The sequence below is a fragment of the Rhodamnia argentea genome, chromosome 1, assembly GCF_020921035.1.
Source record: "Rhodamnia argentea isolate NSW1041297 chromosome 1, ASM2092103v1, whole genome shotgun sequence".
NCBI lineage: Eukaryota > Viridiplantae > Streptophyta > Magnoliopsida > Myrtales > Myrtaceae > Rhodamnia > Rhodamnia argentea.
Window position 1 is genome coordinate 13,295,842 of NC_063150.1, and position 52,689 is coordinate 13,348,530.

Sequence of the window (52,689 nt, forward strand, 5' to 3'; positions counted from 1 at the left end):
TCTAACTTCCAAGTTAACTGAATCACGCCTAAGCTAATGGTGATAAAATTTTTAACGTAATGAGTGCATTGATTGCATTTTTGAGAGTTCAAATGCTAAACTTCCAAACAAAAAAAGTTGAGGAACCAGTTCGCATGTAAATTTTCGCCTAAAGGTCATTTTTACATAATGAAAAAAATACAGTCAGAACTTGTTTTCCTTCCAAAACTGTTCTGTTTGTCATAATGTTGTTCTCTTGCATTTTAGATTACTTAGATATTTAGGAGAGGTTTTAAAAAATGGAATTAGGTTCTCTAGAAGAGTTGTGGTCGTCAGAATGCCATAACTTTCATACGACATTCACTTGAGTATTATAAATTTTTTTTTTTTATCTCATTTAAGTTTCACATCAGAATAAAATTGGTCATTTGAGTGCTATTTTTGGCAAATCGTCATACGTTGATTTTTTTTTTAATTTACCATTATGACTTTAATTTTTTTAATTTTTTAATTTTTTTTTTCTATGCTTGCACAAGCTACTAGTGACCTTGGTCAGCTGCGAAGGCTTTGCCCTCAGCTAGCAAGCCTTCAACTAGCGAGGCCTCCAAGACCCAGGGTGAGGTCGAAGACTATTGCGCGCGGGATGAGGGCCTTTGCCATGGTTGGCAGGGTCGCGATGGCTCTGAGTGATAGGAGTGAACGGTTCTATGGTCAGTATATATTCCACTTAAAACCCAAAACCTACTCATCGGAACGGATTTCTCAATTTTTGAATCTTGGAACCTACCTTACATTCCCTTGAACCTACCCGGTCACGGATTCCAAGGTTGGTTCTAAGATATCTCTAGGTTTCATATATATTCTTAATTAAACAATTGTAGTGGATTATCACTTCTAATGACCATCATTTGCACTACAATGCACCGATCACAAACTCATATTTAGACACACGAAAAGTATATAAAATATCAACAAAGTAAAAATCTCTGTCATAGATGTCGTTGAAAATTGAAGTGCAAACTAGTGATTTCGAAATACGCACTCATCATTAGGTTCCATGGAATACCGCATAATCGCGCGAAAATATAGAACAAGAAGATCATAAAAACTTGTTCCAAATTCCAATTTCTAAGAAACTATCTGTCAAAACCGATTTCTCAATTTCTAGAACCTAGAATCTACCATACATACCTTAAAACCCGGAACCAAATCATCAAATTTGGGTGAGGTAGCCTCGCCCGCCATTGGCGGGGCCGCGATGGCCTCGCCTAGGGCCTTCATCGCCCGGTCGGCTGCGGACAAGGTGGCACTCGCCTAATCTACACGAGGCTTTTGCAACCAGCAAGGGCCATCGGTGACCCTCATCGACATAGAAAAAAAGCAAAAAAAAAATATGGATAATACAATTCAAAAAGAAAAATAATACAAACAAAATAAAAATAAAATTACAAAACTTGTAGACATAATATTTTTACAACATCACATTGGATTTTCTAGCATCCTGTAGGATTTTCGCTGATGTACTTAAATGATCGATTTTTCAAATTTGTAGCCATTGAATGAGCAAAAAAAAAAAAAGTCATGGATATTTAAATGAGTATGGTACGAAAATTATGGCACTTATATCCCAATATTGAGAATAATGAGTGGTAAAGTATGGCCAATCAACAAGAAAAAGCAACATAGATCGATAGAGATGTGAACGAACAGTGGCTAAATCTCCGTTTGTTTCGCAAAAAATGTGGCGTTTCTAGAAAATATTTTCAAGTGTTTGACTAAAACTTGAAAATCAATTGAAAAACATTTTCGCGTTGTTTGGTACGGAAAAGTTGATTTAATTTTCCTTAGGAAAAAATACTTTAAAAAAGTGCAATTTTTCAAAAAAAAATTATTTTTAATGTGTCTTTTGCTTTATTTCTTTTTTTTTCTTTTTCATTTTTCTTCTTCCTTGATCGGTCGTCGGCTATAGCAATGGCCGACGATGAGCTCAAGACTTGCCAGATTTCGGCGAGCTCGACCTCGCCTCACCGACCTCACCAGAGACTCCGGCACTGTCCAGTCGTGTTTCCAATCGGGCTTCACTCGTTTCTGTGATCGATCAATGATCGGGAGCATAAAGCCAACTATCATACGTAAGCAAAATCTTTGAAGGAGATTATATAACTAACGAGCATGAGGATGACTCCCATCCGTGAAGCGCTTCATTGTCTCTTTCACAGCAGAAGGAACGAACCACCTAACGAAGGAAGGAAAGCCAGAGACATGGCAGCATGCAATCTCCCATACGCATACACACCGAACCCCAACCGCGACCCCAGCCAAGCCACGACCCATCATCCTCCTCCTCCTCCTCATCTGCCGCGCGCAACCACCCCTGAGATAATCAATGCCACACCGCCGCCGTCGCAATCTGCCTCTCCTCTGTCCAAAATCCCCCCCTTTACATGCAGTAAATCCACGAGCACTCGTCCGAATCGTCCATGCCCGACCCAAAAGCCATCCGCCTCCAGTGCTAACCCTAAATCGAAGACCGTCCATGCCTCCTCCTCCTCCTCTTCTTCGAAGCCCCCCCAAAAACTGATTCATCACTCTGCAAGCGCTCGCACTCCCTGTGATAGTCGCTTGCTCCCTCTCTTACGACTGTGGGGTCGAGGCCTCCATCCGCCACCTCCGTGACGTGGATCCCCTGATCGCGCCGCTCGTCGACCTCCATCCTCTGCCTACACTGGACATCTTCCTCGCTCCATTCCTTGCCCTCGCCAAAACCATTCTCTACCCGCAAATTAGCCTGCAAACTCCAATAGAGTAGGGACGAGACAGAGGAGCAGCGGAGGAGAGACAGTGGAGCTTAGGGTGCGTGAGAAAGACGGGGCAAAGGAGTGGCTCTGTGGAGAGGACGACGCACGAAGAACGAGAGTGATTGGAAAATGATTTCCTTTTTTTTGTTTTAAAGAAATGGGAAAATATTTTCCCCAATTTTAGAATGAGATTTTCCATTGCCCGGAAAATATTTTTATTTGACGACATATTTTCTGCCCCCACAACCATCAAAATTTGGAGAAAATGTTTTTCGGAAAAATATTTCCCCGTGAAATAAACGGAACCTCAGCGGTACTAGAGTGCAAGGTGTGACCTTCGAGAGCAGTGGAGCCGACGTACATATGAAAGCAGCGGAACCGAAGATCCCACGAATCGTAACCGTTTGTAATTAAGTGTTACTAAATAATAAGAGCCGCATAGAATAGTGTTCAATTTTAATAACAATCTGTATAACAATAGATTGTGGAGTATAAATACTGGAGTCATACTCTTTATAAGGGACCCCCAATCAATCAAAGAATACATGTTGTTCATATTTACTTTCACCGTATTTTTACCGTTCCGGTACCTTTTACGTTGCTAGCAACGATTGTTCTTAGCATTCGCGCCTTTAATTGTCTAGTCATTTTATATTTCCCGTCCGAGAATCAACAAAGGACCTTTCGCAACCTTTGTCGATTAATATCCACCGACCGACACTTTGAAAGGCATTTTTGTCGATTCCTGGTGAAACATCTTTTAAACATGCCTGGTGGGACTCTTGTTTGTCGATCTGAGGAAGCTTTCATGACGAGAACCCGAAACCAACAACAAGAGGCGGACCATGTCGCTGGCAACAATAATCCAGTATCACAAACTCATAAATCCGATGGTTGTCGATGCTATGAATGATGCCATGTCTAGGTGGGATGACCCAACCAACCACTTCAAGGAAGTTCGTGGCCCCGGGGCGTGTTCCTAATCCTCCTTCATATAATAGTTCCAAACTGACTCTAGTTTGGCTCGGGCTTGACATTTGATCAGACTTGTTACTGTCTTAAATCACATCCAAACCTTCATTTAATTAAATGTCGTGTGAATTTATTTGTTTTGGAGTGACTTTTAAGTTTTAACCAATACTGGCCACGGGAAATTTTAAAAGGGCATATATGGACAATAGATCTACAACAAACGTCATCCCTAATAATGTCATGTGCAATTATTTCGTGATTTTCAAGAACTCATCATAGAATTATCTATATTTTAGGAGGAAAATCCTAACTCATCTTATTTTAATAGGTCAAAGCGATCATATCCGACACCCAATAAAAGTAGCCGAATTTTAATAATTTTTCTTTTTTCTCCTTTCGGCGTATGGTGAATGCACCAAATAAATCATGGCATGTGTTATAACCGGCCAACATCACGACATGTCCTGCAAGAATAATCCCTTGTCACACTTATTATGAACTTGAAATGCGGAGGAGCTGTTCCCACGTGCGATATAAGCTGCTCTGCCTTTTGGGCAAATTTCACTTGGAAACACGGTCGAGACAAAAGCAGCGTAAGTCGGCTGAGCACCTGCTGAGATTCTGGGACAGCATACGTATAAAATTAGCATCACCACATGTACTTTGCTAAATTTGTGCGATTCCTAACTTATAAAGGAGTCGTTCCCACGTGCAATATGAGCTGCCATACCTTTTGGGCAAGTTTGACTTGGAAACACGGTCGAGACAAAAAGGTTCCTAAGTCGGTTGAGCATCTGTTAAGATGATGAAACATCGTATGTATATATTTAGCATCACCGCATGTTAGAGGACAAGAGCTGCACGCACGTGAATTGCGTTAGAGGAGTCTCACATTAAAAAATTGATGTGGTGTCGAATATATTAACGCTCAAGCACTCACATCAATTCTCCGGTCCAACTTGTATATATTAATCGCTCAACATCACATCAATTTTTCGATGTGAGACTTATGTAACACAACTAAGACGTGCATTTTATTCAAAATCTTAGTTAAAGACTGGATTTGTCAATCGAAGTTATTCAGTTCCTCCGACTAATTTTGGTAGGATATTGTTGATGTAGACACCGGCAGACCTGTGTGGCACGCAATTATGTTGGCACTTTCATTATATTTTAGAATTTTTTTTAAAATTTTTTTTCCCCCCTTTTTTTTTTTGTCCTCTTTCCTCCAATGGCCGGCAAGGATTGATCTCCCCTGAGCGAGGGTGGCCCTCGCCGCCACAGGCGACGGTCGGTCTCGCCTTGGCTCAAGGGAAGATAAATTCAATAGGTTGAGGGCTTTTCCGACACTTTTTCCCTTATTGTTAAGTAAAAGAGCTCGAAGTTTTATGTCCGACATTGATGAAATCTGTTGACAGAACATCAGCAAGCCCACCTGATATGATGATAGAAACAGCTCCAGGTAAAAAGTTAGGGGAGATTAAAGAGCGTCTGCTGGAAGCTCCGTGACAAACACAGCAGATAATTGTGCATCCAGCACAAAACAGATCAAACGCGACTGGCAAGTGGAGACATTAGAGAAGACAGCCAAAAAAAAGACAAAGGACGTTCAAAATCCACGATGGAGAGGACAAGCTAAACGAGTCAAAAAAAGAAAGGAGATGGAAAGCAAGCAATGATGTTGCCGGAGATTTAGCTTGCTTGAAGCACCATTAACGACACGAGCACAGCCCCACGAATGAAGTGGCCAAAAAAAAAAAAAAAAAAGGCCATGAAAACAGAGAGAAGCTTCCTAAATTTTCGCCATATCCAATGCATGTCGGTTTCAACCGAGATCTGCTTTCGAATGACGTACATCTCCTTTCCTGGGCAAGACAGAGTGTATCATAGATTGATCAATGTCCAATTTTGCAGCCCGCTGGACAAGGAGATTGATAAAAATCTCACAAATCGCGTGCAAACTCTTCTGTGTCTAAACCAGCTACACTGGCCTAAGGCCTGCACTAAACCGGTTCACGGGGCTTGTAGGGTGTCCGATGAGTTTCAAGGCAATTGGGTCTCCACACTCACACCCTATATCAACATAATAGATCCCCGACTGAGAACGGAGAGAAACGTAGTTTTGTTTTGAAAATTAAGGTGCTTGACTAAACAGAAGAAAAAGTTTTTAAGTGCTCAATCGTAAAATGGCCAAAAGCTGTGGTACTTGTGGCTATTCCCCCTCCACACTAGGGACGACCGGCAACATGTTAAAAAGTCGGAGGGGTTAAATCAAATGTAAGATAGTCATTGACGGATAGGTTGGATCGGGATCGATTTGCAATAAAAAGGATTGTGTGGAGTGCGAATTAATCCCAGGTAATGACAATGGGCGGGCTCTGAACTTTTTCTTTCGAACAAAAGTTCAGTATGGTACCTGAAACATTTATTTTCCAACCCATTTCAGGATACAATTTACGATAAGATGGGGCAAACGTTGTTCCCTTTGCGCACAAATAAACTAACCTTGCACGGTAAAACTCGTACTTTCACTCACTTCAAAGTTGCATTGTCGACAGAAGTGAGAATCTTTCGAGGAGTAGAGATGTAGGGTTAGAGAGAAGAGGAATGATGAGGGCATGTGGCCGGGCACGTTGTGGGGGAGGGAATCCAAGCTGGGACGCCCAAAACACGACGGAGTAATCATTCGCACGCAGCGCCACCACCGGATGGCGTAACGTGGAGGAGACATCGACCAGACCATAGTATTTCATCAACCCCAGGCCAGTCGAAGAAACATAAGCCAATCCAAACTCTATGTCTATGTCCATGTCCATGTTAGACTCATTTTCCCACCACTTCTGACTTACTTTTTTTCCTGTTTTTATAAAAAAGATAACTCAAGTAAAGTTTAAGCTCCGTTTATTTCACAGAGAAAGTGTGACGTGTGTAGAAAATATTTTTCTCACGCAATCGTTTTTCAGGAAAAATGACAATATTTTATAGTGTTTGGCCGAGACTTGAAAATGAATTGGAAAACAACTTTGTCAATTTCGGGCTTTCACTCTATGATTAGCCATCTTGTAAAGTGCGAATACTTTCATGTTTAGACCGACAATTCGAGTTTTGACTCTCCGATCCGAGATATTATGAGTGGGTTCGTCGTAAATAACTTTCGGAATCGTTTTAGCCTCCCGTCCTTTGTCACGTCTTTGTCCATAAAATTTGAGCTTTGCCTGGACTAGCAGGGAGTCAGTGCCTGGTTAAATTTGGTGAAGCAAAGTGAAAGTGAAGCTTGGCTCTTGGGCTCCCAAGAAAGACAAGGACAAGCCCTGTTCCTCAATTATCAATGAACCAACAAGCTTGAGGTCTCATATGACCAACAATGGCCACAGGCACAGCGGTCAGTCGGCTTAGGTCCATCTGCAAAATTGCTTATCTGGACCTGAATCTAGGATCATGTTTAATCATAGTCATTAGTTTTTTTACGAAATTCATGTGACTTGTGTGGTCAACGACTGAGATTGACCCGATCCATGAGGACTCGAGTGTGGATAAGTCTCACTCCCTAGTGAGCCCCGGCATCCGAATGAGTCTCTTAACAATCTAGCGGGGAGCTTGAATCGAGCCCAACTCGATCCAACCTCTTGGCTTTGATGTTTTCAATCCTAAATAATGCAAATGTCACTTTTCAGACACCCCCTTCCCAAAAGTTAAGATATAAACACTAATCAATAAAAATAACTACAAAGAGATTTGACAAGTTTTATTTAATATTTAAGTACATGCAAGCTTGTCACTTTGAAATTAATATTTACAAAATGTCTACACCAATATAATTGCGGCCGTTACGTTTGTAATTGCATTGTGAAGCATCCTACTTAATTTTTCACTATGCTTATTTTAAAGTTATATTGCCTAAAAAGTACGCTAGACCAAATCTTGCAAATTTTTGCCCGAGAGAATGCCGCAACTGCAATGATTTTGACAAATACCGTATAGAAACTATCGTACCCCGTTTCGCGATTATAATTGGTAACAAAAAGAGAGAAGTTATACCAAACAAGCTCTTTTTGTTCCTTTGGCATTAGCCAAAGAAGAGATTATGGACGTTCTAGTCCCAACCAATGATCCTCACCTAGACGGGATATGCTATTTTACATAATTTGAGCTGATTGGGCTCGGCAAAGTAGTTGAATGGGCCTCCATTTTGACTCCAAAGGGATAATCTTCTCAACTTGGTGCACCTTTGAGTAAATTGGCCCAATTTAATACGGCCCAAGATGGTCACATGGGCCTGGACAGCGTGACAAGGCCTTGCGTAGGAGCTAGACGACTTCAAGAAGTCGATCAGAGTTGGCGAGGCAAATGAAATTTTCCACCTTGAGATGCATGAGATCTCGAGTTCGATCTCAGCTCACCATAACCTTTTCAAGTCGTGCAGAAAGTTTAACACCAAGTAAATCAAAGATCAATTTGTTTACGGAGGCTGTAATTTTCCGGCTAGGCCGAAATTAGGATGGCGGAATCTGCATTTTACGTCAACATGAAAAAAGTGCCATATATCAGCACGCGAACCAATTGGTTTCCTCGTACATTTCTACCTCTTGGGATGTTTCTATGCTATGGGTGGGCTTGGTTGGGAAATGTAGGTGGGTTGTTCCTGAAGACGTGCTTTCTGCAGCGTTCGAAGATGCTGTCGTACATGAGGTCGAATTGAACACCAGCTCTCTCCCGGTTTATGATGAAAAACATGTGATCTGCTTCCACAATCTTGTAGTACCTGCGGTTGTGCAAACAGTGACATGTGAGGTTAATGATCCATGGATTTTGGTGGGAAGTATGACAGAATCTGTAAGGTGAGAACGGAAATGGTCAAACCAAAGAGTAAATTGCTGCTTTTGTAATTTCACAGGTAATTTGATTCTTAAGCTATCAAAATTTGTGCTCATCAAGTCTTGATGCAAACAGTCATTTGAAGTAATCAGCATTCAAGGATTTAATCTACCAAACGCTGAGCAGGTTCGGGGACAAGATGGAATTAACTGAATAATCTCTCGTTATAGAATAGACATTGGAGCGTACAACCCAACAAAAGTTGCATCCTTTCTCGATGACGAATCAAAGTTCAAAAAACATTACTGATTAATGCCTTCCTTTAGGGTGGTGAGGAAATAATGGCTTGAAGAAGAATTACTAACCAGATTCCAGACTGTAGAGGTTGGCATTCGGAATCGCTCAGAACAAAACGACTCGGGTGTTCAGCTGGGAAACGGGGGTGTGTCATAGATATGGTGTTCAACGCTCCATCATTGTCCTGCCAATCCACATCCCTGTTCGTTCACGAAGAAAATGAGTATACACTTTGTACATTTCAAGTTAAGATGAATCTTACTTGTTTATTACAGTGGCCTAATGGTCACTTCAAATCTCAACAAAGTTATCCAGCATCATATGCAGAAGCAGCAGAACAAAACAGATATTCAGGATAGGATACGAAAACTATGAAATTCAGTATTCCTTTTTCCGAGAGAAAGAAGATTCCTTTCATTGTGCTAAACCTTGTTTTTTTTTTTTTTTTCTTTCTTTCTTTTGGCCAAGTACTAAACTAAATTAGGCAGGTGACTATCAGTTGCTTTTGCCTAAGGGTGGTTTCGAATCGGAGCAAATGGTTGCTACTGCCTAGTAAAATTAGGTAAGCGTCCATTTCGAGTTGTTTATTATTATCGCCTAAAGGTTACTTCGAATCAGGACAAAGATCTCAAGTATCACAAGCAGGAGCGGCCAAATAGCACAATAATTTCCTATAAGATGAGAAAACTAGGAAATTCACGGTTTCTTTTTCCATCTGCATAAAAACTCTCTTCACCGTACTAAATAAAATTAGACAAGTGTAGTAGCTTTTCTGTTGAATATTAGAGACTAAACTATGCTCTCAATGAGCATCCAACTCTGACATCGACGTAAAAAATACCTGTAACCTTTGTGAGGTGGAGAGACATCTGGAGGATGACGCCATCGGCTCATCTGCAACACCCTTATAAAAAGCAAAGGGTGGATCCCGAGTATGCTCGAGGGAACGGTAACTCCCATGATCTTCCGAGTGCGTTTCGTAGCGTAACTGAAGTAGTATGTGTCGGGAAAAGTATGCAGATGACTGTTGAGTTGTATTGACCCTTGGATTGTGAGGTCAGGGAGAATCCAATCCCCTGAAGCAAATGGGCCGGCATTCCCCATTAGGCAGTCGACAAGACCCCATATGCCAGTTCTTTTCCAGGACATGTTGAAGTGATCAAATCCAAAATTGTAATAACGCTTGAGCCAAGGAATGTCGAACCAATCATATATTATCACTCCAAGGCAGCAAAACTGAAGCAGACACATCGGCTTCATGGATCGTCCATCCTCAGGTCTGCAATGGAACAGTACAGTGACAAATTCATACGAAAAATTTCAGAACTCGATTAACCTAGATCCAGTGGCACTGAGCAGAAAGTTAAAAGGACCTATTATACAATCTAGACTACTGATTGATTATCTGACTTTTTACGCAAACATAGTGACATTCTGCATAAGTGACATTACTGAGCAAACTAACTCATAAAAGATTATTCACTCCTTGCTTCACATAAACATCACCATCAGGATACTAAATTACAAACTAACTTTTGGAACACAACTCGACGAGTTTAGATTTGAAAGCGATTAGTAACAAAAAAGATTTGAACTCCTTCAGCTCAGACTTACTGCATTCCATCCAAGTAGGTCCTAGTGGTCCCATTGAAAGCTCCAGACAATGAAGTAATGCTCAAAACCCAGTTCTCTGAAGTGTTCTCATATCCCTTAAATGCCTAAAATAATTACATCAAATTCAGTACATAGCACACCCACAAGCTAGTAATTCATACCTTTAGTTATGGAGTTCGCATAGTAAAATCAAAATAGGACCGACCTTATCAGCTAGCATCTGTTGCAAAAGGCGAACAACCTGCGCTCCTGCTGAATGCCCGACAAAATGAATAGGATGATGTTCATCCCACTCGGGGTAATGCCCTGCATCATCCGATTCATGTACATTCCTCACAAACATAACTAGACAACTCAATTATGCAAGCACTTCAACATGATCACTGAAAAGAGACAGTTCGAAACAAGAGAGAACCTTGTTCATAGATCCGTCCGAACTGCGAGTGCCCACAGGCTTTACTGTGTTCTTCGCCATAATCAACCTGCCCGCCTTTCAAAAAATAGAAGAGTTCGCGGGCCCTGCAAAGTGCAATTCCTGATTTAGTATCTCCACTTAACAAAGAACCAGTAGCTCAAACATATGCGAGCTCAAAAAATCTGCCGATCGCCACACACACCTATCGTAAACGCTGGTGAGAGACCCCAAATCAGGCACCAGAACTCTCTCATCTTTCTTCTCCGCCCCAGCGAAATAGGATAAGCCTCCCAATTTCTTCGAAACCATAAGCCAAAAAGCAAGAACAACTGTTATTACTTCAAATTTACCAAAAACAAAAGAAGCAAAGGAAGGCATAAAAGCGAAAACTACGCATACCCCTTTTCCAAATCCGAAAATCCCGTGGACCAGGACGATTGGAGGAAGACCATCGACATTGGTTGATGACGATGGCGATGAGGTAGCTCTGGGGATTTCTTGGGATTTCACGTTATGCTTCAAGCCGAAGAAGATGCAGTCGTACAACGCCTGCGATAGATCACCGGCCACGGCAGAGCTGAATATGTAAAGCCCGTAGAGCAAATGCACCACCGAGCTCACGCACAGCTCCGTCAGCTGCAGCGCCAGTATCCCCAGCCTCATCATCTTCTTCCTCAAGAACTCGGCCTCTAACGAGCGAGTCTCGACGACCCAAAAGAGGAAAAGAAGAGGAAAAGAAGAAAAAAGCGAAAGAGAAGTCGCGAAACAGAGCCTTTCTTCAGAGAAAAGGAGGCTCTTCCGTGAAAGGAGACCCCAAAGCTCGAAGCTTCCTGGAGGAATTCGAAACTCTGTAATGGCGATTGAAAAGAGGAAGCGAAACGATTCTTCCTCAGAAACTGAGAACGAAAATCCCGTTCTGCATTTGTTTGTTTATAGTTTTTCGAAACTTCGAAACCCCCCACAATATTTTCGTGCTCTACCTCGACAGCAGTCGCTGCCAATCACAGAGTCAATGCCGATTCATCCTTTTTTTAAATTTTGTTCTTTTCGGATTTCTACAGTCCGTCGGAGTTCAGAGGGCCACACTGGGTTGCCGCCACGTGTCCTACTCGTAACCTCTTGTCCTCGCTGTATCCTCTTCGACTTTTGGTGGGGCCCACCGAGAATTTTACCTCGGATGGAACCGCGGTGGTCGTTCTTGCCCGGATCGGATTCAAATGCCGGAACAGTAACAACAGTGCGTCGCACACGAATCCTCTCTAGAGATCCCACAACATCATCAACATTGCATTCATTTGATGGAATTAGCCGTTGCTGGGCGAGACGTCTCGATCCTTCCGCCTCGAGATCGGAAAGGAAAGCGCCTCGAGGTTTGAGATATCCGATGATGTAATCATATGGTATGTTTGAGCCGAGAAATTGTGCTATCCGGTGATACATATGTCTACACAAGTGAATTCGTGCATCAGATGCTTGTGGAGGAACAATTCGATTATTCTCGAAGGCTTTCGAGTTTCGAACTCAAAATCAATCGAAACACAAATTGGCCAACAAAAAGTTACGCCCCATACGAGCCATTAAAAATCGTTATTATAATTATTTTTTAGGTTATTGTATCGGGTATTGGGTCGGATTGTTTTTTGGCCAGAGACATGGATGGATCTTGGGTTGGCTTTCTGGGGAATTTTCTAGGCGTTTCTATCCAAGAAGACTTCTTGGAGTTTGCTTGTGATGTGCTGGTTCGACGCTGGAAAGTTCCCTCGAGGGTCAAATCTTCTCCAACTACTTCGCCATCCATTTTGTACCCCAAGCATTCATTTGTTCTGAAACAAATAAAAAGGCCACCCAAAAAAAAAAAAACAAAACAAAATCATTGATTCTTTGAGTGGCAGATTGGACCGCTCGTGCTCTCATAAAGATAAAATCTTGTCCCCATTATTTTGGTAACGTGATGGGGGCATATAAGGCCTAAGCAACTTAGGTATTCATGTTCGATTCCGACTTAGTATAACTGTCTGAGGGCGACATACGCATTTAAAAGTCCTTTAAAGATGTATTGTCTTCACTATACCGATAGAACATCGACACACACACTATGTAGATAGATTTGTCAAAATGAGGGTTAGGAAGCTATCTTTTATTCCATATATGATGAGCTGAGTTGTTACGTGGATTAATTATATTTAGCAAATGGGTATGAATATAATATGGATATTAAATATGTCATAAATAGATTTATAACCGACTTATACCAACCAACCTCTATGACTTTCTTTTCGTTTTTTTTCTTGCCCTCAATCGATCTCACGCTCCCTTATTCTTCCCTCTCACCTCGATTTGTGTATGATTTTTCTTAAATTGAGTTAAATATGAAAGTGTTTTAGTAATATGGATCGGGTATGTATTACTAGATTTATATTGCATAGAAATAAGTTAAAACGGGTTTAAATGGATCTATTTGGGTAGGACTATTTTCGATCGGACCCACTCATTTAACGGGTTCATATATAGGGGGCACAATGTGGTGAATAATTACTTTAAAAAAGTTGGAACATAAGACCTAATATCCTAAAAATCTAAAATATAGGAAAATCAAATCACATCAAATTCCAACGTTGGAGATCATCTGACTCAGCTTCAGCCTTGCTGTTTGATTAGCATATTACATACGATAGTGTGTGGACATTTTGATATCTTTTCTTGAAACAAAAGTCCAAGTTGCTCATACAAACAACATAATGACAAAGGGTGCTGAGATTACTAGATCTAGAATATATACCATCTTTTTTTTAAAGGAAGATTACCTTTCGAGAATATATTGGATAATTTCAAAGCACGAAACGATGTCCCAGAACACCTATCGACAGACCTCGATTTTGTTCTTAATTTTGTCCATCGTGCCTTGTACTCTCAGAAGGACTTCAGCCTGACGGTTGTTCTCTCAACCTTACCGATCCGAATATAATTACCCAAAAAATCGCATGGTCCCTACATTTTTCGTTGGCATCCCATTTGGAGCGACACCAAGAGAAAGTTGCTCATGTGCTAGTTGTGCTATCCATGACCAATTTGTGTAAGGCCAGTTCGTTTTGGAGTCAATGTACAATTGAAGATCTTTCAAAAAGAAAAGGCTAACAATGAATCGTACAAATCGTGCACTGAGCTCATGCATGATTTACCTACCTGCACTGCTTGGAATTAAACGAGGAACGTCTCTCTTTTGAGCGAAGACGGGGACGTCACATTCACATTCATTGCGCCTCCACCTAAAAAAGAACATGGTTAGATGAAGCATTTATAGATGCTGGCCTCCTAAATTATGTTCTTAATCAGCATGTCTAGCCACTGCAAGACTATTTAGATGGCTTAAAATTTCGAGGGTTAATACTACAAAAACTCTCAAATTGGTATGCCCACGCCGCATATATCCCAAACTAATTTCCGCAATCACAAAAACATCTCGAATTATCGAACCCGTGTCGCGTTTACTTCCGAACCGATGTTCATGTTGCGGGAAAATCTCAAACCGGTGCACGAGTATCACGTTTGGCCGCGCAACTAATTTCTACTTCGCGGAAAATCGCAAATTACATAAACCACAGATCGGGAAATCACATTATTTTTTTGTCCTGCGTGCTCTCTCAAGCTTCTAATTAATAGGTCAACCAGCATCATTTCCGCATGCCTAAAACCTTTTGAATTTATTAAAGTTGCGTGAAACACGCGCGATATGTCACAAGGTAAAGCGTGATTTTGATGAATGGCATTTTGGCATCTTTTCCTCTCTTTTTTACTGGCCATCTGGCGTTAAAAGGAGATGGATGGGAGGATTGTGCTGGTGTGCGTTCCGTTTCTTTGAAGTTTCTTGTAATGAGGGAGGGACCACGATCCTTCCGGTTGGCCAAACGATCCATGTTGAAGATCGTATGTGGGTGACATTTGGTGCCGATAGACCTACCAAAATGATTCGTAAAACTAATTACTCCACCTATATTTGATGGGCCGGCCGATGTGCTATAAAGGTTAATTATACTCAGTAGACGAGTCATAAATATGTTTAAAATGTTAAAGCCTGAAATAGGACAAGTGTTAAATGGGTACTCAACTTATTTGCACCCAACTCAGGTACTAGCTTTCACTATCTCTCGCCCTCTCTCGCCCTCTCGGTTTGCGTATAAGTTTTCTTGGAATGTTTTAAACGCATAAAGTGTCTTAGCAATATTGGTCGGGTTGGAAATGTGTTGGATTGAATACGGGTCAATAGATTTGTATTGCACGAAAATGAGTCAATTTGAATTGGACCATTTTCAACCGGATCCAAATCCAACCTAACGCATCTATTTGACAAGTCTAGGGGTCGACGGGATGCGAGAACAAGATTTGTACAAGAAAATATATTATGGAGACAACCTCGATCTCGACAAGACAAGAATTAGCACCCTTGCATTCATTTCTTTTATTGTGACCGTGTTGAAATTGTCGATATTAACGATGCGAAATCAAACGAATAATTATATTGTGGAAACTACCGATCGAACAATAATAAACTAGAAAGCATGAGATAAATAGAATGCCGGATTTACATAGTTTGATTGGCAAGCCCTACATCCATGGGAATAGTAGTAAGGGACTCCGATCTAGTATTATCCATACGACGGAGAGTACAAACCATACTCAAATTTTTGTGTTAAATTTGAAGTTATTAATTCCATCTTCTAATTAAATTATTTATCCTAATCTCGTAGAATTTTAGCTATATATTTTTATTGGATAATTTGAAAATCAATGTTTAAATGCGGCCTAATTTTCCTTAAAAAGAACCAACTTAATTTATTTTTTTCGGTCCAAAAAACCAACTTTAACTTCAATCCTAAGTCTGGACCATTTGCTTTTTCACGTGAAAAAAAGAAGATATAGAAAGTTGTATTTGGGGTGCTCATCGTTCAACTCAAATATGGAAGCAAAGACGATACATGGATGATGGATAATCTTTGCTTGGGGTAAATTTTGCCCGATTGACTTCGGACAGAAAATGGCGCTTCTCAAAACGATGATGTTGTCAATAGGTATGCAGCTCTGCTGGTAAATTATTACACCCGTGTTGCATTTATCTATAGTTAAGCATCTGCTACTTGTCGACAACTCCGACAAGAGCGCAAGCAATCGAAGCATAAGAAGGTTTCTAGGACAATCTATCTCCACAAGAATAAAGGAATTTTGGGTCTGCCATTTTAAGTTCTGTGTTGGTGATTTTGTCTACTTTCCAAGTGATGATGTACATCAGCTTTAATTCGTTGTTATCGACAAATGAGGATTTTTGTTGTTGTGCTCACTTTCATTTTGGAGAAAATTACCAAAAAAATATAGACCTATTGTATTTGTACCAATTCAGTCTTAAATTTTTTAATTGTGTCAATTTAGTTTTAAATCTTTTCAAGTTTTGCCAATGTTGTCCATTTTGGCTAATTTTAGTTGGAAATCGCAAACGTAAATGTCGGCCGTCCAAAATGACACAACCGATGCTTACGAGAATAAAATTTATTAATTTATTAATTATTTTTTCTTTTCTTATTTTATCTTTTCTTTTTTTCTTTTTCATTCTTCCTTCGGTGGTCGCAGAGCCTTAGCGATGGCCAATGACGGGCCATAGGCAAGGTCACCCTCGCTGGATTTGGCTAGGGCGAGCCTCGCCCGAGGTCGGCTCTTGCTAACCTTCAAAGAGAGCGACCCTAGCCCTAGGCCTTGCCAGGGCAAACCTTGCTCAAGGCCGATGAGGTCGCTCCTCACCAAATCCTTGCGAGGGTGACCTCGCCTGAGGCTAGCAAGGGCGACCCTCATTGGTAGTTACCTTTGGTTAGGCGATCGGTGGAGGAAGAAGGAAAAATAAAAAGAAAAAAAAATGATGATGCGACAATTACAAAATTAAGAAATTTTGTTAATATTAGCATTGACCGTGCCACATAGGAAGATCGACAATTTCGTAAGTGATTTTCGATGAAAATTGGTTGAATAGATTATATTGACAAAACATGAAAATGTTTAGGACTAAATGACACAATTGAAAGGTTTATGACCGAACCGGTACAAATGTAATATTTTGATAATTTTTTCTTCATTTTGCTTACTAAAAATGAAGCAACAAAAGAGAGAAAGAAAAAAAAATAGAGAAATTGGCTGGATCCCAAGTTGAAACCTATTGATAGGGTATTCTCTAGCTTCCAAGGTATATACATGGTAGGTTTCAAGTTTCAAAGACTAGAGAACTTGTTCTAACAGGATAGGTTCTAGGTTCAAGGTAGAACCTGGACGATCCTAAAACCGCTCACTCTTAGTTTAAAGAATGTTTGATTATCTACTTAAAAGTCCGGATGATCGGTTTTAGAGTGGGTTGGTTTTCGATTTGTGGATTATCGGGAACCGCATGCATCTCCTTTCTTTTTTACATATTCCCTGCAAGACAATAAGTGTAATTGCATAGTCTAAACTACTACACGAGTAATGTTAGTAGAACAAGTTCGTGATAAGCTAAACACATTGATCATCTCCACGAACAAAGAAAAAATGAGCAAGAGTTGCATGGGAGGTAAGCGCCGCATGACCAAGACTGAGAGTAGTGAGAACGAGAGTTGCGAGCGACAAGCGTGACTATTGTGAGCAAGAAAAGAACAGGAATTAGGGTTTTGAAAAATTAAAATAATAAGAATTTAAAAAAAATTTGATGCAGTCTAGGTGGTCCGATGGGTGGATCTACATCCGGATACGGGGTTCGAACCTATATTCACCAATTTTAAATTTTAAAAATGGAGAATTGCCCAGAACCGATCGATTCGGTTCGATTTTTTGGTTCGTCCCTGCTCGGTAAGTGACACTTCACTTTATCTTTCATATTGTCACTTGCGAGTGAGATACATGGCCTTGTTTGACCAATAAGAATTGAATATACTCTCGAATGTCATGATTTACTTTGAGACTATATAGTGTATGTAATTCGCAAGGCGTTAACAAACTAATATTGAAATAATTTTTTTATAAATCCCCCCAAAATATATGTTTTAAAGTGAAAAAGATCATATTGAATAAAGATATGAACAATAGTTTAAAGGAAAATAAATTGAATCTTTGGCCCAACCAGACTAGAAAATGGGCCGATGACAAAACAAGCCTCCTCTTTCTCATTAGATGACCAGCCCGGCCCGGCCCGGCCCAACCAATTCTCCCACTCGAGACTAGCCTGGGCATTACAGACTACAGTGGACAGTCTTCTTCTCCGTCAGTGTCATCGCACTGTCGTCACTAGGGTTTATGCTTTTTTCCTCAACCCTCTGCAACAACCACCACCATTTTTGCAGTGAAGACACGCTGTCCAGTAGCCGGAGATGGCCCTGCAGCCTTTCGGTCGGACGAAGAGCGTTTCGAAGCGGTCGAAGAAGTACTTGGAGGAAGCCCTCTACCGGAGGCTGTTCAGGGATGGCGGCTCCGAGATCAGCGTCCGTCAACAGCTCAACCGGTTCCTCAAGAGCTCCAAGAGGGTCTATAAATGGGAGGTCGGCGACACTCTCAAGAAGCTCCGAGGTCGCCGCCTGTATTACCCCGCTTTCAAGGTGATCGCTTCTTCCGCCGTGCGTGCCAGGTGTTTGTTGCTATGCGTCAACGAATGTGGAGAATCGTAAAATGTCTTCGTTTGATTGGACCAGAATTGATGCAATATCTTGCAATGCGTGCGCTGTCGAGAATGCCTAAATGTGCTATACTTCGCAGCCATTGAATCCATGATTTGTTATCCGTGGTATTGGCAAATTAATTTATTTGATTAATATACGTGGAAACTTGGGATTTTTCTTTCTGATGTTTTCTTCTTCCTTCTCCTAGTGTTGCGCTACATTTTCAGTTTTTCCTACTTGGTGAAAGAAAAGCGAGAATGCCAGAGCATTAGATCTTCCTGTTTCATCACAAGTATTGGTGCACGTTGCACGTTTTCCTGAAATCCATGGTTTTCAAAAAAGTTGTTGGGAAATTCCTCCTAATTAATGTCATGAAGTTGATTGTACATTGATCATGGAGTTGAATTTGGAAATACAGGAAGACATGGTGTCTTGAGGGTTGAGCTTCATGAGATTGTAGAGAAGTATGAACAGCTATATCCCTTTATGCTCTTGAAATTCACGTTGCTCTCAATTTGATTGTATTTGTTTGTAGTGGTATCCGGAAATTAACAGAGAGATCTTGCATTGATTGTTTAAGCAGAGATATTTTGCAAGCATATACTTGTATGTCGGGTGGGATGCATCATATGTCAGTAGATTGATATGTGTCAGAAACGACTAGCAGTAGATTGATATGTGTCAGAAACGACTAGCAGTCATAAGGCCAAATGGAGAAACTAGAATATTGCACACATAATCTGCTTCTTTCCATGCTGCTGCAAATTCAACTGATCCTTTGTCTCCATTCTTAATATCTTTTCCTTTCTTGGTTCTTACTTCACCAATTTTTAAGACATAGAGGATCAATGAGTATGTTTGACTTTTTTTGTAAAAATTGTTTGATACAATTTTCCATTGAAACTTGAAGTTGCAAATTGTTTATCTACAGCTATCAGAGGCTATGGCTGAAAGAGGCATGAACAAAACTGTGAGTGATCAAGCCATACATCTCGATTTGGTTGCCAAAGCTAAAGGAATTACAGCTGCAGAGAACTACTTCATAAATCTCCCGGAAGCATCAAAGAACCATCTTTCTTATGGCGCCCTTTTGAATTGCTATTGTAAGGAACTCATGGTCGAAGAAGCTGAGGGTTTACTCGAAAAAATGAAGGAACTCAACTTAGAGTTGAGCTCTATGCCTTACAACAGCATTATGACTCTTTATACTAGGAGAGGTCAGCCAGAAAAGGTCCCTGCTATTATACAGGAAATGAAGTCCAGCCATATTATGCTAGATTCTTTTTCTTACAATATATGGATGAGGGCTCTTGCTGCTTCAAGCGACATTTTGGGTGTTGAAAGGGTTGTCGAGGAGATGATGCGGGATGGTCGAGTTGCTCCAGATTGGACGACATATAGCAACATAGCCTCGATATATGTGGATGCAGGCTCGTTTGAGAAGGCCGAGAAGGCTCTTAAGGAAATGGAGAATATAAATGCACGTAAAAATCTTTCAGCCTATCAGATTCTAATAACCTTGTACGGGAGAACAGGCAACCTGCTTGAAGTTTATCGAGTATGGCGTTCTTTGAGGCTGGCTTTTCCTAAAACTGCAAACATTAGCTATCTGAACATGATCCAAGTATTGGTCAAGTTGAAGGATTTGCCAGGCGCTGAGAAGTGTTTCAAAGAATGGGCATCTAATTGCACAACTTACGATATTCGCATTGTCAATGCGTTGATTGGTGCATATGCTAAAGAAGGTTCACTGGAGAAGGCTAAAGATCTCAAGGAGAGTGCCCGTAGGAGAGGGGCCAAGCCTAGTGCTAAAACATGGGAGATATTTTTGGAGTATCATTTGCAAAATGAGGACATAAAATCGGCTGTGGAATGTGTTGACAATGCGGTATCCGCAGGCCGAGGAGATGGCAGAAAGTGGGTCCCTTCACCTGAAACTGTCAGGACTATGATGAGGCACTTTGAGCAACAGAAGGATGTTGATGGTGCTGAAGGTTTTCTGAAAATTTTGAAGAAGACAGAAGATCAATTAGAAGCTGCAGTGTTTGAATCACTGATTAGAACTTATGTCGCTGCTGGAAGGAAAGAACCCACGATGCGCCGACGGTTAAAGATGGAAAATGTGGAATTGAGTGAGTTGAGCACCAAGCTCCTGGATAAGATATGTGATAAGTGATTAAGATATTGTTTATGCATCTGGATGGTCTTTACCTCTTTCATGTTGTGACCAATAATTGTTCCACTTGAGTCAATTCTATAAAAAAATCAACCGGACACAGCTGTGCTGATATTCTGCTTCGAACCATTTCCGAGAAAAATTATGAAGCCTACAATCAGATGGGCTGTTTTGATTTATCCCAGTGTTTTAGATGACATGGGAGACGGAGCATTGTTTGCCTCTGGATTTTGTAGCATGCTTGAAGTTGCCGAAAAATTTCTTTGTTCTGATGGGAGTTTTTAGTTCATGAACTCTCGAGTTATCATGTACGGTCAATTCAGGTATGTCAGCTTTGCCTCCATTATGGTCACATTTACATGAATGACACTTTTCGCCTTTTCTTTTATATGGTTGGCTACGTAATTTTTTTTTTTTTTTGGTTTGGGGGGGATGTTTTGTGTGTGTGTGTGAAGAGGTGGGGGAGGTGAAGGGATGATCTTGCTTTTTATTCTTTCTTTCTTTCCCATTAAAATGACAATTTAAACTGATCTTGACAATGATGATACAATTGGGGGAACATATTCCGGAGAAAATACAAAATGTTTCCCCAATGCTATTAGTAGCTTCCTTATCTCCTGTCCTCTCGGGCTGGGTTATTCCCTCTGTTATCAGGGTTATCTTTTGTGATCTATGTTCTGGTAATGTCAACATTAAGAAATAGTTTTGTAATGTGGGCTGACATTAATTGCAGAATGTTTCAGTTTGTGAAAAATAGGTAGTTGTAAAGCACATAAAGATGCATGCGACGAAAGCATGATATCTGAAGTACAATTCAGTGTTCAAATTATGTCGGTTTTGGACAGCTCAGTTTGGTAATAATATTGGTTGGATGGATAGTGTAGGTCGGTACTTTAACGATAGCCTCTAATGCACGGGTCTGTTAGAATATGCTCTATATAGGCCACGATCCCCTCTCTATATGTCATTTTGAAATTCTCACTATCTATCAATCAAAGGCATCTAAGGAAGGAGAAGGATAGCAAGACTTAGTCAAATGGGACGTGGTGAATCGACTAGCACGAGTTAAACTCTACTAGGTGCTGTAAACCTAGGTACCGATATTGGAGTGTTAAGTTTCTTACATACCACGTATGAGAAATTAAAGCGAACCGAGATCCTTATATAGATTTAGCATAAATTCACCTGCCTAGTTGATCAGTGTTAGTCAATCCATTGTCTATGATCTGAGCGGGACGAACAAAGAGGAGACTTGGTCTTCCTCGCCTTCTTTTAGAAACGGCTTTGATGGATAAGAAAATGTCTAATTTTCCAATCTGCGAGCAACGAATCTTGCAAGTGAAGGAGCATTGGAGGGACTCAAAACCTTGTATTTCCGAATCATGGAGAACTTCCTCGACCAAATCTTAGAAAATCTTTTGAAATTGCTCTATGGAGGGGTTTCATATGAATTGGAAAGAAGTTCAGACCGAACAGCTAAATCTATTTTGACAAAAAAAAAAAAAAAACTGCTAAATCTATAAGCATTTTGTCCAGATGTGAGATTCAATCATTCAACTAATCGTATCTCCCAATAATGTGGGCACAGAAAATGAAGGGGAGGAATGAATTTTGGCTGTCGAGTGATTTTGCTAACCAAGTTTGAGTTGTGGATATGACCATTTCAATAAATGTTTACCGCATTTCTTAGTAATAGTATTCTCTTGAGGTGCTGAAGAAATTGCATTTTCAAATTTTTTAATAACGTGCCTAGTATGTCTAAATAAACTTACTATAAGTGTAACGAATTGATTAGGATGCGCACGACAACAGTTCTATTTCGTTGTTTTTCTATTTTTCTGTTTTGGGGAACAGATGTAGAACAGAAATTCATTTGGCAACGTAATTCTATTTTTTTACTTTCGGGATGTATTTTTTGCCCAGAAATAGGTTTGAAATAGAAATAACAAGTAGGAATTTCCTACTCTAGAACACAAACAAAAAAAGAGTTATTCTCATTGCTCACTTCTGCTCTCTCGCGTCCTTGTCGTAGATCGCCCGTGGTTCGTCATCCGCCATCTTCCGATCGCCCGCCGCTAGTTTGCGGTCCTCGACTCCCGTTCTCCCTTCACCGTTTGCTATCCACTGGCCATCGATCTCCGTCCACCCTCGTCGGCCGAGGCTTAGCGGCAAGCAACTGTAAAAATTTTATGTTGTTATTAAACGAATTTCTGTTCTCAAAGCAAAGAATTTGTGTCCTTATCAAACACGTATCTCTACTCAGAAACTCCTTTGGGTAGTAGAAATTGAAAAAATCTATTTCTGGCTAGAAATAGAGCTCGGGAAGAAAATTGGTTGTCCTTCGCACTCTTAACAACTTTAAAACAATGACAAAAACCATGTTCATTATCAGCCAGGTCCTTGTAGCTCTCTTGGACTTCTTGTGTTTTCTTTTGGTCCATTTTATCTCTTTGATCAAGCCTATGTTCCATCAGTGGGCTGTGATTGGAATTCCCTCAAATTGTCCATGAAAAATCAGGATCGATCGACATTACATGTTTATTGCAGGTACATGAATAGATGTTCTTTCAGACGCATTGACTATAGTCTATGAATCTCTTTTAGGAGCTGTAAACCTGTGACTGTTAACGAATAAAAAAACGTGCGTAATGAAGTTAGTGCTTAGTAGTCTACCAGTTGTTGGCAGTGTCAGATCTGGGCAGGCTCCAAATTTGTGTAATGGTTGGTTGATGTTTGGTTAGGGCAGCAGAGGCCAGGCCAAGTTGTGTGGATGCATAGTCAAACTACTGTTTTCAATTTCGGCTCTTCTGCTTCATGTTCTTGACTTTGGCAGCAATTTTTAGTCATCTCTGCCATCAGAAACTAGATTGTATTTAGTTTGGTTTGATCTTTGCTATTTTGCCAAACAGAGTTTGTTCGGCCGTTCAGCGAGATCGGTTTGGATCGAGACTCGAACCGAACCAAACCATACTTCCGAGACGCACGATGTTACCTATATATAGAATAGAGAAATAAATGTCTCAAATGTTGGTCCCAAATTATGTATCACATTTTCGATTAGAGGTTACTGAGAAAATGCATATTTTCTAACACCTTATTAGTCAAATTTGCGATGATTTACTATGATGCTATTGTCGACAAGAGTGCCGTATTTGGAGAAGAAAGGGGTTTTTATACCCTTCTCTTTTCTACTTGTGGAATTCAATGAAATGATGAATCAATCTTCGTTCTCATCCTTGCCGTTTGTCAATTTCGAACGAGTCCATCTTTAAGTGAATATATATATATATATATATATATATATATATATATATATATATATATATATAAGTCTCTCACGAAAATTTACCACATGAAACATAAATAATACATTCATTATAGTTCTTGAAACAGAAAATTTGCCAAATAATTTCATATAAAGGGAAGACTACATGATATTACATAATCAAAAGTTGTTTGTACAGGCACTCCCTTGAAGAATTGCAACATAATAATTCTGTTTTAAGAATTATCCACATCGGAGGATTGCACCTATGACCTACCATCTCAACTCCTCAACTTCCTCCTTCACTCTCCATCACCAGCCACCAGCGGAACAGCCGACCGCCCACATGGCCAACCACTCATCATAGTTTACCTCTCTCCTCCTCCCCAACAGACCACACCCTCACACAGTCTCTCTCTTTCCTTCCAGACCTCCGATCTCAGTATGCTGCCGCCATTTAGATCCTGAGGCGGTGCAACCTCTAAAATATGCCATTGGTGGCCATAGTGGTCGGTGGTGGCGTGACCAAAGAAGCCGTTAATGGCGATGGTTGTGGGGCGGCGCCTGCCATTGGCGGCGGTGGAGGAGGGTGCATGAAAGGGTGCTCATTGTGGAGCTAAGATCACGTTAAGATCATGGTGATGGTTGGGATGACAGTGTAATTGCGACCCTGACAGACCGATTAGTCTAATAAGTGCAGAGAGATAGATGGGGGAGATGGGGGTGCAACAGTCACGAGGGATGACGGTGGAGCGTAACTCCGGCCCCTATAGATGAATTGAGCTAGTAGAGGAGAGAGAGAGAGATAAAAAGGTTCTTTTGCTTAGTCATTCTATGGGTTCCATTTTCCTGCTAATTGATAAGTTATAAATCATGGACATTACCTACATGTTCATCACTCGTAACCCGCCAATAAAACAGATTGGTTGGAACAAGTTTTCTCCAACAAGATTAGCTATCATGGCCACACGGCATGTTTTCAACGAACGATCTATCCAGAGTCCGATAAGCTCGCGACTATCCAAACCTTTCGTCCAGTCGACAGGATGTCATCCATTCGACTAAGCATCGTATTTCCACTCCATTTTTTCCAGGATCACACCAACACACATAAACAACACTTGATTAGATTAAACTCCATTACGTCATAAGCCATCTCAAACATTTTGGCTTCTCTTCATTTTCTTTAGGACCAATCCTCGACTCTTGTGTCATGCCATAGCTCAACACACATGCATGCTCTCTTCGGGCTCCGACAATATCCAAAGTCTTGGAAACTCCAATGCTTTGCATCAATCGAATCCTGTGCACTTGCATGGCTAACGTCTCTCCACACCAATTTTCTTATTCACGCCGAAACTCCCAATCTCCGTATCAGCATACATTGTTAATGCAACAACGTTGTGCTCAAGCAACCATAGCTGTCATACTGCTCGTCAACTCAATAAAATCTCCACATGCACTTGGAAAAAAAAAATTGGAAAATCTGCCTTGGGGCACGATTTATGGAAATTAAACATTTTTTTTAAATTTTTGATCGTCTCAAGGTGAGACTAATCATGGTTGTTCCCCAAGACGTGCTTCTTCATGGATGCTTCGCTGGCCCAACGCCATTATCATATTCTTCCATTTTCATATGCTTAGACTTAGATTTATATTCTTTTCATGAGCATTTTCTGTGGTCCCTCGACGTGAAAACAGTACCAAGTCACCAACAACCATTGAAGTTGGCTAAATTATACAGTCTAATTTTTTTTGGGTTTTGAATTTGAAATTATTGCATTTTCGGATGCCGGTACGATATTTTTAAGGATTATTTGCGTCGTTTTTTCCCTTTATGTATCAACGAAACATTGCAAATCTTGGAAAGAGAGAGAGAGAGAGCGAGAAAAATTCGCACGGAACGACGATATGTTCACTGCTTTCTTTTCCAAATATACATCATCATCAGCCCCTGAAGGTGGTGTTAGTCGAAATATTGAAAATTTAAGGTAAAGAAAAGACACAATTCATTTTCAATCATCTCGAGACGAGAAACCAAAACACCCCCAATGAGAAAACAAAAAATTATACATATATTTGAGGAAAAAAATAGCCGACATTGCAAACTAGAAAATAAAAAAGAATTAATTCCCACCCTTTTTTTTTTTTTACCTTTGACCTTTGACCTTTGACCTTTTTCTGGTTTTACCTACGACCCCAACTTTTTAGGGACACCTCACATTCCTTCCGGGCCCTCCATAGTAGAAATAGTTCCCCCAAACTCTGTTGATCCCTCCTTGAATGTCGTAGCAACTCGGATGATCCGCCAGGACCCGGAGGTTTTGCAAAGGGATGAGGTTGTTGTCCCAATCCACCACTTGCAAATTGCGGAAATAGGAGGCTTTCCCGAACCCTTCGCCGGCAAAGTGCCCGCTCCCCATCTGGGTGCCCGTGTGGAAGCCCGATGGCCTCGAGTTCACGATCTCCCCGCCAAACTGTACCATGCTCGCGTGGTCCCTGAGGTGGGTGAACAGTACCGACGGCCAGTACCCAACCAGGACGCCCGACCCAAACTCGAGCCACCAATTCCCGTGCTTCGGATCCTACACAAAGTAAAGAAAGAAAGACCATGTAAGTACTTCATGTCTAAGGCAATTAAACTCTCGGGTCACCAATCTCTCGTTTCATAGAAACATTATCGATAGATTGGGTAAGGGCATCGTTAAATCAAGTGGGTCTCGCCAGCTTTCCCGAGCCCCATAAATTCAATGACTATATGGCATTTGGGTCTATGCACTCGGTCCACCTGATAATTTCTTTCGTTCCATGCGCCTTGGTTGCGTACAAATAACACAACGCACACAAATGGAACCCGAAGTGCATTGTGGTCCATCAGATCGACATAATATGAGTTGGATAAATGTCTTATTGACGCTACTGAAATTCCCTTTTTTTTTTCTAAGACAAGGGTAAAGAAAAACTTACACAACACTTCAGCTGAAATTGATCTCTGGAGAGATTTGCAAATTTCAAACTTGACTTGGAAGTAATGGAAATTTCCTTTTGAAAAAATGGTAACAAAGCAAAAGTTTTTTTTTTATTTTATGAAAGTGAAGAGAATCTTGGAGGCACAAGGAAACAAGGCAATCACAGTCATTATTCTAAGTCTCCAGGGCACGCGCGAATATGCATTCCAAAGCCGTAGGGTGACTATCAATTTTTTTTTTCACTTTTTTCTTTTTCTAAATTTAGAGGGTAATATTTTTTTTTTTAATCTTTTCACGCAAATTCAACACCTTTTCGTGCCTCTCAAAACAAATCTCTTTGTGTCTGATTAAGGCAAGCGTGTCGACATCAGATGGTCCTAAGTCTTCCTTCTTAGCTTCCAAGACAACAACTTCTGTCCATTGTCAGCCGAGAAGGTGGGCCCCCGTTCGATCGTCGCCGTCGGATCACGGATTTGATGCCGACGTTTAGGGGAGACTCTTGGATTGTCGTTTTGTGACAGCCGGGTGACGCAAGCATTGCCAAATAACGGTAAAAACTGCCAGTAGGTTTTACCATTTCAGGCCCGCTGTGGTGTTTCGCTTTGAAAAGATAGCCCTCAGCTACTCTCGACTTAAGTTAGAAATGCTTGGTATTCTGGTAATAAAATTGAAAAAAAAGATTAGTTCTTGGTATTTTAGTGCCTAATTAATAGGAGTTACAAATTGGGAAATCCGATTTTCCTCGAGAACTCGACTAATTAATAAGAGCCGCATATTTTCACATAAATAACGTACGCAAGCTATTTAATTTGAGGATTAACGACATAAAAAAAAGGCCGATCTCGAGACCATCTTATAACAATTTGAGCATTACGAAAATTCTAATTTTGGAAATAAAACGTAGTTTTCGAAGTAGCTTTTTTTCCCCACTTAAAAAAAAAAAAACAGGGCTATTAATATTTTACTTTTCGGCAACACGAAATTTTATATCTTTCTCATTCAATTTTACCAGGTTTTGCGATGGTGGGTAGTTCATAGAAAAACATTTGAAACATGTATGCATAGGTATGGACTTTGAATCAATGAGATCTATTTCTAATTAAACAGAAAAAAATTAGAGCTCTAAATTAATTCTTACCTTCCAAACCAGCAGGCTTATGTCAAATTGACCACTATTGTAAGAGGATGTGGGAGAAATGGCTGCCCCAATGGCAATCCTATTGTTGGTCTGGACAAATCCTGAGCACAGCAAGTTGTAACATCCTGTTGCTTGGTAGGCATCAGTCTGCATGCAATCATGGTTACAGAAACATTAAATCTCATGATTTTCTAGGAAAACATTTACTTAGGCAAACAATTTTATTTTACTGCTTGTTGCTTACAGTCCAGTAAGTGAAGAACCTCGGATAGCTGTCCCCATACAGTTCTGGACTAACCTGGAGAAAATAAATAATTTGGTTCTCTAATTAGCATCCCATCTGGCACAGACTGAAAACATGGTGGGAAAACTTAGCAACAACTTCAACTAACCATTGAATGCAATCAGTTGGGAAACTAAATTTCGGTATTCAATGTGTTTTGCATTATAGAGTTAGTTGCTCGCCATCTCCACAATAATTGCCTGCCGGAATAAATTGACCCGAGACATATGATTTTTTTTTTTCAATGATTTAGCTGAACCTAGACATAAATATTTGCTTCTTGGATTGGACCCTCCAGTTATGACAATTGCTTGCTGTTCTTAATTTCCCCCCAACATTGATAGAGAGAGAAAATAAAATGAAGCACCTAACAACGTATCCTCCTTTCATTCTGGGGGTGACGGAGGGATCGTACTATTCGAGCCCCCCTTTTTTTTTTTTTCATGTTTTTCCTAGAGAAAGCTGCAATCAAAGCCAGATAATATTCTAGTTTCGTATTGCAATGTTTTTGGAACTTTTTGCATAAAACACCTTGTTATGTAATTTAGATTGATTATGAAAAGGGAAAAAAAAAAAGAACTTGACTAAATAATTCATGAAATTTGAATTGGTATAAAACCAATTCGTGGAAGATAAAAATAAAAATCTTCCCCCTCAAAAGTAGGCAAACATTAAGAGAAACTATCCATTATGAAAAGAAGAATAATTTCAAAAGCTGAAAGGGCACCTGCCAACCAGCTTCAATGGTGTTAAGGTCATCGCCAAAAGAGCCAGAGATGACCCACATTTGTGAGAGGCTGAATTCATATTGATTAGCCACTTTTGGTGCCCACACATTTATGCTTGCTTTGGCTCCATAGTATTGATCTCCACTCACATACCCTACCGCATGCTGCAAAAAAAAAAAAAATCAAAATTATAGGAAAAAAAAAAACACACTTTATAATGTAAGTTTAAAAGAAATAAAAGGAGGCAACTTTTTTCATGATCCCGGATTGAAATTGAGTACCGATAATTGGCTCACGACGAAATTGTGTGATATTTCGACCGCACTCGTCACCACTTTGGAAGATTGGAACCTATGAAAGTTATAAAAAAAGGAAAGAAAAAAGAACGATCTATGGAGGAATTTCTAAGTTTAATGAACACCGAGTTGGTAAATCTTGTTAGGCTTGATCGAGTTCGAAACTAGCATGTACCAAAAATATTTTTCCTCTGTTTTTGGTACAAAATGAATGGATATGTTTTGTTTGCTTGATAATGAATAGCCCACAAAAATTGGAGGAAGCGCAAGCAAACATAATGTCAAAAATTAAAAACCCACAGAGCCCGAAAGGTACAAGCCGAAAATAAAAAAAAAAAAAAAAATAAAAATAAAAAAGCAGTTTCCTGTCTTCATGCTATCACTTTTTCTCGAGACTAAATTTGACCAAATAGAAAAGGCCAAAAAAAAAAAAAAAAAGAAAGGCAGGAAAAAGAAGCAGTGAGGCTGAACACCAACACAAGCAAGAAGGGAACAAAGAGACAATTATGTCTGAATCTTGTGCAGCTTCAATGTCAAGAAGGTCTCTTTACCTCATGTCCAGTGCTTGAGGTGTCTCTCCTGACATGTCTTCTCACTTTCTTACCAAACCTCTGAACTGAAGAAGCCCTCAGCATGTCCTCTTTGCTCGTCCGACGAATCGGCACCGTCCCTTCCGGGCACGCTTCGCCCGACACGCTCCATAGTTGGAACGTCTCCGCGGCCGCTGCGGTTGAGTGTTGCCCGTTCGGCCTCTCCGGCGGATCCTGCGAATTTACAAGACAAGAAGGGGTTAAAATCAGGGCTTTTTCAAAAGTCACATGATTGATTTTCTTGTTAATAGGTCAAAGAAACTGGGTTGATACCAATGGCTTCTGTCCCTTTAAGAGAGGATGATCGAAGGCTGGCTGTTGGTGAGACGGAACACAGTCTATTATATCTCCATCAGGACTCTGCATATAAGGAAAAAAAAAACACAGAAACAGAGAAACAAGAACGAGGGACAAATCAGGGTTAGTTGGCAAAAATTATTTTAGAAGATAAAATTAATTATATGATTAGTGAAGAATGTGATTGATGGATTCGGGAACGCCGGTCCAAGTTTTTTTTCTTTCTCGTGATGATGCGGACAATTCGCGTCCAAGGTATCTAAAAACAGAGCAAAAACAGGGGAATAAAGAAGCAATATTCTTCTTTTCTCAAAAGGAAAAGGAAAAGGGAAAGGTGGGCTTGCCTGAATTGTTTTGAGGGGAGGCTTGTTGATGTCCCGGAGACGAGCCTTTATCATCTTCAGCTTCTGCAGCTCCTCCCCAGGCCGAAAAGTCCGGTTCGCGGCGCGGAAGGCGGCGGTCTCGGACGAACGAGCATGACAAAAGAAGGGAGAAGGGACAAGGAGGAAGAGCACAAAAATGGGAATGATTGGCGACGAGGAGAAGGAGAAGGAGAAGGAGATCTTGAAGAAGGAACGCCAACGACAACAACTACAAGAACAGCTGCTCGTGCTACAATCCATGACGGCCTTTGAGAAAATTTCCCAGCGGAGGCCTGTCGTTTCTCTCTTCGGCTACACCCGGTCGCGTTCGTCCGTATTATGCAGCAACATCGGCCTTGTCTTCTTGCGCCCGCACTGGTTTCTGCTGAGAGATTGCACGCCTCCCACCAAATTCACCCAACACATTGTGACCCCTTCTAAGGGAACTTCGATTCAATTCACTCCCTCTCTCCCTCTCTCTCCCTCTGCATCACCATTTCCAAGGCCTTGGAGGATCTGAGGGAGCGATAAAATAAGCCTCAAGAAAAATGAAGGAGGGGAATTCTTCTGTCTTCAGGGTACTCCTCACAGCTTCTATTCCAATTCCCCCTCCTCGGTTTTTAATGTCTGACACCTCGGACCTCCAGGCACGAGAGCTGATCACTTACTAAATTCTCAAAAGCAAAGAACATGAAAAAAAAAAAAAAAACAGGAATAGAAAAGGAAATCCAAGTCGTGGGGTTTCTTAAAGCTTTGCCCCATGTGGGCGTGGCCAAATAAATAAATCTGGGTATTGATGAAATCATGCCAAGACGTGCAGATCATTAAAAAAAAGGAAAAATTGGAAAAATTTTCTAGAGAGAGGGGGGGTGGAGTTTCCGGTTCTCAAAACAGGGGACTGGGAAGAACTTTATAAAGCTTTGAATATCGAGAAGGACTACAGGGGCAGAGATGGAAAAGCGTTGAGTTCATGGTCTTTTTACTTTGGTGGATCGAAGGACGAGATCGTAAGGATTCTGAGTGGGGGGGTTTTTGCCTTCGAAGTTCTCTTTGCTTTGGGGGTGGCTTCTCTCTTTCTCACTTCCCTAGATGTTCTCTCCTCTCCTCTTCTTCTTTTTTCTTAAAAGGAAAAATTAAGTTTTTTTGGCTTTCTAAGTATGCCATCTTTATAATTACATGTTAGGAAGAAATGTTGCATACTAAATCTACATAAAAATGGAACAAAAGGAAGCTCATTTCATTGACCAAAAAGTGCAAAAAAAAAAAAAAAAAAAAAAAAAGAGAGAAAGAATTTCGTTTGACATGTACATGAAATGAAAAGAGTAAGAAATTAAAATTATTAAAAAGTGAGACGGAAGAATGGTCGTACCATAATGTGAAATTTAAGTAATTGGCCACTCGGGTTAATTCCACTAAAAACTTCAAACTCGTATATCCGTGATTATTTTACCCCAAATTAATTTTTTTACCACAAAAAACTCCAAACCGATACACTTATAATAAACTTATCCCAAATTAATTTTTTTACCATAAAAACCCCACTTGTGACAAGTTTACTTAAAACTAATTTTTTTACCAAAAAAAATCTTAAATTGGTACACCTACGATAAATTTGTTCTAAACTAATTTTTGACCACTAAAAAATCCTAAACTAATACATCTGTGATAAATTTATGAAGTTTTAGTAAAATTGAGTTAATATCACAAGAAATTAAAATCGGTACACCTATGACAAATGGAGGATAAAAATCCCAAACCAATACACTCGTCAATTGTCATGTGTTAACTAACTCAGTAATTTAACGGTAAAATTTAATGAAAACTAACAAATGGTAAATTTGTTACAAGTGTACCAGTTTGAAATTTTTGGTGCTCAAAAAATTAGTTTGGGGTAAATTTATCACAAATATATTATTTTCGAGTTTTTTGTAGTCAAAAAATTAATTTGAAATAAATTTATCACAAATATATTAATTTAAAGTTTTTCATAATATTAACCCATATATATATTTGGGGGGTGGGGGTGGGGGTGGGGGTGGGAGTGGGGGTCGGGTCGGGTCGGGTCGGGTCGGGTCCTTACCATGCATCCATTTGGATTGTGGCGCATTGCGTAGTGATTGCCGTCCATAATTAAGTTAAAAAAATGATTTATTGATGTGTCAAATTGCGGCCAGACAAACTTTGGGCCTGTAGAATAAAAATACCATGACTTTTCAAATGACCAAAAAAATCCCCACAAACTTTTATTGGAGGGACAAGAACTCGCCGTTCAGTTTTCCATCCAAGCCAGATGACGCGACACATGACATGAACAAAGATGAAGGTTTAGAGAGACAAATTAGTAAGAAAACGAGCTATAGCAATCTCAAGAATCACAGCTCAAAGCAAATAAGTCCTAATTAAGAGGAATTTATAAATGACGACGTTTTAGATAAATAACATCGTATGGCTTTTCTAACATGACCACGACATCTTGTTAGCTCGAGCAACACATTAGTTTCATTAGCCACGTCATTTACCACATCAATTGTATGGAAAAAAATGGTGGATATTATTGTTCATCAAATAAAAGTCCATGGATTTTTGTTTGGATTGCTTGAAAAGTTATTTTTTTTTGGGGTTGTTTTTTTTTTTTCGGGGGGGGGGGGGGAAGGGTTGGTGTTATTGAAGGATTTGGCCTCAATTGTAAGCAACTGAAGTAAGGTTTGAGCAAACCAAAAATTACACACTACAACAATAATGACTTCTACGGTAAAGAATATTTGCCTTTGAAAGCCAAATTTTTACCCTAAATTTGTCGAGTCAACTAGAATTATTTTCTCAGATATTGCCATTTCAAAATGTCTTTCGAGAAAAATTTGAGGCAAATGAACATCTGTCTCTAATATTAGCAATTTGTGTCAATATTCTTGCCTCTAATTATGACCTTTAGCTAGCTATTATTTGTGTGCCCCTGCATCATTTTTCTGAAGGCCATTGTGTCTTTATGTAACTAAAACCGAAGTAGGAGTGTTTGCCCCTAGAAGCACATTTTGAGGCATCTAAATTTGCATCTAAAAGATCTAGTTCGAGACAATAATGTGCTTTTGCCAGTGGCAGAATGCAATTGTACTTTTCCCATGTTCATTGAAATGACAGGTTTGGAGGTAAATGAACTTCTCCAATTTCAAGCTAAATCAATTCAAGTTTCTCGTAGTCGCCCTCCACAATTAAAACTCTATCTTCTACATCAATTATTGTCGACTTAATTTTAGAAATGTGGACACGTGACTATGGCGGTCGATGGCGGCAGAGCCAAGGGGACGCGGATGCCACCGGCGGTGGAAGAGGGTGGAAAGTGGGCATAAGCTAGGGGGATTTAAAACTAGGGTTTTGGTGCTAATGGGATGGGATAAACTATGAGAACATTAGATCTGTGGAGCACAACACAATCCGTCATCCAAATTGGAAGAATTTATAACCAATTTATGACATGTTATATGGTCCAAAATATTAAGGAGAATACACAATTCTCAATCATCGCGTTATAAGCCAACCACACGTAGTATGTGCCATCTACGAATCAATCATTTGATGTTCGATCCTCTTTTACGAGTACCATTATATACATGTGCCCTAGAAATATGTGCACATAGATAATGTATCTACGACGATGAAATGAATCGCATGACTAAACACGCCAATCATACACGAGAGTTTTGAAGATTCAAAAGCAAAATTAGTCTCGATGCACATCACCCGTAAAATTGAATGGTTGATATGCACTAGAGCATCTTTCCAACCTTTTTTTTGTTTTTGGGGGTCTTTCGACAAGTAAATGATAGTTTGGAAATTTATTTAGGAAGCAAGTGGTAAAAAAGAAGAAATACAAATTTTGATGTCGCCACTTGAGTAGCATCGATACCGACATGTGACATGTGACACGACGCGATACACCGATATGCCATTTAAAAAAAATAGAGAATTCCGACACATTGGGACATATTGTATATTAAATGTAGATTTTTACATAAAGATAAAATATTATCATGTATTTATAAAAATATCAGCAGTGAGTTTTTTTTTTCTTTTATTTGGGATTCACAATTAGATTTTTTTTTTTTGGCTAGCTGGATATATAACTTAAGTATATATATTTTTGATAAACTTACATTTTGACCCCTAATTCATTAAAAATGTTTAAAGTTAACTCCGTGCGTGTTAAAATGATATGTCATGATGCTGAATTCGCATGTTGCTGGCATGTCCGAAGTGCTGACCACGTGTAGGATGTGATACCTGCTGACCACGTGCCGGTGTTTGACACGCGTTCAACACGGCATGTAGGCTCCCGAAAAGTATATGTGCTTCCTAGGTCGCCACCACAAAGGTGACGTCACCAATGACTGTGTGTGCTATTGGATCCCAGTGGTATAGATTCCCATCATACCTATGACAAGTAGTACATGCAGTTCCACATACGTTTGTCGAGAATTTGTATTTGCTGTCGAAAACGATCCTGTTCTAATCTGTCCCTCGTCCTTCAGCTTTCGTCTCTGCACAGATGAAAGACACAGATGTGGGAATGAAAATGGACCCGCCTTTTAGCGCGACTCTTTCAATTTCTTTTTCCTTTTCCCCCCCTTTTTTGCTGCATTTTCTTTCTTTAAAAAAAATTCTCCCAATTAAATTTTTGTAGATGGATAATGAATCCATGTTTATATTAATATATAAAAATCATTTTCACTTTTATTATGATTTTCTATTTATTTGCCTTTTCATAGTAGTAAAGTCGCAAATAAAAGTAATAAGTTTATTTTAATTGGCTTGTTTAAAAGGTAGGAAGTTTAAGGAGGAAAAAAAAGAGCATCGGAATTGACAGCTTCGTATTCTTGTTTTACATTCTCGAACAATAAATTAAAGCTCCGATTATTGCGCGAAAAAAAAAATTCGTGGACAATATTTTCCTCATTTTGCCGATATTTGAATTGCTTAAGAAAATGATTAACGGAAAACCTTTTTATAGCCAGTGAAAAATCCATATGTGAACTCAGCAAAATGTTTTCATTTATTAAACATCAGAAACCACTACCCAGAGTACAACTTGGTCTCCACCGCTGCTAATCCGTCTCGATTGCCTGGCCGATGGTCCCAAGACCCCGGCACCCAGACCCAAGTCCCCGGACCTAAGACCCAAAAACTCGGACTTGGGTCTTTGAGACTGTACTTGAGTCTCTTTTTCTCCGATAACAAGTGTCGGAGAATAACTTACATCTCTTATATGTGAAGGACAACGGAATTAGGAAGAATCAAACAAGTTTGCCGAAGAACAATTTCTTTGGAAAATAGATTTAAACAAAGTTTATTTTTCATGAAATAAAGGAGCCTACGCCCAATTTCTTGTCGATGGGGTCATTAGATACTTTGCAAGCTGAAATATTCCTTTCCTTAGCAATCTTGACAATTTTAATATGGTTAAATCTTATGACCTAACAAAGTAGCACGGTATATATGTCCAAGGTTACGGTTGCTTTCCCCCCCTCTCTCCAGATTGCCCTATATGGTTCTCTTTCTCGGGTTCTGAGCAATGATGGCTGCAGCAGCCCCCGGCATCCTCCCCAACTTTATTTTCTAATTGCTGCACCACCTTTTATTATTCTTCTTATGTGGAAAGCATCGGGGGCTCATTTGGCCCACAATGTGTCACTCTCATTACAATTCATATGGTAGACATAATTAGACATTCCTCAGTGTGTTTGGCACCATGTCCTCTTGGCTTTTGTTGAAGGAAAAGCATCTCAAGAAATTTTAGGGTTTCTAGAATGGTTAGAGAGTGAAAATACACTTACTGAATATAGAGGTCTAGTTGGATACGAATCCTTTCCTCATCTAACTTGAACTTTGACAACCAGATCTTGCAATGCATGTTTTGGTTTCACCTCTATTAATAAGGACCTAGGAATTAGTAGTTTTATAGGGTCATTGATAGCAACTAATCAAGCTAACAGTGTCGAAGCCGACAATATATTGAGATTGGTCCCAAGTTTGGTGTAAATCCTGAAAACGGCCGAACCCTGATAAACATTAACTTTGACAGAGATGCATTATTAAAGTAGAAAGAAGAAGCTGGCGCTGAACAATGGACGGTTGAAAGTTTTTTTTTTTCATGTCCATTGAGGTGAGGAAGTTGCCAAACTAGGATGCTAATTCATTGAAAACATGGCATAAGTGTGGTTATTTGGATTGACACTTTATACCTTGATTCATGTTAGAAACATTAATAACTCCCCACATACTTGTTCTCACAATAATAGCTCGGATTGAGGGCCGTAACCCATTTGGAAAAATTGTATCTTCCTACGGGAACAAGCATGTGCCCTTATTCTTTCTTAACATTTGGTTGGATTAGTTTAATGGACTGTGTATATAGCAACCTACGGTTAGAACTAGTATAATCACGTATTGGTTTTGGGGTTTTGGTGGGGTTGGGGGGGGGTTTGGTGTGTTGGTGTTTGCCTTGTCAAAAAAGTCTTAAATTTATTACATTTTTGTCAATTCAATCCTAAAAATTTTCACATTTTGTGAATTGAGTCCATCCGGCCAATATTAGCTAGAAATCGCTAACGTGAACACCGTCCTACGTGGCACAATTTACGCTGAAGCATACATTTTTTTAATAATATTTATTCTTTTCGATTTTTTATATTTCTTTAATTTTTTTTTCTTTTACAAGCCAGCAAAGTCTCCGATCGACCATCACTAGCCATAGGCAAGGGCATCGTGGCCTTCGCCACCACAGGCAAGGGCTGAAACTCTCGAAGCTACCATCCCTCGCCGACCAACGTACGATGGTTTCGGCCCTCACCTTGATCCGGGCGAGGGCGCAGAGGCCCTTGCCCGGACAAGGTGAGGGTCATTGGCCCTTACCGGTCATAGTTATAAAAAAAAAAAGCAAAGAAATCAAAAGTTTAAAATTTTAAAAATGTTGAATACTATTAATAATTGTTTACGTCGGTGCCTACCGTCACGTCAATGATTTTCAGTCAAAATTGACCAAATGGATTCAATTAAAAAAAAACTAAAAATGTTTATGACTCAATTGGGAAAATTAAAAAATTTATGACTAAATCGGTAAAAATGTAATAATTTTAGGGCTTTTTAGATAATTTTCTCAAATAAAATAACACGGGCATGAAGTGTTTAGCATATGAAAGCTTGACATCAGAATTTTCGGAATGATCCTGTTTAAAGTGACCTCGTGGTTTCATGTTTTTCAATGAAACAATGTTTCACTTTTCACAGTCCGGAGTGCAATAAAGCTGAAAATCTCAGCTGTAATGCTCGCTATCTGACCCCCAACACAAACACTCAGTAGGCAGAATCGATCCTTTGCATGCCATGCATGCCTCCTTAAGGTAAGCTCTTTTCCAAGGTGATCCTGATGGACTTCAGTAGTTAAGTGCACCTCGGGTTTCTTATTTTATTACAGCTCCTAAATATGAACTCATGTATTCATTCAACACTTTAAGGTTTTTAGTTTGATATAGACGGCGGTCCCACAATATTCGAAATATTACCGGAGATGCAGAGTTCGAATCTTTCCGACTGTGAAATGTATACGACTTTGGTCCTAGACCAAATCCCAACCTATTCATGCTAGAAATGTCACGAACACTCAGAAAATCTTGTTATTATTATTTCGTGACAAAAGAAAAATTACATAGTGCAATCAAGGATTAGTAAAAGCCTATATCGTCCGCGTAACATCGGCAAAAGCACCAATGTCGTACGTTTGATTGCTTCCCACGTTGTCCATGGTTCCCAAGCTTTGGTACCTGATCGAATTGACCAAAACAATGTGCGTGTACACATGGCAGGCTTATGTGGGGGCAACATGATTAAGACCTAAAAGGAAGTTGACCAAAGACCTTTCACCATGATGGCTTGGAAGAAGCAGCATGATTAAGCATATTCTGGATGTGACTGAGGAGTCAAGAACCAACGGAAGAAGTTCTTCAAAGTGCTGATTTCATGGAAACCTTGAAAAAGATGAAATCATGCCATGCAATGTGAAAAGGGTTTCGATTGTACTACATGTATCGAGATTGGTTTAATGAATTAGTATATTTAATGGCATCATTGCCTTTAAATAAGTGCTTCATATGCAACTTTCGATAGAATTTTTTCATATATCACCTGAATATATTAGTTTTGTAAACCAGCTTTATCGTGCTTAAGATTACTGACAAAGGCGTGTATGGATGAATTCTTATTTTCTCTTTTCACTTACTGTTAAATCTTGCCACGGACTTTTTTGAACTCTAAACACCTCAAATTTTCGTACTATCGGAACATCAGCATATCGATTAACGTTATAAGGTCCCATGAATTTTTGATTTGGTGGGGAAAGCAAAAAAGAGAAAATGTACTTTTTTTTAAAACTTAATTCTAAACATACAAGCCGATTTTTTGGGGCCAAGTCTAACGGCCCCATTATGTGGGCCGTGGGCTTTCAATTTATTCCTTCTATTGATGGGAATTCTGGGAGTTTGTAATGATGACGAGGCTCCGTTTTTTGACTAAATTGACACAAAGCCGTTGATTATTTGGTCAGCCGAATCGGTGGGCTTTCCACTCCCAAGAGTCAAAACATGCTTTTATGTTTGGCATTGCTTTCTGATCCTTAGCCTGAGGAAGTGCCGCAAGATCTTTTCAACGACTAGTGAGTAGTGATAAAGGAGTAGTCGTCATCTATCTTTCACGAGATCATGAATTCGATTCGCATCGTGAATGACGCGTTATCTAGCTACGACATATCCCGTGTATGGAGATTTATGCTAGCATCTTGGCAGGGTTATGCTGACGGATTCACGAAATTACACCAAATCTTTACATTCGTTTTTAAAATATTTGTGTCTCGCATACAAGTCATGTGCTCTTTTGCTAGTTGTGGGGAACTTTTCTAAAGCCAAAGTCATTCCAAAGACTCATCTTGATAGCGAAAATTCGGAGTGACTCAACAATATCACTTGTCTAATATCTGGCATTTTTCCTTGGCTATTGCTCTTTCTTTGTGCTAAAATCTTGGAAAAGAGAGCAGAGAAAAATCTACATTTAATTTACCAAAAACACCACCATAAGATTTGTGATATCTTCACATCAATCATCTCTTTGCACCTCCCCAGCAAAAGAGTGGTTAACGAATAAACACAATAATGAGAAACTCCCTTGTTTCTCCACCATACATTTCTTGTCCTCTTTTGACCCCAATTTGATACAAGAGGGAGCTCTCTTGATTTTCCAAAGTCAGGAACAAATTTAAACCAAACATTAACCAAGCATTCCTAATTGACAAGACCAGAAAAGAATCTTTAAACATAGTTTTTAAAAGTTAGCACATTACTAAAGCTAACATCCCCCACCATTAGACAACCTCAAAAGAAGAGACCAGAATCATGTAGAAAGAATGGCTGTTAATAATAATAATAATAAACATATTGAAAAGAAAAAATTTAGAGCCACTGGAAACCATCCATTCCCTTTCCAAAGATACTGTTCACGCACACTCTTACTCTCTCATTAAAGGGTGGTGTAATTTTGATTTGGACTTTGCTAACATAATAATTTTTGGGTGACTACGAGAACAACAATGTTCTGAACCACAAATTCTTAAAAGATTGGATCTCATAATAATTTTTAATTAACTATTTTTTTATGATAGAAGAGGATTAAAAACATAACAGTCACTCAAAAACAGTTACATAATTCATTTTCTTTTTATTTTAATTAATGGGTTTTTATCTAATGTTCATTTAAATATGTGAATAAGCTCTTGAAAAGGGAAAAAGAGCGGGTTTAAAGAGCAGCTTTCTCAGCATGGAATGTCGGTCTAGAACAATGATTTTGTCCCAGCGGGCGGTCAGCTTTCCCGGTTAAATCAATAGGAATAACTTCAGGAAATTCTATATGCTTTATCCAAAGCAACATATGGGGAAAGTGGAGACCAGCCTGATTAATTTAATTTTTTTTTTTTTTTTGCCCCTCGTTGTGATTCAGAAGGGCTGCAATTGTTGAAAAATGGAATTTTCTTTTTTACCCTCTAGTTTTTTTTTTTTTTTTGAAGGGCTTTTGAATTGGCATGCCATATGCACATCATGATGATGCAATGCATGATGATGTTGCTCCAACCAAGTACACGAATTTGAACATCAGTCTCTTCTCAACTGGGGTTGCCATTTGGGGGGGAGGGAGGACAGACATGGTGATGATGATTGTTAATTATCAGAGGCCTTCCGATGCACATGTCCTTTGATCATGTCAGTTGATTGAGACTTTATGATACAGTGGGACAAGAGGAACATTGAGAAGGACCATGCATGCATGAGCCAGTAACAATTATTTAGCTCAGAAATGAGGAACAACAATAAAGCGGATCTGTTACAAGATCAATTCAGATTGGCTCTGATTCATTTAGGAAATGTGGCTAGATGAACTATATGTGGAGCAATTAGGCATATTTCTACTTGATCACTGATTGCGTTGGTTCTATTAATCTCTAGAACTGAATGATTTCTTTATATCAGAGAAAAACAGGACATATACGAAAGGTACTTGAAAGATGTTTGAATTGGATATATGATGGCACATGGCCTAAACAACGAATTTGGACATTTTTTTTTATGTAAATCTAATGGTATATGAGATGCACCAAACAATTGATAGTGTTGTACTCGTTGATGCCCCCTATTTTATCCGGCCGATCACCAAAGAAGAGAGAGAATAGCAGAGACACAATCCTATTGCTTCTACATGCTATGCCGAAAAATTCGAAACCCCACATGCAATCGAAGGGTAAATTCCATTGATAGTCGTTGGACAAGTCTAGAATTTGCAATTAAATCATTACACTATGTTTTTGAAATAAAGTAATTTATGCTTATATGATAGAAGGGCGATGACCCTCCATCGAACATGGCAGAGCGTTCTCACTATCAACCTCTCTTCTCCCATTCTTTTCCAAAAAATTTAGGGCATATGTGGCGTGTAGTTAGACATCGCGCTAGCACCATGTGGCGACACATTAGCCTGTCATAGGGAATATGAGATGTTGGTCGAAGCGCATCAATTGTATAAATTAAAATTTTAGTGCATAAATTAAGTTCAGGGACCGCATTGTAGATTTTATTGAAGTTTAGCAACCATCAATGAGATTCATCTTTTCTCTAACTGTTCCAAATAGACTCCGTGAAATAGCTAGGTCTCAATTATATGGTCTCTCAATTTTTAATTTGTTTGATGCGGTTCATGAACTATTGCAATATGTTCAATGTGGTTATTCTATTTGCTTAAACAAATCAAAAGTTATTTGATGATATGCACTAATACATACTACGTAGATTTTTAAAAAATGATGAGTCGACATGTCCATCTTTTTATCTATTGAATTTTCAAGATGAAAAAAACAATTATGGCATTAACATTTCCATCATTATTTGATGATGTCGATTGTCCTACTTTGATTTGAGACAAATATCTTCATTGGAGAATCCAAGTGTAACTTTTTTTTTTTTAATTGTCTATCATTTAAACTTAACAGATTGGAAGTCACATCAATTAATTATGTTAACTTGAATTAATCGAAAGACAACATTGAATATTTCATGTAGTTTAGGATTAAATTTAACATTTGCTAATAATTCATGGATCGCATTGAACAAATTAAAAGCTTAAGGATGACATTACATATTAAACCAAATTTAGAGATCATTTGTGGTATTTTCCTCACAATTAAAAGACCAAGTATAGGATAGAAAAGGAATCTCTTGAGCAAGCCCCTCGAAGCAAGGCTTATTTATCAAAAACACCTTCATTTTTCAAAGTCATTGGCATATCAGATCAAGTGTTCAACCTAAATAATTTCCTTGTCGTTTTCCATAAATTTTTGCCCCATTTTCACACATAATTGCAAGCACTGGATTTTCTTTGTTTTCTTTTCCCCACAATCTATTGTAGAGTTCTTGATAGATTAATCACCGTTGACTCTTGTTTCCACGGCTTCAATCTTGGTACCGCTCATTTGAAGTTAAAGTTACCTTAATCAGAATTAAGTGTTGTATTTTGCGTAAAAGTACGGATCAAATGTATAGATCGATTGAGACAGGACCGGGGCAGATCTTCACGCCCGGCTTACTAAAATGACCCGGGATTAGGAACTTGGTCCTATTGAGATTCTCGCTTGATCTTGGGTAGGGTTTGGGACAAACACGGCGCTTGTTGAACCCAAATCTGGCTTGCTGCCATCCTAAGTTACGCATTTTGACTGGAATTTCCAGGTCACTTAGCAAGGATAATGATATGGCGTCTGTACAAAAAAATAAAAAACAAAAAAACAAAGAAAATGTTTGAGGCCCATTTAGAACTTCCCCGAGGCCACCAATCAAAATGGGCCAACTCAATTTATTGGTTTATGTTTTATCGTCTTGGGTTGCTCTAGGGCTCGGAAACAAAACTCAACGTCGATGTTTTCAAGCTTATAAGTGGTGTTTACCATTTAACTCTTTACCAATTTACATAAACAATGAAAGTTTCCATAGTTCATACCATATATATTGCGAAAAATTGAATTTTCAACACTTATGCGTGTTTCTGAGGAAAAAAAAAAAACCACCTATTCGTGTTCGACCTAAAAAAAAAAACACTTATTAGTGACCATGCGATTAGTATGTTTTGATTTCTTGATGACGTGCTTATATCATTAGATCTTAAAATCTGCAAAATTCACATTAAGTAGATAAGACTTTCATAGCATCTGAAATAAGTACATATTCATAGATTTGTTTATGCATTTTATTAGTCCATACTTTACGCATTATTTGTATTTTTCATTAATTATTTAGGGCCTGATTCTCTTCGAAAGCACTAACTTAAGGTTGGATCCCAACTATGGCCCAAATTTTTTTTTTTGTCTTATAAAAAAGCACAAACTTTAGGTCATACCCGAATTCTAGCCCAAGTACCTTTTTTTTTTTTTTTCGTAAAAGAGCATCAACTTTAGGTTAGATCCCAATTATGGCTCAAACTTTTTGTTACCTCATAGAAAAAGCACAAATTTTTATTGGGTACCCATATTTCGCCCCTTTTAATTTTTTGTCCAACGATGCCATTAAAGATATGACATGTCGTTCCATGTTTACTCGACAGAAACTTGTTGGAAGCTCCTCAAGTGTTATATTTGGATACCAACTGAAGGTTCGTGCTTTTTCATGAAACCAAATAATGTTCGGGCCAGAATTGGGATACAAGTCAAAGTTGGAGTTTTTTATGAGATAAAAAGATAATTGGGCCATAATTTGGAGACTAGATAAAGTTGGTGCTTTTCTAGGAGATAAAAAAAAAGAGTATGGGTCATAATTGAACCTCGAATTGAAGTTGGTCCTTTTTAAAGGAATTGGGCCAATTATTTAGTGATTTGGCAAATAAGTTTAATTGCGTGAACTTTTTTTATCTTTTGCTAGTATAATGATAACATTGGCGATTTTTATTGGAGGACCACACACATCCCTCATAACAAAAGCAGCTCATGTCGAGTTAATACGACAATTGATGGTAAGATTTCACTTTGCGTTTCTGTTGTGATCTTTTTTAAAAACAATGAACTCCTTAAAATGTTAATTTACCCTTGCTTATGGTTTAGTTACGGCTTGATCTTTGAGGTTTCTAGTCCTATATATTACCCGATAGTCTACGAGTTTGGAGACTTGATTAGACAAATTTATAGTCGGATGATTTGATTGACGGAAAAAGTGCAAATTAAGGAGTAAAAATGGAATTTTTACTATTAGTAACCTTAAACTCTAAAAATCTAAAACGAAAGTCCTCAAAACTTGTACAAAAAATTCGAATTAACTTCTTTGCCACTTTTGTCCATTCTAAGGAAGAGGCCTAGTAGGTTAAATAACACCAATACCGACATGTAACATGTAACACGACACATTATGACATGTCAATGCGTCATTTCTAAAAAAAAAAAGAAAATTCCGACACCTTGGGACACGTTTTGTATAAATAAGATAAATTATTATGTATGTATAAAAATATCAGTAGTGAGTTTTTAGTTCTTCTTCTTTTATTAAAGATTCACAATTATGTATTTTTGGGGCCGATTGGGTATATTAATTTTCGGGTGACTTGGTATTTGACTTAAGTATATATATATTTTTGATATATTTAAATTTTGACCCATAATTTATTGTAAATGCTTAAAATTGATCATGTGTGTGTCGAAATAGAGTGTCGGGATGCTAGACTCGTGTGTTGCTAGCGTGTTTGGAGCGTTAACCGCGTGTCGATCGCATATCGAAAAGTGTCGGAGTGTCTGACATGCGTCTAATAGGACACGAAGACTCCCGAAAAGTGTCGATGATTCCTAGTTAACATGCCTCCAACTCATGACAGGGCTCGCTGGTTACCTTATGGAGACCCTAGCAAGGGTCGTCGACCAAGTGACACCCATTTACTGATATTTTAACACTAAATTTCCTTGAAAGCATTAAAAAGAGTCGTATCATGTTGTTTTAATTATCACAACGAAAGGAAATAACTTGATTGTACTTTTTCAAACAAATTTAAGATTTGAGTTTTCACTTACGTAAGTTTCAGAACTTAACCGCATTTGGGCGGATCTCTATTGCACTTATCCCTTCTTTATAACCAAAAATATGGGCATATTTTGTTTAACAATAAAAATTGTGGACAAAACCTAACTTAATTTGCCACCCAAACACGCTGCCCAAAATGAAAAATGAAATCCGACCGTTTATGTAATGATATGTTTTATCAACATCAATTTTGGTGCTTGAAAAATTTAGGAGTGAGCGGTTTCAAGTTCCGTACAGCCGTTCCAAGTTTTGTTTCCAAGTTCCATAGCGGTTTCACATAAAACCTAAAACCTACATGTCGAAACAAGTTGCTCATTTTTTGAAACACGTAACTTACCAAACATACTCCGGAACCTGGAAACTACACCGTCATTGGTTCCAAGGCCTATTCTAGGGTTTACTCAAGTTTTACATGCATTATTAATTGAACGATTGAAGTGAATCTATCACCTTTAATGACTACTATTTGCTGCTACAATTCACTAACCACAATTCATATTTAGACACACAAATAAATATGAAATATTAACAAAGTAAGAGTTACGATCATAAATATCACCGGAAATTGATGTTCGGACTAGTGGTTCCAAATTACACACTCATCATCGGACGCCATGAAATACCACAAGATCGCGTAAAAATATACTCCATGAAAAACATAAAAACTTCTTACAAGTTACAGGTTATAGGTTCCACTACGGTTGAAATAGGTCCCCAAATTTTGGAACCTAGAACCTACCCTTCATATATTGGAACCCGAAACTATGCTTACCCCTAAAAACATCCATGACTCATTAAATGTTTCTCGTTTGAAAATTATAGTTAGACTTGATTGAAAACTAGAAGACGACTAGTAGAGAACTATAAAAGTGAAAGCTTTTCATTAATAAAAGGAAAGGCTTTTTTAGAGGAATATTATACAAATCTAGTGTGCACTCTCTGTAATTTGTACACTTTTTTTGTTGAAAAGAAAATTTTCATTTCACATGAAAGAGAAATACATAATTTCAAGACAAAACTAATCCTAAAGAGTTATAATCCAATGCAAATTTGAAAAATTAATGAACTTGGTACAGCCTACAAAGACTTGCTCATTCCACAAGAATGGATTTGTCATAGCATCATAGTACCACCGGCGGTTGATCAGCGAAACTTGCATCACTAGTGATGTGCACACACCAATAATCTTCTCTCTAATAACTACGGTTTCGGCATTCCTAGCACCATCACCGTATAGAGATAATAACAGCACCCAAAGGTTGACAAAATATCAATAACACCTTGTAAATCTCATATCTATATCTAGATCGGGATAGAAGAGCACCCAAATCTATATCTATATATAAATCAAGAGAGAAGAGCTGCAAAACAGATACAAGTTGATTATAAAATTTCATATAAGCCCACCATTGAACACCGCGGGAGAGGAGCTTTGGAGACTTATAGAACGTTTGACTTTCGAGAGCAAGCACCTAATGTCAAAGCGAGTGACCATATCTAGAAAGAGCAAATTCTTTTGAGATGATCGCACTTCGATTTCAAAACTCACGGGGACTAAATTTTTCACTTCGGTGGAGGAAGTCAAAAACGTATACCACAATATCAACAAATAAGCTTGAAGAATTCTTGAAAATGAGCATTGAGAGAGATAACCAAGGAGTGGGAAAGAAAGAGGAAGAGGGAGAGAGAGAGAGAGAGAAGACTCCCCCCCCTCTCTCCCCCATGAATGGAAACCACGACGGGGCTAGCAACAGGGAGATGGGGAAGAGAGAAACCCTAAGAAAAGGGTTGTGTGTCTTCTTTTCTTTGCAATATGTACTTGGAGATGATTGAATATATTTTTTTGCTTTGCCCTTGGGCATTGAATTTATGGCCTCACGCAACCTTAAATGTCAGCATATCAAATCAGGTTTGTCTAGGATTGAGGAATGATTAATTAGCTTGCAAACATCCTTGGTGTCTTTCAAATTTCTCTTTGTTGTTCTTTGGTTAATTTGGAAGGAAATGAACAATTTTATGCTTCGAGCGCAAGTCCCAAACGCAGGGAAGCTACTAATACTAGAAGTTGCTTCGACCTCTTATGACGGAATTGCTCACTGGACATCTAAATCTAAGAAGAGAATCGAGCTCAAACAAGCTTCAGATGGAGTTTGAAAACTATTAATATTGGGCACCTTAAAATTAAACAGTGATGGAGCTCATGTGCAAGGGACTAATAAAGGAGCCATAACATGTATGTCTCATGATAGCTCCATTCTTCCCATGGATGGCTTTGTACGAATTGTCATGACATCTCCTACAACTTAAACCGAGGCTCTGGCTCAGCTAGAATCCCTAAAATTATTTAGATCATGCTCATGTACTTCTTTTGATATGAAATTATATTAGTTTGATCCAATCAATGGCTTATCCGGCTAAAAAGAAGCTTCTTGGGAGGTGAGTTTACTTATTAAGGAAGCCCATGTCCGACTTACATTTTATTTAGGCAGAAAAATACCTTAAGTGATAAAGTTTATGTACGACACCCACTTTGATGCTGATTTTTTTTTAGATCACTTAAGTGTCACATTTTTTTGAAAAATGGTTATTTCGGTGCCAACTTCGGTGAGTCATGCCAAAAATCATACGTGACAATTTTTTATTAATTAACTAATCCTATGTGGCTCATCGGAGATCCTAGTTAGCTTCCAAAGTACAAATGACATCGTTTAGCCAATTTCCCCCAAACAAGAACCCTAAAATCATTCAATTGGTAGAGAAGCCCCCATTGAAAACCTACAGATGATTGAGCTCAAATCCACTCCCTAATTTAGGTTGCCCCCAAAATTATAGGATTAAACTTGCAAATGGAGGGCTAGAGCCCAAGTAGTGACTCTAATTCGTTTTGAAGAAATGAAGAAGAAGCTAAGTGTTACTGTTATTATAGGTTTCCGAGTCTAAGAAGAACATCTTGGACTCGGTTGAATCCAAGTAGAAGATTCCATGGATGCAACCGGTATAGAGAAGGCTCGAAGTGCAACTATTTAAAATAGATTAATGTGAAAATCTCCGGTCGAGTATGAGAGCTGACATTAGAGCTACTTCAAAGACGATATCGACCTCTACCTATGTTAGTGGAGGAGTTGGAAGATGTCGACTCAATATAAGAGCTTCTCTGGCCAACAATTTGAAGAAGGAAGTTTCAAGAATGAAATTTGAAAGAAAATTTTATTGAGCAGTCATTGTGTTGTTGTTATCTTGTTTCACCTATTTTATGGTCAAATGTAAGGTTTTTGATGAGAAAAAGTTTCTCAGTCTACCATGGTTGAAGATTAGTAGAATATGTACTTATATTGGGTAATTTGTAACTATAATTGGGTTGTTGGTTTGCTACAAATTTTGTATGGAACAAGAGGGTTGCTGCAATCTACGGTTGGAAACGGAAGGTTGGAATTCATTGATTGTGAGCACTTACAAGTTGTTTTGGTTAGTTGTGTATTATCGATCTTGGTTTGCTTAGTTTTTGTCTAAGAGGTTTGGTTTGCTGCAATGTTTGGTAGTAGTGATTTGATAGGTTTGATGGTACTGGTTTGCTGTAATTCTTGCTGCAAATTTTGTAGCAAGCTATTACCAAATGAAAGAGTTGAAATAAGTTTGCGGGATGACTATTTCAGTGCCATAAATTATAAATTATGATTGTTTGAGTGCCGAGTTTATCTAAAAGTGATCACTTAAGTGGCAAAAGTTGTAAAATATAATCACTTAAGTACTATATGTTGTAAAAAGTGATCACTCGTGGTTCAAAACTTTTAAAAAATGGATATTTTGATGTGAATTTTTTTTGTTATTATTTTCAATGTAGTAGCAAAGCAAGCACCAACAGTCACTAGTGCAGTTGCTGCATCTTCACTATTTCGTGAGTTCACATTTTCTTCGTCGAGTTCATTTGAATCAATAGATACCAAATATTTCTTGCCCTATAAAAGCAAAATATGATCACTGGTTAGAAAATTACAGTTAAAGAAAGATTAGCTTAGCTTGCATTTCTTTCGCTATCATCTGTGCTTTAATGACAAAAATTCATCACCAATAAGTAAACATATGGATGATGGAAGGAGCAGCTACACCAGCGGTAAGCACTAGCAGTTGCTATACCAAGAAGCCCTCACACCAGCAGCTTGCCAACTAATAGCAACTCCACGAGCACCACCCAAACCAGCCTAACTAACACAACCAGCTTAATCAGCACAACATCACACCATTAACTCAGCTACAACTAGCAAAACAATCACAATCAAAAAGCATACTATGAAAATGGCTAAAGCAATTTGACATTGAAGTCTAAAACTCAGTCATTATATATTTGTGAAGCTGAAAAATCAAGTCAAACATTCACATCCATATAGGTGCATAACTTCCCAGCAAAAAAAAAAAAAAAACTAAAAACTAAAATCAGCAACCTCCCATCATCCAATTTCTACAACCCCCTAGTTCATTTTCCTTGTTTTGATAGTTTGTCTTGATTTATTATCCTCACACTCTTTGTAATAGGCTGTATAGGTTCTTCATTTTGGTTTCTTTTCGCATGTACTTTCTTCTTAGTAGCTCATTAGTGGTGTGAGAATCACTTCGCTCGGATGGTTTCTTTGGAGCAACGGCTACTACCTTCTTCTTTGGAGTAGTTTTCTTTGGCGCAACCTTTGAATCTTGAGCTGAGCCACCTTCACGGATAAGCATCCTTGAACTTCTTCTAGGCTACAATAACAAAACCATATTAACATCATTGTCAACAAAATGATATAGGATAATTAAATGCCATTTTGATACATTCGTTTGTGAAAAGGCTATAACGATATTGCCTTATCTTTTTCCCAATAGCTCTCTTGTTCGGTGTGGTAGCACACTTTTAGCAATCTCGGCAATCTATATAGTTGGTCTTCTTATCACCCGATTAAGACAAAATGAGGTCAATCTTAGACAAAATTAGCCCACAAAATAACACGAACTCAAATACAAACAAAAACAACATACTTATTTTTCTTCCCTAGTTTATGGAATAGTCTAGGAGGGGTTTGCTCCTGCATTTTCACCGAGACACGACCATACAAGAGGCCTTTCAACAACCTAACAAGTTAGTCTTCTTCTAACTTGATTAAGACAAAGCGATATCATACTTTGCTAAAATTAGCCCACAAAACAAGGCAAACACAAACATAAATAAATAAAAATAACTTACTGGTATTTTTTCCTAGTCTGTGCAACCATCGAGGATATGGGTGGCTCTGCATTTTCACCGAGACTTGACCTTATAGCAGGCCCTTCACTTGTGCCTTCAATCGGCCTTGCGCTTGGCTGTTCATGTTTCTTCTTCAATACACAAACAGCCGCGGCCTTTCTTCCAGCAAAGCGAGCATATTTTATTCACACATGCAAGATTCATCTTCTTAGTTCTGGTCTCTCCATCCTAAAACCATCCTTCAAGCTCTTCCCAAGAACATAATAATGCAATCTGTCTATTTTGTAACATAATTGTCACACTATATCCCTAAAAAAATCAAAATAAGATGGTCTACTTCCATCCACATACACAATACCTTCATTTCCACCCACATATCATTGCCATAGTTTACAATGATGGCCACAGTTGTGTCTTCATCCGCCATGCCGACATTGCACCCAATGAAAGAAATAGATTGTTAGTTTTTGGAACCAAATGCATGACAACATTAATTCAGCAAATTTCGTATCCCACATGCATGACGACGTCACAGGGAGGTCCCCCACATAGACGACAACACAGACTCAGCCTATTTTTTTTTTTTTATAGTGGACAGAGGCCCCACATCGATGGCAACCCAGATTCAACCAATTTTTTTTTATAGTAGACATACACCCCACTTGCACGATAACAATAGAGGTCCCCATATGGACCACAACCCACATTTATGACAATAATGACAACACAGAGACAAACACACTTACAGAAAAACGTGGAATTCCCTATCCAACCCTAAAATCACCCTTGCATGAACAACCCCAAATTTCCTTTCGAAGCCTAGTTTCGCGCAACTCACCCCCAGCACCAATAATCCTAAATACCCTTTGGAGACCTAATTTCGTGTGACTCACGACAACCCCAATTATAAGCCCTAATTTCACATTTCGAGCCCTATTTTCACTCAAATCACACCAAATAGGAAAAGGAACCTTACGGCAAGCAACCGACCTAGAGCAATGGCTAGCAAGCGAACGATGGCGAGCGAGCAATGGGGACAGTGACGTCGAGCAAAGACATAGAGATTTGTTGGGAGGACTCACTGTGTGACAAAGACAACACTTTTTTTTTTACTTATGCTACTTCGAACAACGTCTCTTTTGCAATCATGGGAGAAGCGATGTCGTTTAACACAATCCCAACGACATCGATCAAGCGACGTCGGTCAACATGCACACGTGGCCTTGATTTTTTAATTAAAAATGCCATGTCACCAAATTATTTTAAATAAAAATGCCACATATATTTTTTGGCCAGAATCTCTCACAATTGGCACTAAAGTAATTATTTTTTCTCCGATTTGGCACTTAAGTGAGCCAACAAAAAATTTTGACAACAAAATTAGCGTTGTACACAAACTTTTGTCACTTGTGGTGTCCTTATACCCTTTTATTTGGATTTTAAAGTGGCATATTGCAATCAAGAAGCAAATAAGGTGACAGACTAGGTTTCCAAAGCCCAACATAAGAAAATCATTCCTTCTAGCAAGACCTTTTATGCTCCTCAAATCCTTTGGGCTCTAATTGGTTCTGCATCTACCTCTATGTATGCTCAACCTTTATCTTAATAAATGAAAACAAAATTTTAGAGAAAAAAAAAAGGATAAGTGCACTTAAAGTCCTAAAACCTATCACAGAAGTACAATTGAGTTCTAAAACGTGCAAAAGAGCAATTGAGTCCTAAAATTTGTCAAATTGGTGCAACCGTGTCATTCCATTAATTCCGTCCAATTTGATTAAAGAAAAATACTGACATAACTTATTATTATTATTATTATTATTATTATTATTATTATTATTATTAGTACTAATAGTAGTAGTAGTACTACTACTACTACGACCACCACCACCACCACCACCACCACCTCTCATATGTGGCGATGAAGTTGCTAAAATATGAAACATAAAGCTAAAATGATGTCGTTTTGCCAAAATTAATTTTTAATACGAAATTTATTTAAGTTAAATAAAAATAAGTAAAATTTTAAAAAATATAAAAAAGGACAACAAAAAAAAGACTGCCATCCCACTATCATCGAGAAGGGTAGTGATGGTAGAGGAATGGTTGGTTGGGATTGTTGATGAAACCTTACTATTTACTTTGAATTTGACAAAGCTATCCATATTTTTTGGTGATCTTAATAA

General features: G+C 38.8%; 3 protein-coding genes across 5 annotated transcripts; 1 reads left to right on the forward strand and 2 right to left on the reverse strand.

Moving 5' to 3' along the window:
• Nucleotides 1-8,084: 8,084 nt before the first annotated feature.
• Nucleotides 8,085-14,161, reverse strand: LOC115751368 (lipase-like). 2 transcript variants are annotated; one of them, XM_030689260.2, is made up of 9 exons: nucleotides 14,157-14,161; nucleotides 11,290-11,806; nucleotides 11,093-11,187; nucleotides 10,891-10,994; nucleotides 10,681-10,781; nucleotides 10,476-10,579; nucleotides 9,703-10,140; nucleotides 8,930-9,061; nucleotides 8,085-8,511 (listed from the first exon to the last, which is right to left on the reverse strand). In XM_030689260.2, exons 2-9 carry the CDS (start codon nucleotides 11,554-11,556, stop codon nucleotides 8,352-8,354), a joined length of 1,401 nt encoding a protein of 466 aa, XP_030545120.1. In that variant the 5' UTR covers nucleotides 11,557-11,806; nucleotides 14,157-14,161; the 3' UTR covers nucleotides 8,085-8,351. The 2 variants fall into 2 exon arrangements, with proteins under 2 accessions (XP_030545120.1, XP_048127299.1); XM_048271342.1 differs by lacking the exon at nucleotides 14,157-14,161 and adding an exon at nucleotides 11,871-12,144 and having other exon boundaries at nucleotides 11,290-11,720.
• Nucleotides 14,162-18,112: 3,951 nt separating this feature from the next.
• LOC115751358 (pentatricopeptide repeat-containing protein At1g60770) lies at nucleotides 18,113-21,091 on the forward strand. Of its 2 annotated transcripts, none has more exons than XM_048280656.1 (2): nucleotides 18,113-18,509; nucleotides 19,483-21,091. In XM_048280656.1, exons 1-2 carry the CDS (start codon nucleotides 18,267-18,269, stop codon nucleotides 20,725-20,727), a joined length of 1,488 nt encoding a protein of 495 aa, XP_048136613.1. In that variant the 5' UTR covers nucleotides 18,113-18,266; the 3' UTR covers nucleotides 20,728-21,091. The 2 variants fall into 2 exon arrangements, with proteins under 2 accessions (XP_048136613.1, XP_030545109.1); XM_030689249.2 differs by having other exon boundaries at nucleotides 18,114-18,491.
• A 5,069-nt stretch (nucleotides 21,092-26,160) lies between these two features.
• LOC115751362 lies at nucleotides 26,161-31,537 on the reverse strand. Its single transcript, XM_030689254.2, has 7 exons — nucleotides 30,638-31,537; nucleotides 30,270-30,356; nucleotides 29,958-30,170; nucleotides 29,110-29,274; nucleotides 28,344-28,397; nucleotides 28,100-28,246; nucleotides 26,161-26,577 (listed from the first exon to the last, which is right to left on the reverse strand). Exons 1-7 carry the CDS (start codon nucleotides 30,914-30,916, stop codon nucleotides 26,200-26,202), a joined length of 1,323 nt encoding a protein of 440 aa, XP_030545114.1. The 5' UTR covers nucleotides 30,917-31,537; the 3' UTR covers nucleotides 26,161-26,199.
• Nucleotides 31,538-52,689: the final 21,152 nt, after the last annotated feature.

Bases quoted from the DNA above. Each gene is read 5' to 3' on its own strand.
- LOC115751368 (XM_030689260.2), bottom strand. From the start codon at position 11,556: ATGATGAGGCTGGGGATACTGGCGCTGCAGCTGACGGAGCTGTGCGTG. The intron at 10,995-11,092 runs GTGTGTGTGGCG...TGCACTTTGCAG, and splicing joins CTCACCAGCGTTTACGATAG to GGCCCGCGAACTCTTCTATT. The intron at 10,782-10,890 runs GTTCTCTCTTGT...CGGATGATGCAG, and splicing joins CGGACGGATCTATGAACAAG to GGCATTACCCCGAGTGGGAT.
- LOC115751358 (XM_048280656.1), top strand. From the start codon at position 18,267: ATGGCCCTGCAGCCTTTCGGTCGGACGAAGAGCGTTTCGAAGCGGTCG. The intron at 18,510-19,482 runs GTGCGTGCCAGG...GTTTATCTACAG, and splicing joins AGGTGATCGCTTCTTCCGCC to CTATCAGAGGCTATGGCTGA.
- LOC115751362 (XM_030689254.2), bottom strand. From the start codon at position 30,916: ATGGATTGTAGCACGAGCAGCTGTTCTTGTAGTTGTTGTCGTTGGCGT. The intron at 28,398-29,109 runs GTGCCCTTTCAG...TATTTTCTCCAG, and splicing joins CCATTGAAGCTGGTTGGCAG to GTTAGTCCAGAACTGTATGG. The intron at 28,247-28,343 runs GTAAGCAACAAG...GATTGCATGCAG, and splicing joins GGTTCTTCACTTACTGGACT to ACTGATGCCTACCAAGCAAC.